The sequence below is a fragment of the Pelobates fuscus genome, chromosome 1 (assembly GCF_036172605.1).
Source record: "Pelobates fuscus isolate aPelFus1 chromosome 1, aPelFus1.pri, whole genome shotgun sequence".
NCBI classification, from domain to species: Eukaryota; Metazoa; Chordata; class Amphibia; order Anura; family Pelobatidae; genus Pelobates; species Pelobates fuscus.
In genome coordinates, this window is record NC_086317.1 from 131,651,672 (window position 1) to 131,723,760 (window position 72,089).

Sequence of the window (72,089 nt, forward strand, 5' to 3'; positions counted from 1 at the left end):
GAGTGCGGACCATTTATTGAATTCTCTGGATATCTGTGACCAAGATCCAGCACCCAGCATGTCAGCTATACATACACCTTTGAAGCATGTAGTGCAAAATATATATAATTTTGGCATTTTAATACAGGGTGTGTTTGTATGTAATGTTTGTGTGACACATACACTTCCACATACATACTTACACAGATATACATACACATTTAGAGACATATACACGCACACATTCAGATACACGCTTACACACACACACAGACATACATACACACACTGAAACAAACACACAAACACATTGACACATACACACACCCTGGCACACAGATGCACACACTGATACATACACACACCTTTGCACACAGCTACACACACTGATACATACAAACAAGCTGAAATACACACACTCACACACACATAATTAATTTTAGCCACCATGCTGTTAAATACCTTTTATGTCCTGGAGGGTGGCTGCTGCTGCCTGAGTCTGATGGGATTGTGGGCATGGATGAAGGTCTCCTTCAGTGGTGCCTCCTCCTGCTCCTCCTGTCTTCTCTCTTTCCTGCGTGGCTGTTCTTGTAGCAGTTTGAGGAAGTGAGCTGAATTAGTTTCCTTCCAGCCTGCCATTGTGAGGGGCCTAGTGGCGCTCTTAAAGGGCAGCGCCACTCAACTGGGTACCTTTTCAGCAATACTCATCAGGTGGCCCTAAGTGCATGGGCCCCCTCAGTTTGCGGGCTACGTTACAGTAGTTTGGTCACTGGTGTCTATATACATTAATGCGCTGGATGTTGCCTATTTAACCGGCGATGACTAAAGGCCCACACCAATGCAGTGGGCCAACTCATCAGATAGCTGCTTTTTTTTCGCTGATGATGCTGCCCTTGTTTCCCACACAGTGACAGTCCTGTAGCGAATGATTTGCAGAGATCTTTGGATTAGAAGTCAGCCTGAAGAAGACAGAAGTCCTCTACCAGCCTACACCTCATGAAGTTTACCATCATCCATGCATCCCCATTGGCGAACCAGTGCTGAAGACAGTCCATCAGTTCAGCTACATTGGGTGCATCATCTCTTCAATCTGCCAAGATCAACTAAGAAATAGATAGCAGACTGGCAAAGTCAAACAGAGTGTTCAGCAGACTGTGTAAGTGACTCTGGAACGACCAACACGTAAACAGAGGCACAAAAATCAGTGTGTACAGAGCAGTCGTATTGACCCCTCTCCAATATGGCTTTGAGTCGTCGGTTACCTATTGCCATCACCTGTGACTCCTTGAATGCTTTCACCAACACTGCCTCCGTGCAATCCTTAACATCCATTGGAATTATTTTATCACCAATATCAAAGTTCTTGCACAGGCAGAGACCATCAGCATTGAAGCAATGCTTTTTAAATCGACCATCATCACTGGTCTTTTCAAATTTACGATTGCAAGACTTGGAGACACACTATTCATCAAGATGTCTCCTCATTCAAGAATACATACAGGACAGATATTGAGAATAAAAAAAACAGAAAAAGGACTGTGACATTGTGGCATTAAATTCAGACCAGATTTTCCCTTGCAACTCTTGCAGCCGAATCTGTCGGTCCCACCCTGGCCTCATCAATCACCAGCGTGTCTGCTGCAGACATGGATAACCTGCTTCCTAAATCTTTGTTTACAAAGTCAAACCAACAACAATAGTCACCAAAACAACTTTAGCTTAATGAAGCAGTTTTTATGTCTAGTTAATGCCTCTGAAATTTCACTGCTTAATTCTCCACCATTTAGGAGTGAAAAGGGCTGTGGTACTGTGAATACTGCTTGATGTTTGTGAGCCTGGTTCCATTAACAAAAAATCGTCCAGGTAGTGGATAACGGACGGAAACCTGACTATGTTTAGGAGCAGCCTGCAGAGGGTCTCTGCGAAAATGTCAAAGAGCTTGGGGCTGCTCCTAGACCCGAAAGTGAGCCGGGTAGAGAAAAAATACTTGTCCCTCCATTTAACACCGTGCAAGTGCCATAGTGAGGGGTGAATGGGTAGCAGTATAAAGGCTTTGGTAATATTGGTCATGCCTTACTGCCTGCTGTGATAATAGCTTGCATGGTGTCGGCGATTTTGGCGTACTGCAGTGAAAACTCCTCAACAAGTATGAGAGAGTTGATGCTGGGAATGGAGGAAGAATGAGGTGCAGAGAGGTCAATGGTCAAAGTTTTTTATTATAGTATTTGTGACTGGCTACCATGATGGGGTTGGTGCGCCATGATGAAAATGGTGAAGACATGAAAGGGCCGATCATGAAACCAGCCTTGATTTCAGTGGACCGAAGGTGGTCAACCATGAGCGGGTCATTGGATGCTGATAAAAGGTTAGGGCATTCGAGTGTACCTATGAGGATGGCAATGAGGCCCGTGTGAAACCCCTGTGAGAAACCCGTCACCAGATATTCTACCAGATGCCTAGCTGGGTGTGAACGTAGATAATAAGCCAGGATGTCAAAGTTAACCTCGGTGAGTAATTTCTTGGGTGACAGTCGGGCCGGCCACATAGTCTTGGTGTGAGCTCTGAAGCAGATGGAGCAGATGTGCAACAACCTGCATGCGCTGAAACTGCATGCCCCGGCATTAAAGTTATTGCACACCTGCCCCTTGCCCAGGAATAAAATAGGTCTGCCTAACTTGTCTCTCTGCCCACCTTCTTGTCTTGTGTGTGGGGTGGAGTGGTGAGAAATGGAAGTGGAAGTGGAAGGGTCTGCCTCACAAGGGCACAAGTCGGTGGAGTGAGAAGTGAAACTACAGGAGGCACAGGACGGGGGCCTCAAACCGGCAAAGTAATGGCAAAAAAGTTCTGTGTCCATCTGGCACCAGTCAATTCTTATGTTGAACTGTGCCAGATGAGTAGCTGCTTTGGCCAATACTGACTTATGATAGTCATAGAATGAGGACCCTCCATACTTGATGCCTAAGTCGACTACCTTGTGCATATATAAGTCAAGCTCTTCCCTCCTATGTGGGTACACTGTGCAGATAACGTCACGATAAATGCCAAAAGTGATAAACTGGGGGATGGAGAGTTTTTGTTAAGTCGTGGATCTCTGGCTTTTAAGACCACTGAAATGTCCCCATAATTATAAGCTCTATTCTATAGGATGTCTTGAGAGGCTATGAGTAATGACACTAGATTTCCACCCTTTCCATCAAGAATTTCCTTTTTTATGGAAGCTGGAACAGAGTGATCCGGTGAGACATATAGGGTAGTGATAGTGGCTGGTCAGGGAGGGGGAGAGGGAATGAGGGGTATGCCAGCCTGAACAGCTGAGACAACCAGGGGGGGAACCTGAGGGGCCTGGCAAGTTACCTGAGGTGGCTATGGCCAATTCCACTTTCAGCAGCCTGTTGTTCATGGTTTAGATGTTGGCCAAAATAGCATTCAGGGTCTTTTGAGTGGAATCTGAGGTGTTCGTAGACGGCCCTTGCGAACTAGTACCGGACCTGGGGTCATTGGCCTGTGCCGTTAGGAGCCTGTATAGTTCTGCCTTTCTAGCGGTGGCTGGAAAGCTGATACCCCTGAGTCTGAGCTCTGCTGATATTTTTGGAATAGTCCAATATCTCAGGGATCTGGGGTTAGAAGGGGTGAGGGATTCCTCTGGAGACCCAGGCCTGACTGGCATGCTGGGTATTTCGTTCAACAGCAGATCGATGATGGGGATGGATTCTTGTGACATTCTGAAAAAGGAATAATGATTTGAATAAGTAGGATGTAATGAAACGGGGGGGGAATGAGACCTTCGGAGAACTGGCCGGCTAACTCGTGCCGAGGTGAAGAATTTAACTAGAACCAAGTGATAGCTGAGTCCCTGCTAGTGCCAAGTGGCGGTGAGAGGCTCTACCTATGATTTTGGCCAAGGGAATTCATGGCCACTTGCGCGTGGTGGCGGGATGTTGGCCTCTCGGTGACCGTAAGAGATTCAAAACATGTGGCCGTGACTTGGGGAACCCTAGCTGAGCCCTAAAGAAGGGTGAGCGAGATGGCCATGATTTTGGCCGTGGGGCTGAACCTCCGTGTTGAGGTGGGGAGTAGACCTTGCGGGACTGGTGTATTTACTTAGGGTTTCTAAGGCCAGCACCTAACCCTGAATGCCAGTTCTCTACACTGATGGGGCTTGTCTCTTTGAATGATGTACTTGAACATATGTAGATACTAACCTTTAGTATTAGTTTTATCGCTTTGGACGAGGCACAGGAAGACTTCGATATATACTTGCTTCTGAAGGGGATGGGTCCGGCCACGGTATCCTAGAGGTAAGATAGATGCTAGTGGGCCTGAGGCGTGCCACTGGTATGCTTGGTGTTAAAAATTTTGAATGTATGGATAGGTGTGTATCAATGATACTGTAACGTAAGAACCTGTGTAACATGAGGGACCTGAACGTTGGTCTGTAATTAGAGATAAGCCCCAGGTTCCCACAATTGAGAATTTAAATGGTAAAAAAGTGGAGTGAGATCTTACAAGAAACTTAATCATAGTGAGTAAGATTAACAATACCTGGTACAGAAATATGGGATACCAGGTAGGCTGTAGATGGTTGATGGCATAGACTGCGGTATTGATGCAGGTCTAAGTAATGAAATGTAGAAACAAAAGACAAGCAATGTATTGTAAAAAAAAATTGTAGCAGCAAAGAGGTGTTGGTTTAGGGGGTGCTTGTTGTTGAAATCGTAGTAAAGGGTCTTTGTCGTGGCCCATGTAGATGTTTAGAACCCACCTAGGAGAGGGGGTCGGGGGGAGGAATGGAGGCTGAATGAGGCCATGGAGGTTGATTGAGGCCTCAGGGGAAGACAAATACAACTGGTAAACCTTTCTTACCTGAAACTGTAATACTGGGATAACACTTCCTGGAGACTGCTTGAAGGAAATGTAGTGGAGCCTAAAATCATACGCATGCTAAGTATATGAAACCAGTATAAGGTTTAGGAAAACAGTGATTTAGCAATCGTGCTTATGGCATGTATTGAGCCTGGTGAAAAAGGAACCGTGAGAGCTTAACCTTATGGCATACTAAAACAAAGATAAATACGTAGTTGTTTTCAGAGCGAACTTAGTTACTCAGAAAGACCAGGCTTGTGATTAGGGAAAGGAAATAAAATATTATGTGAAACTAAGTTACAGCGGGAGTAAATAATGGTGCTGAGTGGTGTTTTTAGTATGAATTTACCTATGAAGTGATTTTCCTGTCTGTGCCTTTAAGAAGATTTCCCCAGTGTGTAAAAATGAAGTGTCCCATAAAATTAAATGAACATAACTGAGGCATCATGATAGAACAGATTTTATATTCTTACCAGTAATAAAACTAACAAGCCATAACTGAACACATAATTGAAATTGAGGAGGCTGGAAAAGTGAAAGGTAGAGAGTTCTTTCGTTTGAACGAATCTTATAACAATTTCTCTAGCCTACTGTGTTCGGCTAGAAACGAACGAACGGACAGGACTGATTGAAAGAAATACCTGCAGTCGGTTAGTGGACAGCATGAAAGAACAAACAAAAGCCATGTACGTTGCGGTCGGCTGTTTTACATTGTACGGAATTATAGACGAACGTGTGTATGTTGTGCGTTCGGCAGTTTTTAACCATACAAAAGAACAAACGAAGGTGAGTGTACTCTGCAGTCGGCTCGTGCGGCTAAATAGCCGCACGAGCCGCAGAAGTACACGAACGGATGAATATGCATGAGCAGGTAAGTATTATGAATTTCACAACTCAAAACTTTCCAAAGCTTATTTATTGAAGTAAGCAAATAAATAGACAAATATTTGTTAACATACATGTAAAAATGCTTTGGTAAAATTAGACTTAAAAGTTTACATGTTATTTATTTTATTAAGAAAAATAGATAAATATATAAGAGAAACGTTTAAAGTAAAAAAAAAAAAAATGTATACAGATTCATTTCAGAGTCCTGGTTTTGAGGTCAGATTTCATGGCTTTTTTAGGCATTCTGCCACATCCTCGATTCTTAGACATATGGTTAAGAAAGATAACTGCATCTTTATAGCCACGGCAGTAATATTCATTCAGCACCTGTCGGATAAAAAGACTTGATAATGGGGGATATTTATCAAAGTGTTTTGAAAAGTAATTGTTAAACTCCACCATTGTGGGGTTAAGGATTTTTTTCCTAGTTTATTGAAAAATTGAAAGCACTTCAGATTGGATCTTTGCCTTCCTTTGGATCAACAGTAAAAACCAGATGTGAGAAAGGCTGTTCTTGGAGGCACCTGTAAAGTGCTCTAAGATTGACCTAAAAAGGGACAGTTCTTTTTGTAATATTACCTTTAGTTCACCTTTATACACCAATATTTTGTTACATGGAGTTGAACTATTTGTTTCTCTGTATCTTTTTACATGTTTACATGCTGCCTCTGTATAGGTATTAAGGGGTAAATGTGTTCCTTATTTATACCTCTGCACTTGATGTTATTTGGTGGGGTTTATCACCTAAACACGAAATATGACATCTGTATTTCTGATTTTATTGTGTGATCCCAAGGAGTATCCACAGAGTGTTTTAAGCTGCTGTCAATATACAAGATTTATAAATTCACATTAAGTGGAAATTATCACATCTGTTTGTAATTTCTTTTTTTTTGAATTTCAAAGTTTTTATTTTTGTTACATAAATCAACAATAAACAATTGTTACATTTGTTGACAACAGTGACTAGTTTAGGGGTAGAGTAATGGTACATAGAGGTAAAGTACAAGTTATCCATATCAGTATTTAACATTGAGTCGGTTAGATTGTGGTACTGGGATAATGGATAATTGGTCATGTATGTACATTGAGCATTGTTCTTGACAAAGAGTGATACGGTGTGTTGTAAACTGCTCGTTAAGAGTAGAGGTAGGGGCATTAACGGAAACTAGTTGTGGATGAGCATTATTATCGGTTTGTAATTTTATATTTAAATAAATCAATTGTGATGAAAATTAAAAGTAAAAATGTCAGCGATTCTTTGATCAATCTACCCCAGTGGTCTTAACATTCATAATTATTATCACATTGAAAAGTTTTATTCCACTGTAGAATCCTTTGATACAAGTGTCTATATACACTAACTAATCTGTGCTTATTCCAACAAACAAATAGGAAAAATGATTTGCAACATCTTCCGTGATTCATTCAGAAATCCAATTTTACCTCTTTCGGGTAAAAAAAATAAACAAAAAACAAAAAAAACAACCACATCTAAAAATGAGTCCACCCGTATTCTGAAGAAATGAAATATTCCCATCAGTAACTCATCACAGTGGAATATTTCCTTAGAAGTTTGATGGTAGGCAGGGGCATAACTAGAAGTCACAGGGCCCCGGTAAAGGTATCATCAAAGGGCCCCCTTTAAGGTCTTACTGATACACACACACACACATGCACTGTCAGACACACAGTCATTGGCACACAAACTTTTTCAGTGACAAAAAAACAACAACACACAAACACACTCACTGACAGACCCACACTCTCACTGATTTGACATATACTGACAGACACACACACACACACTGACAGAAACACTCATTAATAATGTGACACCCATTGACATACACTCACTGAGAAGCACTCAGTCTCACTGATTTGACACACGCTCACTAACAGACACACTCATTGATTTAACACACACTGACATACACACACACACACAATGACCCACACACTGACACATTACCTGACAGACATACTGACACACACTGACATATACTCACTGACAAACACACACTCACTGATTTGACATTTGACACACACTGAAAGACACACATGCATACTAACAGACACACACTGATTAGACACAAACAATCACTCATTGACAAACACATACACATTTTCTCACACAGACACTCGAAAAGTTATTTTTTGTTTAAAACCACCCAGAATCAAATACCTAGTGATCTTTCCCATTATGTACATTAGTGGTAGTACATGGTATATTGGTTTAACAATAAAACACATGAGTATTCTGACCTGCAGTTTCCAGCTGGGATAGTGCTCTTATTAGGATCATTCAGCAGCCACTTTCCACCAATCACTGCCTGCCATACCACGTGGCCCTCAGGTACCGCGAGGACAGGGGGTGGAAATAGAACACAACTATACACAGGACAGTAGCCTGGATAGAACGAAGTTGGCAGGTAAATGGGGGGGGGGGGGGGGAGGAGATTATGAGGGGGGATGGAAATTGCAAGATACTAATGAGTGGTGGGGGCAGAACACAATAATCTACAACAACAACAAAAAAAAAAAAAGAAACTCACAAAGAGGCATGGCCACTCGTTCAGCAGGCATTCCGCACACATTGGGGAAATATATGAAGAAGGCATGGTTAGTTGCCAAGGTGACAGCAGGTGGTGAGTGCAGCTAGTCAGAACATGCAGGGGTCGACAAGGCAGCTGGGCCCCCTCGAGTGACAGGCCCAGGCGCAGCTGCGACCCCTGCGACCTTGGTAGTTCCGCCACTGATGGTAGGTAGATTCAACTAGCCCACCAGATGAACCTGTTCCTTAAAGGGAAGAGCGGAGCTGCACTTAATCCCTTGACAAAGACCTCTTAACAGGTCGAAACGTTGCTGCTCTTTCACTTTTTTGAACCAATAAATCTGCCTGGACATCTTATTATTTGTTATTTGATCCATACTGAGCAGCAGGCACATTTCTAATTTCAGAAACATCTGGGGCTTAAATCCAAATTAAAATTTAATGACCCTATGCCAACATAGAGGTGGGGATAAGTCATAAGATATCTCAACCTATTTATGTTATGTTCTACCCACGAAGAGCATTCTGCTGCAGATCTTTAGGATTTCAATGAAGGCATAGCCAGGTATTCAAATGATCCAACCACACTGCCTATCTAGGGCTACGCAAACTAATAGAGGAGTATATAGCAATGTTCAGTTCCCCAGCACCTTCTCCCTGTACCCACATGGGCGTAGGGGGAGGAGTGAGGGAGGGCAGCACCACCTCCATCCCCTCAAGTGTAGATCTATTTTATTTTTTTTAATAGGCAGCTGCTTTGAGAAACAGCTGCCTGATGTAAAATAAAAAAAAACTGATATCTTCTGTCCCCCTTTATTAACTGTAGAGAACTGGAGCCAAAGAACTCCACACCTGGGGTTTCAGCCCTGAAATCCCCTAGCATTGTCTCTGCTAAACAGCAGTCAAAAGCCAACGTGATTAGCATGGAAGTTGTTTGCACACATATGGTTTAGTTTGTACTTTGCTTTCCTGCACCAGGATAACTTGTATCGGCTTATCCTGGTGATGTAATAAACTTCACTGACTGTCCGTTTTGAAGGTATTTTTAGAATGTCATTGATCATAAGAAAGAAGAAAAGCAGACCTTGCTGTTTCTTACCATGGTCCGGGGTGGAAATAGTGCATAGATCACTCTACGGAGATTCTCTATTGACAGCTGGAAACTGGCATTCAAAACAAAAACGCAAAAAGACACAGGACAGTCCCTAGGACAAATGTCAATCTCTCCTGAGAATGGAGACACTGTAAGGATGGAGTTTAGGTTGACAAAAGGATGGAAATTGGTACAACCACCATCGAAATATCTCTGTAAAAAAACAAGAGAGAAATGACATGGAAAAGCAACCATTCTATCTTTTATACATGTCCATAGGAAAAAAAGGAAGAAAAAAAAAAAACTATGGAAGCAAGGTTTTATTTTTGATTGTTCTTAACACTACAATTTAAATTTAACATCAGACAGTGCTCTTAATAAAAACATTATAAAAAAAAAAAAAAAAAAAAAACTACATATCTATTGAAGCATATCTTTGCAACTGTAGAAATTGCTGCCCACTACTGGTGAAAGTACTTGAGTGTTAAAAATAAAGAAATGTCTGGCCAAATTAGAAGTAGAATTTTTTTTTTTTTTTTTTTTAATTAACCACATGCAGCAATTCTTCAAACATTTAGTTTTTTTTTTTTTTTTTTTATTCTTTATTTTATACTCAATAAAACATAGCAAGTGTACATTCACTTTGGGCGTGCCCAAAAGTCAACATGAATACAATTCTCGAAAACATAATGCAGGTCAACAAATACAATACATGCCCATTTATTAAAAAACCTTTGATACTTGCCGTCTATTGAGGGTTTTTATAATCAAGGACAGGCATTTAGGCGATACATTTAAAAACTAAATGTTCTACTGGTGTTATCCTAAAGTGGGATTAATTACAATCCATTCAATTAATTCTATTATAAAAACTTGTTGAATACCATGAGACTGAATATGGGTATACAAATAAAGAAAAACGCTTTATGACAGCATCAGTCTGCATATTTTGATTGTCAGGTCCTTGCGCAGAGATTGTTCTGTGGTCCTAATTACATTCTTACCAACATTTCGGTCTTGGGGGGCATATATTAAAAAAGCTGCACAACTATGCACAACTATGCTGATGCAGATTAAGTTATTACATTGTAATAGCACAGTATATATTACTATTGTATCCCCACTCCGGCAGTCTGTGTTAACACAAGAGCAGGAAAGAGATTTTAAGGGACACTATAGTTACCAGAACAACTACAGCTTATTGAATTTGTTCTGATGAGTCGAATCATTACCTTCAGGCTTTTTGCTGTAAACACTGTCTTTTCAGAGAAAATGCAGTGTTTATATTACAGCCTAGTGATAACTTCACTGGTCACTCCTCAGATGGCTGTTAGAGATCCTTCCTGGGTCATGGCTGCCTAAAATGCATCCACACATTCAGTGTCTCCTCCCTCTGCATGCAGACACTGAACTTTCCTCATAGAGATTCATTGATTCAATGCAGGGCTGTGTTTGAATCATGCTGGCTCTGCCCCGGATATGCCTCCTTGTCAGTCTCAGCCAATCCTATGGGGAAGCATTGTGATTGGATCAGGCCACCACTCCTGATGATGTCAGCAGACTTCTTGTTTTTTTTTAGGCAAACAGCATGCAGAGTTACAGCTTCAGGCTTGAATACAGTAAGATTTTGCTATATTTATGGAGGCATGAGGGGCCCAGGGGGGCTAGATGGTGGTTTTAACACTATAGGGTCAGGAATAGGGTCAGGAATACATGTTTTCCTATAGTGATGTTTTAAGCTACCCAGACTTTCTTATTCCACTGCTAGAACATTAGGAGAATAGAGTATCATTGAAGGTCCAGCTGTTTTTGGTCATTTGGGAGTAGACTTCCACTTCTACCTGCATCCCATGATCTTTATAATGTGCCAGTCATAATCTTTTAATTGATGTTACTGTATTCCTGCCTATTCCAACAGGAAGTTATTTTATGTAATTATGTAACTACTATAATTTATGTAATAGAATGAATTAATAGGACAAGAGTCAAGACACTTATTTTACAACACCGTTAGTTTACTGCTCTAGATACAAACATGGCTTGATTCAACTGTTGCAATAGTGCGCAAAAAGGAATTCTTAGAATATAGGTCATGCTGGATTCGTATTGGATTTAATTGTAGTTTCAGTTCCGTGTGCCGGTCTGTGACATATCTTGCATACGTTGCAGTGACAAGTAATGAGCTCATTCCCTTTTTTTCTTATTTCAATCTGTCATTGTTAAGATGTATAGAGAAGCTAAATTTATGTAAATAATATTAAATGGAAGGCATATAATGGAAGGCTGTAAGGCAAGGTGACCAATGCCTTAAAGGTGATATGCCAACTTTAAGAACTACATTTACTATTAAATTTTTATATTTATCAATGAGAAAAATAAACTTTATTAATCAATTGGTTTGTATGTTTTCATATGTTTAGGAGTTAGTCCTGGTTGGAGGTATGCAAGCATGTAACATGTCAGAGGATGTGAATGTTATAACTTATTTGCATGAATACAGAGGAAGTAGCCAGTTCTTCACCCACCATGTTATTTACACAGACTTTCCATTTATATCAGAATGTAAGCTATTATAATTGCAGTGTGTGGGGTCTGGATTTGGTCCCTACAAAAATTTGTAAAACTTTTGAAAAATAGTAAATGGTATTTAAAAGAGTACTAGTGGGAAACACTTGTATCTGTACTACATGTTAAAGCTATGTTACCCAACAGTTAGCACCACCTAAATAGTAAATGCTTTATCATAAAATGTATTTTAAAACGATTTTTACTTTCCTTTATTCAAAATGGAAAAACAAGCCCAAAATAGAAGGAAAAGATCTAGCAAATTTATTAGTGTAAGCAAAGGTACTGGAGCTGTTATACAAAATAAGGAGATCTAATTTTGGTTGTCACACTTAATCTAATTTTTTTTTTAAATGAACCATTACTTACCACTCCCCGAAATGAAGGAGGAACAATCCCACAGTAAAAAGGAACAAAACAACTGCATATTAGAACCTGGATAAGTGGAGAAAGTAGAACATGTCAGCAATACAGTTGAACATTTACTAGGTCCATTGTGGTCATTTAGTCTAGCTTAACCCCTTAAGGACAAATGACATGATTCCCTTTTATTCCAGAAGTTTGGTCCTTAAGGGGTTAAAGGGACACTATAGTCACCGAAACAACCTTAGCTTAATGAAGCAGTTTTTGTGTATAGATTATGCCCCAGCAGTCTCGCTGCTCAGTTCTCTACCATTTAGGAGTTAAATCACTTTTGTTTCTGTTTTCGCAGCCCTAGCCACACCTCCCCTGGCTGTGACTGACACAGCCTGCATGAAAACAAAATGGTTTCATTTTCAATCATCTTACTTTAAAAATGTTTATCTCCTGCTCTGTAAATTAAACTTTAATTACATGGGAAGGCCACTGCATGGTCTAACAAGCTATTTACAGAGCAGGGGATAAGAAATACTAAGTTAAACAGAATTTGCAATAAAGGAAGTATAAACATTAGATGAATCTTTACAGGAAGTGTTTAGGATGGCTGTGTAAGTCACATGCGGGGAGGTGTGACTAAGAGTGCATAAACAAAGTGATTTAACGCCTAAATGGCAGAGAATCGAGCAGTGAGACTGCAGGGGCCTGATCTATACACCCAAACTGCTTCATTAAGTTAAAGTTGTGTTGGTGACTATAGTGCCTCATTCATATCTCCACCTTCCGCTGTTGTTTTTCCTTACTTTTTTTTTTTTTTTTTTTAATCTCACCTCTTCTAGACTGTGAGCTCATTTCAGCATGAGTGTTAACATGTGTAATAGCTTGATCTTTTTTGCTTAAGAATATATTGACAAAATACAAATGAGAAAAAGCACTACAGAACCCTCCTGTAGTTCCGGTCATATTCCTCTAGTCTTGCACTTGTTTAGAGAATACAGTGACAAGGTGACAAATGAAGCTAGAGTTATGGATGATTACTACTCTGCTTGGGGGTGAGGGGGAGGGAGGAGGGAGGGAGCAATCCCAAGCTCAGTCAATCACACCAACATGGGAGTAGGGGTGAATGTTACACTAATGTATCAGAATCTGACCTCTTATCGTGGAAGCACTGGCACACTGGAGAGAAGGAGAGTACTAACAGAGTAGATCATTAGACATCGAAAAATATAAGTTGTGATAGGGGCATAAAAAGCCAAAGCAAGAGTGTAAGGAGAGTAAGAAGGTGTAGCAAGGTGTAAGAAGAGGAAAAGTCGGTTTAGGTGTGCCGGAACCAACGTAGCAGTAGGCCTGTAAATAAAGAGGGCCCTACCAGTAAGGAGTAAAGAAAAGAAAAAAAAAAAGAGAGGATGGGTCAAGCAAAGGTAAGAAATGAACGGAACAGGTGGAGGTGAGTAGTGGGCTTAAATAGGGGACCATACCCCTTTCACAACTGCAGGCCAAGCCTTCGCATTTGTGATAGGGGCATAAAAAGCCGAAGCAAGAGTGTAAGGAGAGTAGGAAGGTGTAGCAAGGTGTAAGAAGAGGAAAAGTCAGTTGAGGTGTGCCGGAACCGTAGCAGTAGGCCTGTAAATAAAGAGGGCAAAAATAGATACAGACTAAAATTTATTACAATCAACAAAAAAAGAAGAGCATGAATTACATAGACATATTATAAAAGGCTTGTCTGAGTTCTTGTACTGGTTGTGGGATGTACAGAGAGTATGCGGAGGACTTCCAGCAACCTAGTGTTTTGATTCTGAAAGCGTGGCCAGAATAGTCAGAAGGGTTGACACCTAGCCTCGTGATCAATGATCTGACATAAAATCATAAATTTAGTTGTGGTAAGGACTGACCCATGCAAAGTTAACAGTGGTTGGAAAGCTTGGATATTATGAGTCAGTAGAAAGGAATCTAGGATCTTAATTGGGCACCATTTGTTATGTGTCGGGTAATAGGGTATGTTAATGTCTTGTCATCCTGTGTAGTTTTAGTGTGTGGAAGTGTAAGTACATAATAGTCTCCCAATTTAGCTAGGTGAGACCTCCTGAGTCAATATTGTAGGTTGGTCGTGGTAGTTGTGGTAAATTCATGGGGTCTAAGAAAACCGTAGAAAGCCCGGTAAATTGCAGTTTTAATTACGTGGTCGGTGCAAGGATCAAATGGACCGGCATCTAAAAGGTCCGAAAGAGAGTGTAATAATTAGATGTCAAAGGGTAGCGTCCTATGTGTTGGGGCGTGACCGGTTTTCTGAATGCCTTTAAGTATGGATTTGATCTGGTATGAAAGAATGAAGCTGTGTTTGTTGGGAAATAAAAGCAACATGTGGTGTTGTATACCAGATAGGTACAATTTGATGGTACTATGTAATAGTGCGAGTTTAAGGTGGCAAAAGGAAGCAAAACCTACCACAGTCGACATAGCAAAAGAATCAGTCATACCATACTCCGATAAAAACCTCTTAAACAATGAGAAGGCCCTGTCATAAGCCCTACTTGTGTTAATGGAAAGAGGCAGTCGGGCAAGATGACGGCCGTGGGACAACAAGGCGGTCAGTCCATGATCAGCTCTTGAAACGGAGGGACTGCAGTGGCAGTGGGGGAGGCAGAAGGCAGAGCTGCGTGGAAGGCCTGAAATCGAAACCGAGACAGCCTGTCAGCAGCAATATTCCTGACACCTGGCACATGAATACAGGTCAGAAAGAAATGATAACTAGCCGCCAGCCACTCAATTTCCTGAGGAACCTCATAATAACAAGAGAGGAAGATTAATGATGTGGCACATGGCCTGGTTGTCCGAGAAACAGCGAACCGGACAACCCGACCACGCCCGACCCCAAACCACAGCGGCCGCTACAATATGGTAAATTTCAAAAAGAGTGGCGGTAGTGGAAAAACCCTCAATGCCCAGGACCTCCGCTGGCCAAGCACCCCAGAGCCACTAAGAACCGTGAATGGCAGAGAAGCCGTTAGTGGCAGCTGCATCTGTCCATATCATGGGTGATGCCTCCAAAATTTCGGGTAGGAACATACTCTTCCCATTCCAGGAGAGCAAGAATCTCCCCCACATGAGCAGATCCGCTGTGGCATGGACATCGAGTGTGATCCGGCTATCATCGTGAGGGAGAGTGGAAAACAGGGAAAGCAGCCGAGATATAAATGCCCGACCCTGTGGGATAATCCTCATAGCAAAATGACCGTAGCAAAAAGATGTACCGCCGTACTTGTGGCCCAAGTCTACCAGCTTATGCATGTAAAGGTCCAACTACTGCCTCCTAGCAGGGTAGACCGAGCACAAGACTTCCCTGAATAGCCCAAACACCAGGACAAACTCTGGGACAGAGAGCTTCCTGTTAAGCCTGGGGTCCCGGGCCTTGATCACAACTGACACATCCCCATAGGCATAAGTCTTGTTCTCAACGATATATTGAGAGGCAATGAGGAGCAAAACCAGGTTCACGTCCTTGCCGTCCAAGATATCCTTCAGAATATTGGCCGAGACAATGTGAGCAGGGTCGACATCCAGAGGGTGTCTACACGACAAATTACCCTGGCCAGCTGAGGGAGGGTCAGCCGAAACTGGAGCGGGAAAGCTGGCCGGCCCGAGAGGCAGTCTTCAGCCTGTCCAACCTCTGGTTGATTTGCCCCATGGATGCCATGAGAGAAGACAACATGGAGTGCACATCAGAGGGGTCAGCACCACTAGGGCCTTTCCAGGGTTCGCGTGGGCAGAGGAGGAATGCAGCACCTGGAACAGTTCGGCTTCCTAGCTGATGCAGGGAACGGGATCTGACGTCTCCGAAGTTCCACCACTAGGTGAGGAGGCAGGCGTAGCTGAATATCCCCTGCAAGAAGGAGTACCAGACCTAACTGGAGTGCTGGGCAGGAACAATTCTTTGCCACCTTCTGGAACTTGATCCAAGCTAAAAAGAAAGAAGCGATAAATTAGAGCAAGAAAAAGGACCAGCATAAATGTAGGACCAGTGTGAGCTGGCTAACTAGCTAGAGCCGCAAGGTGGCGAAACAATTAAACTAGGTTGGTGACAGGTGAGGCCCTGCTAGATGAAAAGCAGCTTGAGAAGCTCTATGCGTTGGCATGAGGGGATTTCGTGGCCACCGAACGTTGTGGCAGGGTGTCAGCCTCTCGGTGACCAGTAAAGCATGAGATAGAATGACAGGTGAGGCCACGTGCAAGGCGACTAACTATGATTTGGCCTGAGGGGCGTAGTACTTCCGAGTATGAGGATGGGTGTTGGCCTCATGGGACCACTAACCTAAGGCGAAGAAAGCCAGGGGGGGATTACCACTATTAGATGCCTAGGACCCTGACAGCCAGCCATGTCTAGACTGGGTGGGATAGCGAAGTGCGAGACAGGACATACCTGGGAAAACATGTAACAACAACTTGGGGAGATGCGAGGCAGTAAGTTAAGTCAGACTGTATCTGGAGTGCGGAGTAAGCATGTCAGAGACCAGGTAGTCAGGCCGTACAGAGGGTGCCGGGAAATAGGTAATAGATGTTGTGACGGTTACCCCTATAGAGTGAGGGTATCTACCATCTTGACATCCTTCTTCCCATAGCTGGAGAGCGCTGCAGAATTCCAACCTGATATCCTGAGGAGCTGGTATAGCTGTATAGCTGAAGGGAGAGCTCTTACAAGAGCTAGCAGTAATATAGCAGGCATAGCTGTTCCCTAAAACACGAGACGAGGCTGCAAGTTAAGGGTAAGAAGGTCTGGTTTAATGAGCACAAAGGCATTTATTTTACACACATTTTCAGGCCAGAGGCACACCCCCTGGATCTGATGGTAAACTGGGACAAAAGGGACACAAACCAATAGGAACAATAATTAGTACAGTAAAACTCCCACATACAGTCAGCAATCCCTCCCCTCTGCTTGTGATATAATTAAGCTAGCTGATGCAATAACCTAATTATCCACAGGCAGAAAATATCGATTTTTACCCAAAGACCAGAAACACCCCAAAACACAAACATATCCCCATAAATTATACATCACTGGATAGCTCTGATCTGGGCAAACAACATATCCAAAAATCACCCAGATCAGAGCAGGGGTTCAAAGGTTTTGTGGAAGTCATATTTGACTGACCACAATCACGCACGTTTTCATGCACATTTTCGGCCAGTTTATTTCCAATAGTTCAAATACTAAGTTCCTTTCGAATGCACGAATGGGGGCTGTTCGTGTAAATACTCAAAAGTTAAAGTGGCGTTCGAATTGTCGAACGCACTCTGATTTCCGAAGTGTTGAAGTCTGGAGAAGGTAAAGTTCAGCGGTGTTCATGCCGTCGTGTATCCGATTTGAGTTCCATGAACTCAACGACCAAACACTGCTGAACGCGTTCGACTGGATTAAAATGGCCGCTGCCACGTGTTCGTATGTTGAATGATGGCCACTTCGACTACTTCGGCTGTATCCGAAGTGCCACTTCGACTGTATCCGAAGTGCCACTTCGACTGTATCCGAAGTGCCACTTCGACTGTATCCGAAGTGCCACTTCGACTGTATCCGAAGTGCCACTTCGACTGTATCCGAAGTGCCACTTCGACTGTATCCGAAGTGCCACTTCGACTGTATCCGAAGTGCCACTTCGAAAGTGCAAATCCTTTCCAATAGTTTTTAAAGGGGCAGAAAAAGTACTTTAGAATCCAATATGTATAAGTGGAGTTTTTAAAAGGCAATACACCCCAGGGGCCATAGTCACAGGAATGTGTACTTTGAGGAAATAAACATTAGGAAGAAGACACACACCATAATCACAGTAGGAAGGAACAAAACCAACATAACTACTGCAAATCAAAGAGGGGTTTTTCAGATGTGTATTGGTGTATAATAAAAACAGATAGAAATAAGAGCTGCGCCTGTTGAAAATAAAAAGTCCAAATAATAAAATAGAATAGAAAGTCTTATCTAGATGTATCTGGTGCAGTCGTCTAATACGGCAATATTCGGTCTGGAACACTTTTCCTTGTTTAGTTCTTCCTTATGAGTCCACTCATATGTAAGAGACAAAAGGAAGCCAGATAGTGCAGTAGGTTTTTAAAATTAGAGGAAGTAAAAAATATATAAAACTCTTGAATGCAAACTCACATTTGAAAGAGCAAGAACTTGCTCTGGTGTGGAGGGCGTGCAGCGGTTTGATCCCCGCTTATGGGATATACAGTGGATGTCCTTCGTCTTTGGTGTGTTTCCTCCGTCATTTATACGACAAACACTCGGGTAGAGAGAGACAACCAATAGTGTACACTGGATATAAAACTTTAGAATAAAATAAAGAAATAAAATGGATACTCACAAGAGGGGAGCAGATCAACTGCTCCCTTAAAGTAGCGCTGGTGGTATTATCCCCACCTAGGATTGCTTGGAGTCCGGAGTAATGATAAAAATGCCAGGTAAAAAGTGGATAAATGTGTATAAAAAGATACAATATTAAAAAGTAGCAAAATATACTTTAATAATAAAAATACACAATATTATAACCATTCCTTTATATATACATATATATATATATATTATTTGTTTTGGATTTCAGCCAGCATACCTTACAGTGGTTTTCTGATTTCCGAAATTGGGGTATATATATATATATATATATATTTGTGCTCGGAATTTAAATACGTAATGGATAGTAACTGTGAGCAAAGTTGGTTGTGGTGTGCCGAAACCAACGTACGAGTGGGCCTGTAAATAAAAGAGGGCCCACCAAGGAGAATGTAATTATAACAGGGTGTAGGTGGGTGGGAACAATCAGCTGAACGGCAGAGGTGAGTAGGGGCTGGGAGTTTAAGTAGGGGACTTACTCCTCCCACAAATTCAGGCCTCCACAAGTTCAGGCCTTTTAACTTGTGCTCGGAATTTAAATACGTAATGGATAGTAACTGTGAGCAAAGTTGGTTGTGGTGTGCCGAAACCAACGTACGAGTGGGCCTGTAAATAAAAGAGGGCAAAAAGATAAATTCGAGAAATACACACTTTATTGCATTTTTTACAAAACCAAGTTGCTGAAAGCTTGGCGAAGCTCTTTCTCCGGCTGTGGAATATATGCAGTATATATGGAGGATTTCCACCGCCCCAGTCTCTTGATGATATGGACCGGTGTGTTAGTGCTAGAGGCTGCAGAGGCGGCTCCTATACGGAAGGAGTGCCCAGAGAATGCAGTCGGGTTGTGTCCGAGCTCAGATAACAGAATTCTGATATGAACCATCAATTTTGCTGTGGTTAACGGGTGCCCTTGTAGTGTTAAGAGCGGAGAGTCCGGTAGGTGACCGTGCAGAGTTGACCGTAGGTGGTCTAGTACTTTTACCGGACACCAGGCATTATCAGTAGGGAAGAGAGGAATTATAGTAGGGTGTAGTGACCGGTTGGTTTTAGTTGTAGGGATCGAAAGTTGGTAGTGATCCTCTATTTTAGTGAGGTGTGATATTTTAAGTCTTAGCTTCGTATCTCCTTGACAAATTACGGTGAACTCTCTAGGTCTGAGAAAACCGTAGAAAGCGAGATATAAAGCAGATTTGATCACCGTATTTGTGCCGATGTCGAATGGGTCTGTGTCAAGGAGATTGCCAAGTGACCTGAAGATAGGCCCATCTATAGGTAATCTAATGGTAGAGAGTGGAGGTGAAACCTTTGATATTCCTTTCAAAACCTTTTTGACGGGGTATGAAGACAGGAAAGGCGTGTTGTTAGGGAAAAAGGTGAGGCTGTGGTGCTGGACCCCGTGAGATATAGTTTAATGGTGTTGTGAGATAGTTTAAGGTGTAGGTGGCAAAAAGAGGCAAAAGCCACCATGGTTTGAATAGAGAAGTCACCTTGTAAACCTAACTCTGCAGTGAATTTATTAAATATATTAAGAGCCCTATTGTAAGTGATAGCTGTGTTTGGTGATAATGCTTGGTGAGTGCTCTAGCGTGGTTCAAGAGTGTGCTTAATCCAGGATTAGATTGTGGAACCGTGGTGTCCTGGATGGTTGTAGTTGAGCCGTTGGGAGTGCCTGAGAAAATGCCTGAAATTGAGAACGAGAAAGAGCGTCAGTGGCCGTGTTGTGAATACCCGGGATGTGAAAACAAACTAAGTGAAAGTGGCCGGATGCTGCCAACCAGGTCAGCTTGCGAATCAGCCGCATGATGGTCAGGGAAGATGATCGCCCTTTGTTCACGATTTCGCAAGCTGCCGAGTTATCAGAGTAGCATTTGACTGCCTTGCCAGACCAGAGATGACCCCAGGTGTGTGCGGCCGCCACAATGGGATAAATTTCAAATAGTGCTGAGGTCTCTCCGAATCCTGGCAAGGCATCCGTATCAGTGGGCCAATGGCCCCTGAACCAGTGGTTCCCGAAAATGGCTGCAAAACCGGTATTGCCTGCTGCGTCTGTGTGGATGATGGGTGAAGAGGTGGAGAGAGGGGGAATAAACATGGAGATTCCATTCCAGTCCTTCAAAAACTTCCCCCACATAGCTAAGTCAGACTTGGCGTGGGGGTCCAAAGAAACTGTGCCAGAGTCCGGAACTCCATGCAGCAGGCAAAGGAGTCTGGATATGAAAGACCTTCCCTGCGGAATGATGCGCATCACAAAGTTCAGGGATCCGAGAAGGGACTGAAGTTCTTTTCTAGTGCAAACATCATTCCGCAGGAACAAGTCATCTCCCCTCTCAAACGTGACAGTTTGTTGTGGGGGAGGCTAGCTCTGAGGTTAACCGAGTCCAGTTCTATCCCCAGAAAGGTCAATTTAGTTGTGGGGCCTATAGTTTTGGCTGGGGACAAAGGGACTCCAAGTGTGGAAAATAGTGCAGTAGTGCTTCTGATTGCTGTGGGTGAAGGTGACCCTGGCTCTATTAGTAAAAAGTCGTTGAGGTAGTGGATAACGGAGTGACACCTGGTGACGTTCAGAAGCAGCCAGCATAGTGACTCTGCGAAAATGTCGAACAGTTTGGGGCTGCTTCGAGAACCGAAAGTGAGTCGAGTAGAGAAGTAATATTTCCCTCGCCATTTAACACCGTGTAAGTGCCAGAGTGAGGGGTGCATGGGTAGTAATTTAAACGCGTTTGTGATGTCCGTTTTGCTAAGCCAGGGTCGATTACCAGATGATATGATGGACTGTATGGCGTCGTCGATGGTTACGTACTGAAGTGAGAATTCTTCTGCTGGAATGAGTGCGTTTATGCTTGGAAAAAGAGGAGTGCGGTGCCGATAAATCAATAATTAGACGTTTTTTATTAGAATATTTGTGAATAGCAATACCAATAGGGTTAGTGCGCCAGGAGGAAAATGGTGAAGAGGTGAAGGGGCCGATCATGAAACCGTTGGTGATTTCAGAGGCAATGAGAGTGTCTATGGAGACTGGGTCTAAACGTGCTGACTGGAGATTAGGGCATTCTAGTGTACCTGGGGGAATGGCTACAATACCCGTGAGAAACCCTTTAGTGAACCCTGTGGTGAGATAATCCACCAGATGATTAAGCCTGGGATCCCTTGTCTTGAGCACCACAGAGATATCACTGTAATTGAATGCCTTGTTCTCAAGTACATCCTGTGAGGCTATGAGCAAGGACACCAGACACACATCCTTCCCGTCTAGGATATCTTTCCTGATAGAGTCAGGGACGGAGTGTGCTGGTGACTCAAATGGTGTAATGGCTGTGCCCGGTGCTGGAGGGGGGAGTATAGGAGGGCATGTTGGTATAGTAGGTACAGCCGTGAAAGCGACTGGGACTACCGTGGTAGTACCTGGGGAGGAGATGGCGCTTTCCACCTTAGATAGCCTGCTATTGAGGGTCTGTAGATTGGCCAAGATCTCTGCCAGGGTATCCTGGGTGGCCGTGCTGTTGCTTGGTGGTTGTCCTTGAGAGCTAGTCCCTGGCCTGGGCTTGGTGAGTAAGTAGCCTATAAAGTTCAGCCTTCCTAGCTGTGGCCGGAAAGGGCACACCCCTGAGCCTAAGCTCGGCCGTAATTTTGGGAATAGTCCATGCTCTCAAGGACGTGGGGGTTGAAAGAGTGAGTGATTCGCCTGGAGACCCGGGTCTGGTAGGCGTGAATGGAGTTTCTTCTGTCAATTCTTTGTTTGGAATAGGTTATTGGGACATTCTAAAAGGAATGATTATGTGAAAGATATATTAGAAGGGGCGTAAGGTAAGTAGGCGGGGTATGTGGGGTGGTGTATATGGAAGAACTGGACTGTAATGCTAGATGCCAAAGCGAAAAACTTAACTGTTGAATGTTTGGATAGGTGAGGCCCTGCTAATGCCAAGTGGCGGTGAGAGGCTCTACCTATGATTTGGCTTATGACGTAGTTGCCACAGACGTGGTGGCGGGATGTTGGCCTCTCGGTGACAGTAGAGAGAAATCAAAACGTGTGGCCGTGACAGGTGAGGCCCTGACTAGCGCCCTGTAGTAGGGCATGCGAGGCTTGTAACTATGATTTGGGCGTGGGGCCGTACCTCCGTGTTGAGGTGGGGGGGGATGGAAGGCCTCGCTGGGACGGGTTTTCTGATAGGGTGCGCTAAGGCATTAGCCTAGACCCTGTAGCCAGTTCGATTGTATATTTAAGGAGAAGGTGAGAGGACTGGAATGTTGTGTAGATACTAACCTTGACTTCTTGCGAATGGTATCTGGAACCTTCTGGTGGTAATAAGTGTGGTAAGCCTCGTCTTATGCAGTCCTTGAGTAAGAGTCCTGAGGCTTTAAGACAGATGTTGACGTATTTATGCGTATCGTGGTGGCGTATGATTTGAATTGGGAGTAGGTTGTTTGTTAGGGGCGCAACGTGAGATCCTGCATTGAGGGATCTGGAAGGTTTAAGTGTGTGACTGGGCTGAAATAGATATTTGTGAGAAGGCTGGATGAGGCCTTGGGGTGACGATTGGACGTATTTGGGTATAGACGTAAGTACCTGAAGGTATGGCTGAGTACCGGGTCAGGTTTTGGTGTTTTCTGGAGCCTGATGGCTGTATGACCGTAAGTCTGAGTAGAAATAATAGTAAAGAATTAACGTACCGTGGGTGTAAGCCTGTGGAAAAGTAGTAATGAACTTGAGACCGTGATAGGTTTCATATGAGGTGTAGTAACAAACAAGTTGTGAACTATACCTTGGTTTGACGTAAAGAAATTACGTTATGCGAAACGGTTTAACTGTGTAGAACCGGGGGAAGCCTAGAATAATACTGGAGCTAAGTGTTAACCTTAGAAAAATTCCATAGTTAACGACAGGTGTGAAGGTAAGTAATAAAACCCAATCTGTAAACATTTAAGGCCTATGGCTTTATAATGCAAAGTGATAAAATACAATACCTGTTCCTGTAATAAAAGACCTTGAAATAAACAACTTTAGTGCAGAAAAAGTGAGAAACCGATGCAGTCTGTAAAGCCAAAAATATGTGACAGCGTGATTATATGGAAAATGAATAGTACAGATGTTTATGTGCCGGATATTGTGTTTGTAAACAGTATTTATTAGTATATGTGACAAAATGAAGTGTTTAATAGGTAAATATGTGTTGTGGCAAGGTCAGAGAGGCTTTCTATGTTAGTAATAGATTGGAGTGCTCTCTATTCCCAGCATGATGGGGTTAATTGGTGGGAGTCACCCCTTGAATGTTATATACCAGGTGAATGTAATTAACCAGCACAAGGGTTTTAAAAGGTTAGCCTCTGAAGACATCAGAGAGTCTAACAGCTGGGAGAGAGGAGGCAGTTAAGCCTGAGACAAAGGTACTGTGTGAAACCTGCTTAAAGTGCTGTATTTCATTTTGTTTAAAACTGGGAACCAGATTAGCTGGCCAGTTGGATAGTTAGTAACACTGTTGTTTAGTAAGTCTCCAAGTTGGAGCAGGATTTATTTTCTTTTGTTTTATTTTGTGGGAGAGCACAACCTTGTATATATTGTGGAAAGTGACAATAAACTGCAGTACTATTTTATCCTGACTGTTGCATTTGAAGTTTATTGTGACAAGCCTGGCCATCCTGCCACAGTGTATAGAAACCGTACGTTTATGATAGACGTGGATATTTTAAAAAGTAGTAAAACAAATTAACTGGTTAACATAGAAAGAAAATCACAAGGCAGATTTTTAAACAAGCTAATTATATCCCCAAACTGACAAAAAAGGTATCAGTAGAAATATGACCGAACAGGGAATATACGTAAAGAAAAGTAGAATTCGTGAAATAGAACTTAGTGCATACTGTAGCCTATTTGAATAAGAACTAGCCGAATATGGATTTAGAGCAAGGTGTTTGCGTTTTAATCGTACGAAATAGATTGGTCCTGGGTGACCAAACGGAAATAAGAGAATGCCCGTAATAATATTACTGTGAATATAAATAATAGATTCGGTAGTTTCTGTACGAATATGTAAAATCAGTGATAAAGTGCCGAGCGTTTGTCTGTTTTGGCGTGAACACTGAAATCGGTTAAAAAAGCGTGTATTTGTACGAATATGATAGAGGGAGCCTACCCCTACGTTTTTAGGCCCGAACGGCAGGAAATAGCGGGGCGCTATTTCCTACGCCTAACTTACGTGAACGTGCCGGTCTCGTGACCGGAAACCGGGTACCTTGACCGGGAACCGAGTGGAAGGCCTCAAACGGACGGAGGACTGGTCAGGACGTCTGACTGCTGGAAACAGGAAAAAATTCTGGAGGGAAGCTGGACAGGAAGTGCTGGTTGCCATGGGGACAAAACAATCAGCTGAACGGCAGAGGTGAGTAGGGGCTGGGAGTTTAAGTAGGGGACTTACTCCTCCCACAAATTCAGGCCTCCACAAGTTCAGGCCTTTTAAACACACACATATATATATATATATATATATATATATATATGTAGAAAGGCCATTAGGCCTGAATTTGTGGGAGGAGTAAGTCCCCTACTTAAACACCCAGCCCCTACTCACCTCTGACGTTTGAGTTCAAGTGTTCCTTGTTCTACTTCCGGTTCGCGTGTGTCTGCAGGTTCGCGTCACTTCCGGTTCGGGCGTCAGATGTATTGGCTGCACGGTGGAAATCCTCCGTTTTTCGGCGGTCCGGTCTTGGCTTTACAGCTAATCGTGAGTTACTGCGTTACATTCCGGTCCCCACCACACTGCACGGTGGTCTCATCAAGGGACCGGAACGCACACTTCGGCATTTACGCGGCTCTTTCGTGCCTGTCATCGCCACCTAGTGGTTACTTTAAAGCTAACATATTGTCTACAAACTTTCATTCATACTGGTGTATTAAAATCACAAACCCAGTTTGGCCTGTCATCGCCACCTAGTGGTTCTTATGAAATTTCATGTCTTATTCAGTATAAATGTATTTCCCCTGCACCAAACTATAGCAGCAGCTACTAGCATACTTATTTGGAGCTTTACCACGTAATAACTATTCACACAATACTATACTATGCCGTTACGTTAAGCTCAGCCCTGTTAAAAAAAATTCTTTGATCTCCACAGATCGTACTTTGTAATACGACTAAAACATTTTGCAAAAATAGGGGTTCTTCTCCTCAAAAAATCCAGGTTCTCTTTCTACAATAGCACCAACCGGTTTGCTCATTCTATATGGCAAACCCTGATTCTTGTTCTTAATCCAGGTATAGTATGTATTATTCCACTTTTCTTCACACACTACGCTCATACGTCACGCTCACTCAGATTTACATCTGTCTTAAAACCCTAAGGTTTCTTCTATCATAAACATCAAACAAGCTTTGCTTCTCCTAAAAAAATTAAAAAAAAAAATTAAAAAAAAATAATCGCTAGACCCTGGTTCTCGTCCCTTATATCCAGGTATAGTATTTTTTCTTTAACACTTCAGTATTTATTTACTTCAGTTTCTATTTTAAGGCCACAGTCAGCCTTCATTTTCATTTGCCACTCTCTTGTATCACTCATTTATGCCCCCCAGTAATTCATGAGACGCTCATATGCCACGCTCACAGATCTACATCTGTCTCAAACCCCTTAGGCTTCTTCGGCGATATCAACAACCGCTGGGCCTGTCTTCCATATATACTCAAAGATTAAATCCCCGGGTATAATCACTATCAAGGTTAGTATCCTACCATCACACAAATTCGCCAATTTATCTCAGATGGTACGTGAACTGGCTCACAGGGTCTGTGCGTCAGACCTAGCTCACCGAGGCATGTACAAACCATCTCCCACCTCAACACGGAGGTACAGCCCAACGCCCAAATCATAGTTAAACACCTCATTCGCTCTTCTATAGGGCCATATTCAGGGCCTCACTTTCCACGGCCATACGTTTTGAACCTTTTAACTGTCATCGAGAGGCCAACATCCCGCCACCACATCTGTGGCAACGTAGTTCACCTCGCCCAAATCATAGATAGAGCCTCTCATCGCCACTTGGCATTAGCAGGGTCTCATCCGTCACTAGTCTAAGTTAAGTTTTTCGCTTCGGCAGTAACCTTACAGTCCAGTTCACAGGAGCAATTCCCCCCCCCCCCCCGCCCCACCCCTTGAAATAATTTTTCTCAGACGCCCCTACTATATCCAACTCATTTAATTCATTTCTAGAATGTCGCAAGATACATCTCCCATGAATGAGGTGCCTGATGAGGATATAATATCCACTCCTATCAGACCAGAGTCCCCAGGAGTATCTCGCCCCTTCTACCCCTATGTCTTTGAGAGCATGGACTATACCTAAAATCACGACCGAACTTAGGCTTAGGGGCATCCCCTTTCCTGCTACGGCCCGAAAGGCGGAATTATACAGACTGTTAACCAACCAAGCCCCTGAGCCTAGGCCAGGCACAAGCTCTCAAAGTCAACCTTCTGGCGCTGGCATTGCCACCCAGGACACCCTTGCAGCAATCCTGGCCAACCTACAGACCTTAAACAGCAGGTTAAGCAAGGTGGAAAGTGCCATAGCCTTCCCAGGTAACCTTCCTGATCCTCCAGCCCCTATCCCGGCGGTACCTATGGCACCAACACCCGTCCCTACACTTCCCCCTCCAGCTCCTGCTCCAATCACTTCGGCTTTCGTGTCACCAGCTCACTCCATCCCAGACTCCATTAGGAAAGAAATCCTAGATGGGAAGGACGTGTGTCTGGTGTCATTACTTATTGCCTCCCAAGACGTACTGGAGAACAGGGCTTATAATGTTGGCGATATCTCGGTGGTTCTTAAAACCAGAGACCCAAGGCTCAACAAAAAATTGTCGATTCCCAATTTCGTGTTGGCCTTCGGGATATACCGTGATGTCATCTGCTCGGTATATCCCCACAGGAGAGAGGAACTGGACCTCTATCTCCATAAAGTGGTGGATTTGGGCGTTAAGTACGGGGGCTCATCTTTTTATGATTATCATAAATCGATATCAGCGAAAGCGGCGACACATCTGAAACAGTTTAATGTAAGAATTAACTGGTGTCAAATGGATACAGAACTATTCTGTCGCCACTTCGCTGGTCTGAGGCCCCCGTCCTGCGCCATATGCAATTCCTCAACCCACTTGGCCGATCTTGTCTCTTGACTATCTGGACTATTCCTGCGTGTTGGGGTATATTACCGTGACAGAATCACAATCATGGGGAAGACTACAGACCTGACAGTTGTGCAGAAAAACCACAACTGACACGGTCCATAAAGATGGAAAGCCTCAAAAAGGTAATTGCGAAGGAAGTTGGATGTTCCCAAAGTGCTGTATCAAAGCACATTAATAGAAAGTTATGTGGAAGGGAAAAGTGTGGAAGAAAAAGGTGCACCAGCAGCAGGAATGACCGCAGCCTGGAGAGGATTGTCAGGAAAAGGCCATTCAAATATGTTGGGGACTTTTACAAGGAGTGGACTGAGGCTGGAGTCAGTGCATCAAGAGCCACCACACACAGATGGATCCTGGACATGGGCTTCAGATGTCGTATTCCTCTTGTCAAGCTGCTCTTGAACAACAAACAACGTCAGAAGCGTTTTACCTGGGCTAAATAAAAACAGACCTGGTCTGCTGCTCAGTGGTCCAAAGTCCTCTTTTTTGATGAGAGCAACTTTTGCATCTCATTTGGAAATCAAGGGCCCAGAGTCTGGAGGAAGAATGCAGAGGCGCACACTGCAACATGCTTGAAGTCCAGTGTGAAGTTTCCACAGTGTGTTAATTTCGGGAGCCATGTCATCTGCTGGTGTTGGTCCACTGTGCTTCATTAAGTCCAGGGTCAACACAGCCATCTACCAGGAGATTTTGGAGCACTTCATGCTTCCTTCCGTAGACGAGCTTTATGGGGATGCTGACTTCATTTTCCAGCAGGAATTGGCCTCCACACTGCCAAAAGCACCAAAGCCTGGTTCAATGACCATGGGATTACTGTGCTTGATTGGCCAGCAAACGTGCCTGACCTGAACCCCATAGAGAATCTATGGGGCATTGCCAAGAGAAAGATGAGATGACAGGAAAAACAATACATACCCAACCACGAGGAGAGGAGACAGCACGAAAGCATTCGAACAAAGAAAAAAAATGAAAGCACAGCAAAAGAAAAATAGAGAGGCGTTAGCGGGAAAAGGAGCGACAGCCAAACAGGCACGAAAACACACAGCAAGGGAAGGTAAGTTGAAACATGTGAAACTCCCGAACAGCGAGACCCGTTCGGGAGAAAAACCACACGAAACATAGGAGAACCCATGAAGAAACTAAAAACAGTGCAGGGGATGGACCCACACAGCGAGGACGCCGATGGAGTGCAACGGCAGGGTAAGTAACTTACAGCACCGGAGAGCCGAGAAGACGTGCGGCTGTGGCTTGGGTGTAATGGTCACTTATTGACAATATGGATCACAACTGTAGATAACTGAAATTGTTTATTAAATTGTTATAATTGAAATAAAGTAAAATTCAAGTTGAGCTGTCTCTTTAATTCCTTGTCAGAAAATTAAGCAGCAGCAGGATTTGCAGAGAAGATTAGGTTGAGGCAATTATTAGTCTGAACAGAGATGAGATTCCAATGTAGAATTGTTAAATGGCAGCAGAACAATTAGTTAGGTTGAAGCAAAAGAAGGTAAGCAGAGATGCAGGATAACAATACTCCTGTTTAGGCAGATGAGTTCTACTTAGCTTTGTAGGGGTGGTAATCCGGTTTGATGAGAGATGTTTCTCAGAGAGGATTAAAGTTGCTGCAGACAAAAGAGTATCCAATGGCAAGTCCGTGGTCGAGGAGAGGAGAAGGCAGGAAAACGATAAACAGTCCGGGTCCGATACACAGTAGAGGTAAACACAGATACACTTAGCTTTGAAGTTTTCGCGGGAGGCTTTCAAATTGATCCAGCACTGATGTGTTGCCGCGGTCTCCCTTTGTATCCTGGGAGTGACCGCGTCAGAGGAGGGGGAGTGGCCGCGCTCCGTCTACCCGGAAGTCCCCGGAGTACGGATGCCGGAAGGTCTGACAGAACCCCCCCCATAAGAAGCAGCCACCGGATGCTGTCAACGAGGTCTGGAAGGGTAGCGAGCATGGAACGCGTTGATGAGTCGACGAGCATGCACCGCGGAGGACGACACCCAGGAATCCTCGTCAACTCCGTAGCCTTTCCACCGGATAAGATACTGTAAGGAACCACGATGGATTCGCGAATCCAGGATCCTCTGGACCTCGTACTCTTCCTCACCTTGTACAAGAAGGGGATCAGGAGTGGTAAGAGCATCCCTTAGAAAAGGGTCGGAGCGGTGTGGTTTAAGCAGAGACACATGGAAGACAGGATGAAGTTTCATGGTAGGTGGAAGTTTCAATCTGACCACGTTTTCGTTGATAAGAGACAATATACGAAAAGGGCCAAGGAAGAGAGAACTCAGTTTCTTTGAGGGACGGTTTGTGACAATGTTCTTTGAAGAGAGCCATACGAGATCACCAACGTTGTAAGCAGGGGAAGGTCGTCTGCCAGTATCGAAAAACTTTTTCTGAGCAGATGATGCATTTTTGAGGTTATCACGCAACTTGAGGAAGAGGGCAGACATGAAAGCGTTGTGGTTGGAGACGTATGGATTAGAAGAAGGGAGTCCCTGATCAGGAATCGAAGAGGGATGGAATCCGTAATTTGAAAAGAATGGAGTCATTTTACTGCTAGCGTGTACAGAGTTGTTATATGAGAATTCTGCCATTGGTAACCATGTGATCCAATCGTCTTGTAAGTGAGAGCAATAACACCTCAAGTACTGTTCAACACACTGGTTAACTCTCTCTGTTTGTCCGTTGGTTTGGGGATGATAGGCTGAAGACAATTTACGTTGAATACTGAGAGAGGAACACATCTCATTCCAGAACTTGGAGGTGAACTGTGTTCCCCTGTCTGAAATGATTTCCTCAGGAAGTCCATGGAGTTTCACTATGTTGTCGATGAATATTTTTGCAAGCTCAGATGAAGAGGGTAATTTCCTTAAAGGAATAAAATGAGACATTTTGGTGAAACGGTCTACCACTACTAGAATGGTGTTATGATGTTGCGAAGGAGGGAGTTCCACCAAGAAATCCATTGAAATGGACTGCCAAGGTCTTTCTGGGATCGGTAGGCTTAATAGTTGACCGAATGGTGGATGATGGTCAGATTTTGATCTCAGACAGGTTGGACAGGTTTTGACATAAGATTCTATGGTTCTGTCCTGGCGAGGCCACCAGTAATATCTTTTAGACAGCTCCAGTGTTTTCCTTGTACCAGGATGACCAGCCAGATGGGAATCATGTATTAAGGTGAGAATTTTATTCCTAAACAAGGGAGGAATGTATAACCTGTTTTTGAAGTAGTAGAGACCGTCCTTTTTTGATAGTTTCTTTTGTTTGGGAAGCTCAAGATCTTCTTCTTTAAGATGTTTAATATCATCTATTAATGACGAAATGATACCTATGATTTTAGGAGGGGGAGTTTCAATCACAGGAAGATCTTGTTGAATCCTGGACAGAGCATCTGCTTTTTTGTTTCTGGATCCAGGTCTGTAAATAATTTGAAAATTGAATCGGGCAAAGAAAAGATTCCATCTTACTTGTCTGGCAGAGAGAGTTTTGTTCGAATGAAGATATTCAAGGTTCCTGTGGTCAGTGTAAACAATTACAGGAGTGCGTGAGTCTTCAAGTATGTGTCGCCAGTTTTCGAATGCTGCTTTAATACTTAACAATTCTTTTTCTCCTATAGGATAATTTCGTTCAGCAGGAGACATAGATCGTGAGAAAAAAGCCACTGGATGGAGAGGATCTTGAGGCGATCGTTGCTGAGAAAGGACAGCCCCGATAGCTGCGTCAGAAGCATCTGTTTCCATGACGTAGAGAAAATCAGGATTAGGGAGTTGGAGAATGGGAGCACTTGTAAATCTCCGTTTTAATTCATCAAAGGCTGCTTGAGCCTCTTAGTTCCAAGCAAAGGAACGTTTACTGCTATTGAGCAGGTTAAGCGGATGAGCTACATTGGAGTAATTTTTAATGAACTTCCTGTAGAAGTTGGCAAATCCCAAAAAACGTTGTAAGTCCTTAATATTAGCAGGAGTAGACCAATTGACAATACAATCTATTTTTGAGGTATCCATACTTATGGAATGAGGGGAGATAACGTATCCCAAAAAAGTGATTTCATTGACTTCAAAAATACATTTTTCTGGTTTTGCATATAATTTGTGTGTTCTTAATCTGGATAATACCCATCTCACATGTTTTCTGTGTTCCTCAAGGTTGTTGGAGTAGATGAGAATATCATCTAAGTAGATGATGACACAAACATCTAGGAGATCTCTGAAGATATCGTTTATGAAATGCTGAAAGGTTGCAGGGGCGTTACAGAGTCCGAAGGGCATGACAAGATATTCGTAAAGGCCATATCGGGTCCTGAACGCCGTTTTCCATTCATCATTGGCCTTGATTCTAACAAGGTTATATGCCCCACGAAGGTCGAGTTTAGTGTAGATGGTAGCTGTTCTTAATCTTTCGATCAACTCATTGATCAGGGGAAGAGGGTAACGATTCTTGATAGTTATTTTATTTAATGACCTGTAGTCGATGATTGGGCGTATAGTCTGATCCTTGTTCCTTACGAAAAACATGCTGAAAGCGGCTGGTGAACAGGAAGGTCTAATGAACCCTTTACGGAGGTTCTCATCCAGGTATTCTTTGAGGGTTTTTAACTCTGATTCAGAGAGAGGGTAAATGTGTCCAAAAGGGATAGGAGCACCAGGAACAAGGTCAATCGGACAATCATAAGGTCGATGAGGAGGAAGTGTCTCCGCTTCCTTTTTACTGAATACATCGGCGAACTCAGAATAGATGGAAGGTATGGGGGTTTCTTTAGTAGCTTGTAGAATGGGGATGTGTTGTAGACATGTTCCCTTACAATATGCAGAGTTAAAGGTGAGAGAGAAAGGAGCCCATGTAATATATGGGTTGTGAGTCCGCAACCAGTCGATTCCTAATATAATTGGATAAAGAGGAGAATTTATAACATCAAAAACAAGAAATTCAGAATGGATATGATTGGTAGTAGTTCTTAAAGGGATAGTTTCAGAACGAATGGGCCCCGAGGATATTAAGGAGCCATCAATAACTCTGACAGAGACGGAATTACGTTTTTGAACACAAGGAATTTTATTTTTTGTAACAAAGGATGAGTCCAGGAAAACCCCATTAGCACCGGAATCGATAATGGCATCAGTGGTAATCCTTTCTTTGTCCCACTGTAATATGAGAGAAACAGAGGAGAGATGAGAGGTAGTTTTAGGAGGAAGTACACTCATTACATTCGTAGTAGAACCATGCTTACCGCCTCTAGGACGTTTCAATAGGGGACATTCTGGGACCACATGTTCTTGTGAAGCACAGTACATGCAGAGGTTCATTTGTCTTCTTCTGGTTCTCTCTTCTGGAGTAAGAGGACTTCTCAAAACCCCTATTTCCATAGGTTCTGTGGGAATTACAGGTTTCTCTGGTGCTCGTGAAGAAGTGAAGGGTTTTTTCCATAGGGAGCTAGTGAGTGACTTCTCAGCTTTTCTTTCCCTAAGTCGTCTGTCAATGCTGATTGACAATTGGATAAGAGTATTCAGTGTAGTAGGTAGTTCTGTCCTGGAGAGCTCATCCTTGACAGCTTCAGATAACCCAATACGGAACTGGTTACGTAGAGTTATGTCATTCCACTGAGTTTCTGGTGCCCATCGTTTGAATTCAGCAATATAGTCTTCGACAGGCCTGTTTCTTTGCTGCAGTGTTCTAATGGTTAAGTCTGCAGTTGCTTGTTTATTAGGGTCCTCGTAAAGGAGAGACATGGCTTCGAAGAATTCATCCAGGGAATCCAATATGGGGTCATCATTCTCCAGGAAGGAATGAGCCCAGGCCATGGGTTCGCCTCTTAAAAATGAAATAACAGAACAAACCTTAGATCTTTCGGTGGGATATGATCTAGGTTTCAAGGCAATCAACAATTTGCAAGAATTGATAAATTCTCGGTATTGGGACCTGTCTCCAGAAAACTTTTCGGGGTTGGAAACAGCAGGATCACTAGCCGAGTGTGTAACGGTATGAGGAGTGTGTGTTTGTAAGTCCCTTACATAAGTAAGGATTCGTTCATTGGTGACCTGTAGATCTTGCATGCCTTGAGTAAGCGTATCCACTCTTTGGTTCAATCTTGTGATTTCAGAAGTGAGATCTACTGGATCCATTAAGAGGGCTGGATCAATCTGTAATGGTCACTTATTGACAATATGGATCACAACTGTAGATAACTGAAATTGTTTATTAAATTGTTATAATTGAAATAAAGTAAAATTCAAGTTGAGCTGTCTCTTTAATTCCTTGTCAGAAAATTAAGCAGCAGCAGGATTTGCAGAGAAGATTAGGTTGAGGCAATTATTAGTCTGAACAGAGATGAGATTCCAATGTAGAATTGTTAAATGGCAGCAGAACAATTAGTTAGGTTGAAGCAAAAGAAGGTAAGCAGAGATGCAGGATAACAATACTCCTGTTTAGGCAGATGAGTTCTACTTAGCTTTGTAGGGGTGGTAATCCGGTTTGATGAGAGATGTTTCTCAGAGAGGATTAAAGTTGCTGCAGACAAAAGAGTATCCAATGGCAAGTCCGTGGTCGAGGAGAGGAGAAGGCAGGAAAACGATAAACAGTCCGGGTCCGATACACAGTAGAGGTAAACACAGATACACTTAGCTTTGAAGTTTTCGCGGGAGGCTTTCAAATTGATCCAGCACTGATGTGTTGCCGCGGTCTCCCTTTGTATCCTGGGAGTGACCGCGTCAGAGGAGGGGGAGTGGCCGCGCTCCGTCTACCCGGAAGTCCCCGGAGTACGGATGCCGGAAGGTCTGACATTGGGGCAACAGGAGAGACAGAGAGATGGAGCTGGACCGAGACACAGCAGCAACACAGCGGAGGACGGCTGGAACGAGAGCCACGATGAGCAGGAAAAGGAGTGAAGAGGAAAGGCGACCGGAAACAGCGTCAAGCAACGCTAAGGACGAACGGGACAGGTAGAAGTGAGTAGTGGGCTTGAATAGGGGACCATGCCCCCTTCCACAACTGCAGACCAAGCCTTTGGAATATGCCTGGTTATCTGTTAAGATGAGCATGTCATGACAGATTTATTTTAAGCCAGCTCAAGCACACTCCATTGTAAACTCATTAGAATAATTATAAAATCAGTTATGGACAAATCTGACAGCAGTAATGAATCCCAGTATGGAATAAATGGTCTAATGCAGGCTTTGCTCAGCCCCCTTAAGTTTTTCAATCAGACAACAGATTGTGTTACTTCTTGGTTCGGTTAGCTTAGTTGCACTGAACCAAAAAGGGAACAGAGAGATCTACAGATTTTGCAAGCTGTTTTTAGATATACCGGTAACTCCAATGAACAAACTGCATAATTAAAAGCATGGATGCACAAGCAACTTGCACCCTAAATGGTAGAGAATTAGGGATAACACATGAGAATGATTTTGGAAACTAGGCAGCAAAGTGCAATTTCAATAAGCAATGGCTAAGGCCAGTAAGGTATTGTCTTGCATAAATAGGAGTATTAATTCTCACCTGTTCTAAAGAAGGATATCATGGTACTAGAAAAAGTGCAGGCTACAATATTAATAAAAGGAATGGAACATTTTACCTACAAAGAAACGTAAACAACTGTAAACCTTGTTATTTTAGAAAAACAGCGCATCACAGGGGATATGATAACATTATACAAATATATCAAGGGCTTATACAAACCATTGTATGGAAATCTATTCACAAACCCCCTGAAGAGCCGCATGACTGGCGAAACGTACGTCGAGGCTCTATCTTACACCCAGCCTTGACTGCAGACTACTATTTGATATACCTGCCGTGACAAGTACATTGAATGTAAACTGATGTTCATAGATCGATAATTACAATATCGATCAGTAGCGGCCAGACCTGGGTGTTTAGACACTTTGGCATTCTACTTTATTCTGACTCCTGTTTCACTTCTTGATTGCTTAATATCATAGGCCAATATGGGGAGTTTTTTTTAACCCAATGTGCGAGAGTACAGCAGTGTCTTGGGCTCCTGGCGCTGAAATGCTAGGAGTTGAAGAGGACCCGCCAGAAGAAGAACTCAACTACCCTGCCCCGTTCCCGGCCACCTGGACTTTGCAAATACTCCAGACAGTGACAGTGCCATTTTAAAATGTTGTCACAAGGACACACATTAACTTTTTGTACAGGAAAGCTATAGATTGTGTGTTCAAGAAAATCATATCAATAAACAATATCAAAATTGTTACCTGGACAACCTCCTCTTTTGATTTGTAGTCTGAAACCATTATATCTTTCAAGTCTGACAGTCTCGTGAGAGCCACAAAGAGCCGTCCTGTAGCCATTTGATGTGCATTGTCAGGCAGCAAATGAAGTAAAGATTTGTGTAGATTTTTTATTAAATTAAATCGTGGGCAAAGTGGCCAAAGTGTAGTTTTTCTGGCTTCTGTTGCAGCATTTAATAAAATGTTCAGAATGTCATCTGAAATTACATCATAAAAAAGGACAGGTAAATGGCAAACAACTAGCAGATTTTTAAAAATATTTTAATTTGCATTTAAAAACAGCAATATTTTAGGATGCAACACCATAAAATGAAAGTTTTCATTCCAAAACCATACGGTTTCATTAATTTAAACAGAACTCTGTTCATGCAACATTCTCATACAGAATTTAAAACACATTTAAAGGGACACTACATTTACATTATGTAAGTGATCGTCTGGGGTTGCTGTATGTCTCGTGCAGAGGGAACTTGCTGGCATTTCGGATCTGAACTGCCGGTATGGGTGGGACCAGTCTTATGATCATTTTTTATTATTATATTATTTATATAGCGCCAGCAAATTCCGTTGTGCTGTACAATGGGTAGAATAAACGACACGTAATTGTAACCAGACAAACGGATGCGCAGAGGGATTGAGGGCCCTGCTCAATGAGCTTACATGCTAGAGGGAGTGGGGTATAGTGACACAAAGTGAATAAGTAGGGGTAATGAAATCGGTTGCTAGAAAAAGTAATCACTGAGAGTTATTTTTGACAGTTGCAGTAGACGAGTTATGGGGGGGGGGGGGATGAGGATGAAAACCTGCTAACAGTTTAGATGATATGCTTTCTGAAGAAATGTGTTTTCAAAACATTTTTGAAGGAGTGGAGACAGGGTGAAAGTCTAACAGAGAAGGGAAGGTAGTTTCACAGAAAAGGTGCAGCCCAGGAGAAGTCTTGGATGAAAGCATCAGATATATTTGTGTATTAAGGAAGATAGGTAGGTTGGAGCAGCATTATGTAGGGACTTGTAAGCAAGCAGCATAATCTTAAATTGAGCCCTATATCTAACTGGAAGCCAAAACAGGGACCTTGCAGAGGGAGGAGGTGCGGGTGGACAGGAAAATGAGCCTCGCCACTGCATTCATTATAGACTGCAGTGGTGCAATCTGGGAACACGTAAGACCACTTAGAAGGGAATTGCAGTAGTCAAGGCTAGAAAAAACAACGGCGTGGCCTAGCACCTTGGCTGCGTCTGGTGTTAAATAAGGGCAGATGCGAGCTATGTTTTTGAGATGGAAGTGGCAGGATTTGGCGATTGATTGGACATGAGGGGTGAAGGTGAGGTCGGAGTCAAAGAGAACACCGAGGCAGCGAGCCTGTCAGGTAGAGGTGATGGTGGCGCCATTGACTTGGAGGGAGACAGACACGGGACTAACAACACCTGAGGGAAGAAAGACCAGAAGTTCTGTTTTGGACAGGTTGACTTTAAGGAAGTGAGCAGCCATTTAATTGGAAATCGCGGAGAGGCAGTCAGAGACACGAGTCAAGATGGGCGGAGAGAGATCAGGAGAGGACAGGTAGATTTGTGTGTCATCTGCATATAAATGATAATGGAAGCCAAAGGAGCTGATGAGTTTACCAAGGGAGGCAGTATAGCTAGAGAACAGTAGGGGACCAAGGACAGAATCCTGGGGAACGCCAACAGAGAGGGGTTGGGGAGAAGAGGCAGAGAAAGAAACACTGCAAAAGCACTGGGAGAGGTAGGAGGAGCACCAGGAGAGAGCAGTATCCTGTAAACCGAGCTTACAGAGAATGAGAATAAGCTGTTGATGATCAACAGTGTCAGAGGCATCAGAAAGCTCAAGGAGAATTAGGATAGAGAAATGGCCGCGAGATTTAGCAGCGATTAAATCGTTGGATACTTTGGGGACAGCTGTTTCAACAGAGTGATGAGCACAGAATCCAGACTGAAGCGAGTCAAGCAGAGAGTTGGATTTGAGGAAGTCTGTCAACTCTCTCAAGGATCTTGGAGGCAAATGGCAGTAGCAATATAGGGTGGTAGTTGTATGGGGAGTTGGGGTCAAGGTTGGACTTTTTCAGAATCGGCGTTATGGATGCATGCTTGAAGGATGAAGGAAATGTGTCAGAGGAAAGGAAGAGCAAGAGAGGGAGACAGAGTGCGAATGAGATCTGTAATGGCACAAGTTAACAAAAAATATTTTGAGACCTGAGCGGGGATTTACCGAAGGGCAAGCTATTGAGTCTCTCACTAAGCTTTTGTCCGTTCTCATTCTAAACAGGAGACTGTAGTGGTTATGGTGCTTAAGGTGTTATTTTAATATAGTGGCATGGCAAAACACCATTGCTTTTTGTGGAGGGAAACAAGAGTTTTTACTGTTGTTCTATGCTAAAGGAAAACATGTTAAGCACTCTACTAGTAGGAAAGAAAAGAGACTCTTTCTGGATTTTTAAAGGAACACTATAGTCACCTATATTACTTAAGCTAAATAAAGCAGTTTTAGTGTATAGATAATTCCCCTGCAATTTCACTGCTCAATTCACTGTCATTTAGGAGTTAAATCACTTTGTTTCTGTAGCCCTAGCCACACCTCCCCTGGCTATGACTGACAGAGCCTGCATGAAAAAAAAAAAAACTGGTTTCACTTTCAAACAGATGTAATTTACCTTAAATAATTGTATCTCAATCTCTAAATTGAACTTTAATCACATACAGGAGGCTCTTGCAGGGTTTAGCAAGCTATTAACATAGCAGGGGATAAGAAAATCTTAATTAAACAGAACTTGCAATAAAGAAAGTCTAAATAGGGCTCTCTTTACAGGAAGTGTTTATGGAAGGCTGTGCAAGTCACATGCAGGGAGGTGTGACTAGGGTTAATAAACAAAGAGATTTAACTCCTAAATTGAGCAGTGAGGCTGCAGGGGCATGTTCTATACACCAAAACTGCTTCATTAAGCTAAAGTTGTTCAGGTGACTATAGTGTCCCTTTAACTACAATGTGTTTTTTTTATATTCTCCTATACTTTTGATTAGAAGTAAAATAAATAAATAAATAAATAAATAAAAAGTGCTGGAAAACAGAATGGGTTGAGCATCCCCAGAATATAATAAAGGAATTTATTTAAGCAGTAATATTTTTAGCTCTCATGGCTCGCTGTTTGCTATGATTTGTTAGTACATAATGTGGAGTGTTCATTGCTACTGATAGAGAAGCAGTGGATTCAATGATTCTCGATCAGAAGAAACTGTTTGACAAACCAAATTAACAGGCAGATAGTGGCTAAAGTTACCCAGACAACTTCATCTGAAGTGTTCTAGGTGCAGTGATCCTGTCAATCTAACCCTGCAATGTAAAACAATGTAGTTTTTTTAGAAAATTCTTAGAGATGCATTGAATTAAAGGAGATTACTGGTGATGTCAGTTTGGATGTTGACATCAACGGTGGAGGAGTATGGACGCTGGACACCAAGTGAGAAATAATTACTTAAAAATAATTCTTTAATATCAAAGGGGATGAACAAAAGGGGGTCTATATCACCAAAACGTCATTGTTAGTTTCAGGACTGTAGCTTGCCTTTAAATCTGAGCATTCAGTTGTGTATTTCCACAATTTAGGTTTATATTTCAGCCATTCTGTTGCATCTGAAAAGGCTTACTTACAACTGAACAACATTCCAAGTAATTTGGAGCTTGTGCTACAAAATCCTGAGGTTGATAAATCTTGTGAACAAAGTTGCAGTCTGAATATGCCAGAAGGTTGCCAATTAGTTTCATAGAGACCAGGGGCATTCAGATTTTAGTGAATAATTCTACACTTATTCTGTTGGATGTTTATGAATTCTGTATTCTAACTGACAGGGCCTTGAAATGCCTTCTGGAAGGGAGGATGCGTATGCTCCCAGTGTAAAAACAGTAAACCAGTTCTAGAATCTTAAAAGGAACTGCTAAGTAATTTATAGATTTCACACAGAGCACATTAATTTCACATTTACCTGGGTGTCCCTTTCAAACATCTTTCAGTAACCTGACTTTATTATTTTATTTGTTTGAATATCTATGGGGATCCTAGGATAAATGGTCTTTATAAAGATCCATACAGACAAGGTCTCAAATGTAAAAGGTGTCTGGAACCCAAGGCTGTCCACATGGACCATTTGTCCCCTATATGAGTGAGGAAAGCACTTGGTAGTGGGACCCTTGAAAGCCCATGAGGCTGATGACACACACAACGCTGATTCAATAGGGAAATTGGGCAAGGGAAACTAGGGAGACTAGGGCAGGGTTAGGCAATGTTTTAGTAGTACAAGAAAAAAAAAAAACAAGATCTTGAAATCCCTTGATGTGCTGGTGCTTTTCACGTTGAGGGCCCATGCCAGAATTTTTGGCTACAGAGGCGAAAATGCATTTTTCTGCCCTCGTCCCCCAAGAAATGCTACTTCACCTGTATGTTTCTTAGTCCCCTCTCTCGAATTTCTTACCCCTTTTGTGTTTCTTATCCTCCCCTTTTTGGCTTACACTCAACCTTTAATATATCTTATCCTTACCTTTGTGTCGCTTACACAAATCCCTTTGTGTGTTGCTTTTTCCCCCCTCTAGCCCCTTTGTGTGTCTCTTTCTTCCTCCAGTCCCTTTGTGTGTCTCTTTCTCCCCTTTCCAACCCATTTGTGTGTCTCTTTCTGCTGTATGGCGCTTGTGTTATTGATTGGGGGTTGCAATTGCTTTGTAGCATTGCATTTGTATGTATATTGCATATGTTCATGAATAGTTTGTGGTATTGTGTATGGTGGCAGCTTGAGGAATGGTTTGTCTTGATGATATGTCACATTGTGTGTTTGGTGGTGTGTGGGGCTTCTTTTAGTATTGCATGTGAGAGCCTGCTTTTGAGATTGTCAGTGGTGTTGTGTTTGTGGGGACTGTGTGTGTGTGTGTGTGTTTGTGTGGGGACTGTTTGTATTATTTGTATTATTTGTATAAGGGGTAGGCTTCTTCTGCATCGTATTTTCCTATGGTAAAGCATTGGATCATCACAGTCATAGAGGGGGTTAAGGGTAGAGCCAGTGTGGGCGGACCCAAGAAGGACTATGTCCTTAAAATAGTGTTTTTAATACTATTTGCATTCCTGACATTATAGTGTTCCCCTAAGGAATTTTAGCACTGGGTTTGCTAGAGCTTCAGTATTTCCCTAGAGTCTAGACACATACTGCTTATTCATTCGTCCAGTGTTATAGGAAAAGTGTTCCCTTGTAACGGGCTGCAAGGTGGAATTAATCAAGGCAGATGCTCTGAGATGCAGTCTTGATTAACTACCTCCTGCTGCATATACATTTACATAGTAGTAGGTTATCAGTATTTTAGTACTCCCCAACACCATGATTAAGTAATGTGTGTCCACACACAATGTTCCAATAAAAAAAGGGAATAAAAAAAATAAAAAAAATAAAAAGTTGCAGACATCCCTATAGTGCTAATATTTTAAAATGGCACTGTCACCATCTGGGGACTTTGCATAATTTCCCAGATGGTGACATCGCCGCTGGTGGTCCAGTGGCAAAGGCAGGAAAAGATGAGATTTGCTTACCTGAACTTGTCGCTTAGCGGGCGCACCAGGAGACGATGTTAATGCTTAACTCTTGCGCATGCGCGTGAATACAGCATTGAAGTCTATGGAGGATTCCACGGGATGTTCCATAAATACAGTCACTGGCGATGGCTGGGAGATGGCTGGGAGATTGACAATTTTAGACTAGCTCAGCCCAATGTCTAGAAATTTCAGAAATAGGAAAACTACAAAGACAAAGTAGTCCCTACTTTGTCACAGTATATCTCTTAACTTTGTAGGAATTTCAGTTATTCCACCTTTACAAAATATTAATTTTTCGTGGGGTTGACAGTGCCGCTTTAAGTCATCCAAAAAAGAAAAAAAAATGTCATAATGTGACAATAAAATTATCCGTACATAGCTCTCTTTATACGTTTATATCTATTCTAAAATCTCAGTAAATGGATAAAGTACAGGAGTACAAGACTAGATACTTCAAAACATAGTAGCTGCATCCATGGACTATAATGGCTACTCTAAAGTTCACTGCAAACTCCCAGCACCCTGCCAGTATTTTCCTTACCTAGATTAACCTTGAACACCACAGCTGCGGCCACCAGAGATCCGGCCGAGGCTCCATAAACCTTTGGTGCTAACGTAAGGATTTCTGGCGCCTGTTCCAACAGGGCTTTCACTGCTCCAATCTGATACAGGGAAAGAAACCCGCTGCCTGAAAAGGATAATGATAGAGGGCTATTTGTGGATACCAGCTCCCGCTGTGCCACTGCATCGGCGGCTTTGGGGTCTGACTCTGATTTCGTCCAAAAAAATGAAAACAATTTCTTCCAAAACTGGAACATTTTAAAAATGTAGATATTTAAAAAAAATAAGCTTTTCATCACAAATCGTTAATAGTTGAAGGGGGGACATTAGAATCGGCGATCCTGAACGTTCCTTTAAATGTTTTGCTCGTTTTCCGCCGTCCTGACTGACACAGTGTTTCAGATTCACATTCCAGATTAGCAGTGTAACTGTTTCATTGCCAGGCACCACAGGCAGGTTACACAACACACACACACACACACACACACACCTTCAAGTGCAGGCTGGTTGGAAAGTATTTAGATAAATAATTAGTAACAACTGTCACTTTTCTTAACTATTTGACTCACCAGTCGTTTGCCCTCATTCACTGCCATGTTTTAAATAATAGCATGTATCCACAGAATGCAAAGTTAGTACACACATGAAAAATAAAACGACAGTTGTGAATACAGATTGATACCTGAAAATAAATGTTGGAGTTTTGATTTTATAATTTTTTTTTCATTAATTCTGTACAGAAATATTGCCAGGGGTTTATAAACTGATATGGTATAACATTCTAGAAAATATATATTTATCACAAACAATAAGTGTGACAAACCTGTTTAAATGCATTTGTATTATGAATATTTGCAAGAGATGTAAAGTTATATCTGGGAATGCAGCTTTCCATAATTCCAGTCAGGATTATTCACTAAGTAAATCCCTTCGATTTGACCCCAGCTGGGGAACATCCAGAACAAACAGCCTCAAATCATCATCAGCCTGAGATGAAGTGCTTATTATTACTATTATTATTTTATTATTTATATAGCGCCAGCAAATTCCATAGCGCTGTACAATGGGAAACATATGATCGCTAAACACATTAGACTAGGGGATAGGCACAGACACCCTACTAGGGTGTCATTTGGCTATGAATAAATAGAGGTGCATATGTATTCTTTTTCTATCAGGATTTGATTCTATAATTTCTTGGTTTCTATTTGCTAGAATTTGTAGTTTACTGAATGACCTCTAGAATGTTGATATCATTTCTACATAAATAACTACAGTAGTTAAAGTTACACCAAGGATCTGTACCATGCAGGGAGGATATTACAGGGTGCTAGTCCTCCTTTCTGCCTGCCCTAAAAAAATAAAAAATTAAACAATAGAGAAAAAAACTCACATAAACCTTGTATTTATTGAAATTTCTGGAAATGAGCAACTGAATTAATTTTGGCATTTTTGCAATGCACATTGTTCCTCTGTAAATGAAAGCATTCTTGTTCAATTTTACCATATGTGTTATATAAGGGACACATGGGGCTTCTTTTTCCTACTAGATATAATAGAGGTGCCAAAAAGGTATACCCCATTCTAAAGGCTAGCAAAGTATGACAAGCATTGTAGTTCTAGAGGATCTACTTTTCCTGTTGGTGTATTAGTTATTCTCGAGGGAACAGGTTCCTATATGTGTTTCTGTTGGGGAGTTCCTTTTTTTTGGTCTGCCTACACATGGGCTTCAATTATATACTTCTCTCTCTTCTTTTTCGATGACGTTCAGTTTGGCGAATTTCACAAGTGTTATTTTGACTTGGTGTCATTTCATTGGTGGAAACAACACCATTTATCAATTCATACATTTGTGGCTTTTTTAGTGGAGCTTGGCAAATTCTGCAGAGCATCTTAAGAATGGGTAATAGTTTATTTTCTGTATAAATGTATCTATTTATTTTTTATATATACCCTAATCCTGATGAAAGTCCCGGCACGGGACTGAAACATTGATCCCTTGACCCTCAATAAAGAAGTTTATATTATTCAGCAAGACCGTGAGTGCAGCCCTTTCTACTATCTGAACTGTATATACAGTTTTATTTCTCTGTTGCCAATTTATTCTATATTCACTGTGAGCACTTCTTTCTAGCTGCACAGTATCTTCATATTCTCCCCAGAACGAAAGCGATGTAGGTCATAATCTAGAGGCACAAGGTATGTCATAACTCTGCCATTCTTTTTTTTTTTTTAATTCTTTATTTTCAGTTTGACATTTGCAACAGCGTAGCAATTTACATTTGCATGTATGTTGGTCAAGTTGTGGCGTGAATATATCATGCACATTTCATATATAAACAGACTTGTTGTTTACAATTGTTCATTTGTCTAGCCGAGCAATGTCAATTTTCTCACATATCATAACATCATAAAATCATAAACGCAACATTAACGCAAGATTAACATGGCTACTAATGCCTAGGTTAATATCCCTTTATCTGTTGGTGCGTATGGGTTGGGCAACTATGTGGTTATAGCCTGCCTCGACAGGGTGACTTTGCATAGGAGTGTTCATGTGATGTATACACTTCAGCATCCTATCAGTGTTGTGTGTCTGTAGCTGATTGGCTTGGGTACTACCTCCTTTGCGGTGGCAGGGTGTGTTTTATCCCTGTTATCGAGGGAGGGGTCGTATTCTGCGCAGCAGTGCGCCTGGACATGGTTGCCTTGCTTACCTTCATGTTGGTTTTGGTGGGGGCGGAGTGGGGTGGCAGGAGGAGAGAGCAGATTAATCCGCTGGGATGGGGGAAGGAGGAGGGGGCGCGCTGCGGGATCAGTCCCTGTCAGTTCTTCTGGTCTCATCCTTGAGTGTTTGTGCAGGTCTCAGTCATTCATGTAGTCTTCACAGGGTTGCCAGATTTTTTGAAATGATTTTTCAGTGTTCCTGATTTGGGCTGTGAGTTATCCATTAAATAGTTATCTTTAATCTTTATTATAATGTCATTGTCAGTGGGGACTGTAGGTGCCAGCCACACCTGGGCTAGCGCCCTTCTGGTGTCCAGTGTGAGTTTGTTGAGGAGTTGTTGGTTTTTTCTTGGGAGACCGTCTATGGGTCTCGACAACAGGACGGACCACGGGTCCATGTCTATGTGTCTCCCCAAGACGTTTGTCAGTAAGGTCTGTACTTGTTTCCAGTACCCTGCTACAACCGGGCAGTCCCACCACAAGTGTACGAATGTCCCCTTGGCTCCACAACCCTTCCAGCACGTGTCTGTCGTAGTTTTTCCCATCCTGTGCAGTTGGACTGGTGTGGTGTACCACTATAACTCTGCCATTCTTATATGCCTGGTTAATTAATTGAAAAGAGTGCACCTATGACTGGCATATTTAAGTTCCCTCAAGTCTCCAAGGAAATCTCCAGCTTTGCCTGAGGACAAAAGAACCTATACCTACCCACTGTGCAACATGTGATCATGTTGCAGTAGAAGAGAATAAACTATGTATTTCCTGTATCAAGTTAGTTGCCGGTCCTCCTGTGGCTCAATCTGAAGGCTCCAATCCAGAGCTGGTGCAAGACTATTTTGCAACACCAGCTACTTGCAGCCTCCCACTCAAAATAAAACTTTTTAAAATTTGTGTCTTTCTTCTCCCAGTCCCTTTGTGTATCTTTCTCCCCCAACTCTTCTGTGTATCTTTCTCCCCCAACTCCTCTTTCTCCCCCAATGAAGGGCTCTCTGTGTATCTTTGCCCCCCCCCCCCTTCCCCTGCCGAGCCCATCTCTGTGTCTCTTTTTCCCCCTAGCACCACTGTGTGTTTCTTTTTCCCGAGCCCCTTTGTGTGTCATTCTCCCCCCCCTCCATGTATCTCCTTAACTCCACAGCCTCTCCATGTGTCTCATAAACCACAACTAGCCACTCCATGTGTCTCTTAACCCTCAGCCCCTCTATTTATTTTCTTTACCCCCCAGCCCCTCTATTTATTTTCTTGACCCCCCCAGCCCCTCTATGTGTCTCCCTTACCCTCCAGCCACTCCATGAGTCTGCCTTAACCCCCAGTCCCTCCATGTGTCTCATTAACTCCCCAGCTTCTCCTTCACCCCCCAGCCCCATCATATGTCCCCTTAATCACCCAGCCCCTCCGTGTGTCTCATTATCTGCCCAATGCTTCATTAACCCCCAGCCCTTCCATGTGTCTCCTTAACCTCTCCAGCCCCTCTATGTGACCCATGTCTAACCCAACCATACCACAGTTGTCTCAAGAGCCCTTAAGCAATGGGCTGAGGATCTGGAAACAGATAGCAAAGATGGAGTGAGCAGATTCCAGCTCCTTAGATCAGTGGATAATATAATCTTAGCAGCGAAATTCTGCTTGGATGCTTTGTTGAATCTGGTTAGTTTAATATCCAGATCCTTGGTTCTCAATGTGGCAGGCACAGAGCCTTGTGGCTTTAGGCCTGGGATGCAGACATGGCCTCCAAGACTAATCTCTGCTCTTACCCTTTTAATGGTACATGCTGCCTGGTCGTTAGTTGGACAAATGTATTAAGAAAGCACTGAAAGGCAGTGATAGGAGGAATAAATGCTCCTCTAACACAGATAAGCACTCCATCAGAGATGTGAGACATTATTTTACTCCTTTCTGAATCAGGCATGGAAGGGTTCTCAATTTTCTTGCAGAGCAGACCACAGGAGAGGTTCATCTTCAAGACAAAACAAAATATTCTGACGATCTACCGACTTAGGTTCCTGAAGTGGGTGTCAGGTTGCTTCGCTTTAAATGAGCCTTGACCCATTAACTCAGCAATTTGTGGGTAAGGAACATGGTCAGGGCCAGTGCAAGGATTTTTGCCACCCTTGGCAAAAGAAAAATTTGCCGCCCCCCCCCCATGTGACATAACAATGCCCCACCCATATGATCTGCCATATGAACTAACGCCAGTGCTGCACACTGTGTTTACATTAAAAAGCCTGCAGGGACAGGCTATAGACACTGGCACCACTTCATTAAGCGTCAGTGGTTCTGGGGACTATAGTGTCCCTTTAATGTGAGGTTAATTAGAGATTAGTGCCACTAATAATATACTAGATTGCCTACTTACAACCAGATGAAGATGGTGATTGGCTCTAGCTGCAGTCTGGCTCCACTGGTCTGGTGTAGAACCGGATCTCTGGAGGTTGTTTGTAACTGCGGTCACAAAATTCAATGTTCTGGGAGAACAGGAAGCAGCTCCATTTTTTTGAGGCCCCTTACACAGCTCAAGGTCTGGGCCCCAGGGCCTGACGGTGAGGATGCCCATAAGGCCCACCCATAAGTCCACCTATATGTTCCACCCATTAAATCCGCTCACAGGGAGTGTAGTGTGTAGGGCATGTGTTATGTGTTATTGTAGAGGATCTAATGTGTGTGCTTATGGAATGTAGTGTATAGGCATACCAGTTTGTGTAGGTGATGCAGTGTGTTTGTGTGTAGTGGAAGCAGTGTGTGTTTGTGGTTGTCTGTAAGGGATCCATTGTTTGAATCTGTGTTTGTATGCATAAGGGATGCAAGGTGTGTGTCTGTAAGTGTGTGCATTGAGTGTGTGTAAGAAATGCATTGTTTCTGTGTGTATGTAAGAGAAGCAGTGTGTGTGTGTGTGTGTGTTTGCATGTGTGTGTAAGGGATGCATTGTGTGTTTCTGTGTATGTATAGGGATGCATTGTGTGTGTGCGTGTAGTGTGAAAGAGCTCTCCCTTCTGTCCCTTAGAGCTCTCCCCTGCCCCTTAGTGGTCTCTCCTCTCCCCCCACCCTCCCCTGGGGGTCTCTTCTCACACCCACCCACCCTCCCTGTGTGTTCCTCACCTCCCCTTCTCCTCATCTCCACTTCTCCTCACCCCCTCTCCTGTGTACTCCCCCTCCCTGTGTTCTTCTCACCTCCCCCTCCCCTCAGCCCCCTCTGTGTTCTTCTCACTCCCCCTTCCTGTGTTCTTCTCACCTCCCACTCTCCTCACCCCCCGTGTTCTTCTTACTCCCCCCTCCCCTCTTCTTCTTACTCCCCCCTCCCCTCTTCTTCTTACTCCCCCCTCCACTTGTCTTCTTCTTACTCCCCCTCCCCTCTTTCTTCTTACTCCCCCACTCCCCTCTTTCTTCTTACTCCCCCCTCCCCTCTTTCTTCTTACTCCCCCACCTATTCTTCTTATTCCCCCCTCCTCTTACTCCCCCTTGCTTCTTACTCCCCCCCTTTCTTCTTACTCCCCCCTTTCTTCTTACCTCCCCCACCCCTCTTCTTACCTCCCCCACCCCCTCTTCTTCTTACTCCCCCCTATTTTTCTTACTCCCCCCCACTTTCTTCTTACTCCCCCCTCCACTTTTCTTCTTATTCCCCCTCCACTTTTCTTCTTACTCCCCCCTCCCCCTTTCTTCTTACTCCCCCCTCCACTTTTCTTCTTATTCCCCCCTCCACTTTTCTTCTTATTCCCCCCTCCACTTTTCTTCTTACTCCCCCTCCCCCTTTCTTCTTACTCCCCCCTCCCCTCTTCTTCTTACTCCCCTCCACCCCTCTTCTTACTCCCCCCTCCCCTCTTCTTCTTACTCCCCCCACCCCTCTTCTTCTTACTCCCCCCACCCCTCTTTTTTCTTACTCCCCCCTCCACTTGTCTTCTTCTTACTCCCCCTCCCCCTTTCTTCTTACTCCCCCCACCCCTCTTCTTACTCCCCCTCCCTCTTCTTCTTACCCCCCCTCCCCTCACCTCCCCCAGTTCTCCTTACCCCCATCCCCCAGTTCTCCTTACCCTCCCCCTCCCCAGTTCTCCTCCTAACCTCACCTCCCCTGTAGCGTGGCCGAGCTCCTCTCCGGTCCGCGGTACAGGAGCTTGTGTTTCCTGTACCCGGCCGGACTGACAGGAAGTGCACACTTAGTGTGCACTTCCTGTCAGTCCGGCCGGGTCGCGGACCGGAGAGGAGCTCGGCCACGCTACAGGGGAGGTGAGGTGAGGCAGTGCGGCAGTCGCCTGAGCGCGCCCTATAGAGCGCTCTGGCGGCTGCAACATTTAAAGGGCCGGCGATGGGGGTGCAGGGCGCCCCCTCCTATATGGCGCCCTAGGCGGCTGCCTAGTTCGCCTTATAGGAAGCGCCGGCCCTGAACATGGTTACCCAAGGCTATTTCTTGGAGTTCATCTTGGGTTAATGTCTTATATATTCATTTTTCAATTCTCAAGATTTAATTATGTTTGAGCAGTTTATCTTTACACATAAATGCAGCTGTATATTTGTATGCCTTTCTCTGCTGTTTTTTATTAGTTTATTGACTCCCCCTATTTTCTTGTTCAGTCTATTTTCAACCAATCTGCACCTTCACGCTCAGACACATCTTCTACTGTTTATGACACCTAATACCTCTCACCAACTCCCCAGTTGTTTTAAGTGTTATAGTCTATTTTACTGATGAGTATTGCTTCAGACCTGAGAAAGAGAAGAAAACTCTTGAAAAAACTTGTCTTTTAAGTATTATGTTAGTCCAATAGACAAGGTAACATTGCAAATGCAAACTGCAATACTCTGGTATTTTGGCTATATATATATATATATATATATAACCAGGGGGCTGGCTGCACTCATCTGAACATGCATAAATAGGGTGCTGCTGGGGCCAATTCATACAATAAACAAGACCCAGAGCACTCACTTAGTATAACAGTTAAGTATATGATCATACATTGCATAAGCCTGCCACAATGTCAATGTACCCCATCTTTGACTGGTTTCCATTGTGACTGTTAAACTTTTAGTATTTACAGAACACTACATCTTTGTATACACAACCGCGAATGTTTCTGTTTTTTTTTCGCTTCATTGTAAAATTTGTCCTGGCTTTGTAACATCTGCAATGGATTACAATTTCATTACTCTCATGAAAAAAAGATTAACACAAATGTTTGGGTGATTTTCAATGTTTTATTCAATGGTGTAAATATATGTTGGCACTTATTAACATGGGGTACGTTGACGTTGTGGCGGGCTTATGCAATGTATGGTCAAATACTGTAATTAAACCTGCATTATTTTTGCCTAGAATAGGTGTTTAAAAATAAAAAAAACTAATAAAATCTGTAAGCTTTAAAGTTGCTGTTTAGTGGATAAGTGCGCCGGATCTTGTGCATTAAATCCTCCTTCATCTAATAAACTAGATCTATAGCAACTGGGAGCTGTCGAAGTCAGCCATTAGCTGTTCGCACGTATCCATGGATACCGAAACATGTCCATGGGCTGATTGTCAGTGAAACTCCCCCCGGTGCTGAAAACATGATCAAGATTGTGAGCGTTCGGTTACTATGGCAACATGCCTGTGATACAATCAATTACTGTGCAACAATTCAACCATGTTATATAAAGTAACTATGAGTGTGCACAAAAGTGAGTGCTGTGAAATACTAAATAGTGATCTCAATTTGTCACAAATAAGTGCCTTTTTCTACTATAAAAATCCAGGCATAACTAATCAATCACTTATGTAAGGATTATGATGGTGGTCATGAGAAACATATCAAACTACTTGTGCAAAAAAAGACAAAGTGCTTAAGGTGCATAAAAATCCTGACTGAAAATGATAAAACACATAATATACAGTATTGAAAAACATATATGCAAAAGATATATAATAAAGTTTATAGAAAATAGCCACATTATTTCACGTTTCGCTATAGCAGAAGAATTCCCACTTTGTCTCAAACTCAAATGTATTGGCTATAAAAATATATATACACATACAATTTAATAATAAATACACCCCACATAAGAAATAAAAAAAGGGTAGGGGGCGGGGCCGAACTGCCATGCTGAACAGTCGCACACCAGAGCAGCTCCTGCAGCATTTACTAAATTTAGCCTAAAAACACCAAAAACCAACACTAATTTGCCGACTGACAGCTGTGACCCAGTGCAAGAAGACACCCTGGTCTAGAGGAGAGGCTTGCTGCACAGTTTTAGTCCCTTGGAGGGGTGCTCGCCGTCACCTAAAATGGAGAGCGCTTGGGCGCCGAGTTGGACAGACGGCCGCTGCCCTGCTATCCTGTCTACCAGTGGTCTACCAGAAGCACAAAGTTAGGTGGCTGTGGCCCCATTCCCTTCGCTCTGGACCGGCGGGGGTGATCCTGGTCCCCACCCTGTGACCCCCTGTGAGTGCGAGAACACCAGCATTTCACGCCGCGGCAGTGTCAAACTAGAGCATGGAGGCCACATACAAGATGGCGGAGACCGCGTGCGGAGCCACATTTGTTAGAGGGAAGCTACCCCCTCACTTGACTCAGCATCAGCAGACTGCCGGAGCGAATTAAACCCGGAATCTGTGATTACCTGCTACGACCACACTAAGAGCCCGAGATCCGGTCCTGGGATTAGCCAAATACCACACCAACACAAGAACAGAGGTCGGCAATTGCAAATCATTGCCCAAGCACGCTCCAACCTACAACCCTCAGCCAGAGACATTGACCCACCATTCTTGCCTCACCTACCGTACCTCCCAAACCAACGCGTAATTGGAGAAAAACCTGGGCTGACTGCCTGCAGCTGCGGAGTTAAAACTGGGGAGTAGCACGTCTACTACGATCCGTACTCTGCACGGGACGGCCAACTTGAGGAGAAGCAAGTTAATCATCTGGGGACTACCACACTGACACTCACCTGGCATAAAATCACCACGGAGACTATCAGGCTGTCATCCCTCCTTGATTCCTCATGGAGATGGGCTTCACAACACGCGGACACTGACTGTCATCTTGTTAACACAGGGGGGCGGGGGGTAGAAAAGCTTCAGAATAAGCTCACTTATCAGATGTTCTCACATAATATTGTTATCGAGCTACCTAGTAACTAAGCTAAGTGTCATGTTTACTTAGGAATAAGCATTTAATCACTCACTACACGTCTGCTACACTGTTATACCACATTACCAGTAGTGATGTCACGAACATAAAATTTTCGGTTCGCGAACGGCGAACGCGAACTTCCGCAAATGTTCGCGAACCGGGCGAACCGCCATAGACTTCAATGGGCAGGCCAATTTTAAAACCCACAGGGACTCTTTCTGGCCACAATAGTGATGGAAAAGTTGTTTCAAGGGGACTAACACCTGGACTGTGTCATGCCGGAGGGGGATCCATGGCAAAACTCCCATGGAAAATTACACAGTTGATGCAGAGTCTGGTTTTAATCCATAAAGGGCATAAATCACCTAACATTCCTAAATCACAATGGATATGGATTGACACCTGACATATGACATATTGACACCTTGACATATGGATTGACACCTGTCCTCAGAGACCCTGATACAAACTGACACAGAGCAGAATAGGGACTGTTCCCCCTACATAGGGTCACTTGGCAGATATGGATTGACACCTGTCCTCAGGGACCCTGATACACACTGACACAGAGCAGAATAAGGACTGTTCCCCCTACATAGGGTCACTTGGCAGATATGGATTGACACCTGTCCTCAGGGACCCTGATACACACTGACACAGAGCAGAATAGGGACTGTTCCTCCTACATAGGGTCACTTGGCAGATATGGATTGACACCTGTCCTCAGGGACCCTGATACACACTGACACAGAGCAGAATAGGGACTGTACCCCCTACATAGGGTTACTTGGCAGATATGGATTGACACCTGTACTCAGGGACCCTGATACACACTGACACAGAGCAGAATAGGGACTGTTCCCCCTACATAGGGTCACTTGGCAGATATGGATTGACACCTGTCCTCAGGGACCCTGATACACACTGACACAGAGCAGAATAGGGACTGTTCCTTCTACATAGGGTCACTTGGCAGATATGGATTAACACCTGTCCTCAGGGACCTTGATACACACTGACACAGAGCAGAATAGGGACTGTTCCTCCTACATAGGGCCACTTGGCATATATGGATTGACACCTGTCCTCAGGGACCCTGATACACACTGACACAGAGCAGAATAGGGACTGTTCCCCCTACATATGGTCACTTGGCAGATATGGATTGACACCTGTCCTCAGGGACCCTGATACACACTGACACAGAGCAGAATAGGGACTGTTCCTCCTACATAGGGTCACTTGGCAGATATGGATTGACACCTGTCCTCAGGGACCCTGATACACACTGACAGAGAGCAGAATAGGGACTGTTCCCCCTACATAGGGTCACTTGGCAGATATGGATTGACACCTGTCCTCAGGGACCCTGATACACACTGACACAGAGCAGAATAGGGACTGTTCCCCCTACATAGGGTCACTTGGCAGATATGGATTGACACCTGTCCTCAGGGACCCTGATACACACTGACACAGAGCAGAATAGGGACTGTTCCTTCTACATAGGGTCACTTGACAGATATGGATTGACACCTGTCCTCAGGGACCCTGATACACACTGACACAGAGCAGAATAGGGACTGTTCCTCCTACATATGGTCACTTGGCAGATATGGATTGACACCTTTCCTCAGGGACCCTGATACACACTGACACAGAGCAGAATAGGGACTGTTCCTCCTACATAGGGTCACTTGGCAGATATGGATTGACACCTGTCCTCAGGGACCCTGATACACACTGACACAGAGCAGAATAGGGACTGTTCCTCCTACATAGGGTCACTTGGCAGATATGGATTGACACCTGTCCTCAGAGACCCCAATATACACTGACACAGAGCAGACTAGGGAATATTCACTAAATGCCAAACATTGTTATACAGGGGAATATTCAGTAAATAAGGATAAGGGGGGGGACCTACTGTCCTCCCCCCCGGCCCCCACCCCTGCGCGGTGGGTGAGGGCCATAAATCACAATGGGGGGGACCTACTGTCCTCCCGCCCCCACCCGTGAGCGGTGGGTGGGGGCCATAAAAATAATGAGGGGGGGACCTACTGTATGATGTTGTATCGATCAGGTAGTGTAAGGGTTACGCCCGCTTCACAGTGACAGACCAAACTCCCCGTTTAACGCACCACAAACAACCACAAACAGTTCATTTGCACAACCGCAAACTCCCCATTTGCTCAAGGTTGGATACCAAGCTAGCCATGTCCCGTTCCTTGTCCTCACTGATGTCATTGAAGGTCTCTTCCTCCACCCAGCCACGTACAACACCAAGGGTCCCCGAAAGGTGACAACAAGCCCCCTGGGACACCTGCTGTGTTTGGTCTTCCACCTCCTCATCTGACTCCTCTTCTTCAGACTCCTCTCTCTGCGTTGCCTCTCTCTGCGTTATTATAAGGTGTGTTAAGTAGTACTATTCTTATCAGTTTAATCCCTGTTACGAGTAGAGGACTATTTCCTTGTTTCGCCAAACCCCTTAAAAGATGGAAAAAGTGGTATGAGTGGAAGAAACAAGGAAATGTGGTCAGGTGGTGGTGCCAGCCCCACCGAGGGCTAGTACCCAGGTATGCTAATAAACTGAAAAAAGAAAAAATCTCCCAAGAAGTAGATCTAAAACTGGCATAGGAAAAGGTTAGACAACCATAATAATGTGATACCTACAAATCCTAGTGAGCATAGGTGTATAATAGAGGGAGAAAGGGAAAGCAGAGTAACGCTTCCTAATACCGTGGTTAGTACCCTTTGTTAAAGTAAATTGAGTAATGGACAAAAGTCTTTATTGTATCATTTATAAATAACAAAAGGATACTATACTCATTCCCCTATAGTGGCTAATTGTGTAATAATGGTAATACTAATACCTATTATATAATATTGCCAGGGGCAAGGAAATTCCCTCTAAATAGATGGGTATAGGCAGAGAGTATGGAGACCGGAGTGATGCTGTCATAAAAAGTGTCAATAAGGTGATATAAAGTTAAATGTATCACAGACACACAGATACCCTTTCTCTTAGCTAGTTTCCAGAAATGCTGGATAGGTAGAAGGGCTATAAAGACTCAGAGAGGTCTAAGAAGAATCCTCTAAACTAGCCCTAATCTCCTTAAACACCTTCAAGGGTGTTCTAAGCTAAAGCTCAATCTAAACGTTTAGATGACTGCCTGATTTCCCATCACAGATGCTGGCTAGGAATAACACTGTGCAAGACAAAAAGCTCCGCATGTCCTCCATCAACAACACGTCTGTAAAGCGTCCTGTCCTTGCCGGCATGGTCGTGGGAGGAGGATTACTTTCACCTCTTCCCCTGTTAGATTCCCGTTGTGCTGTGACATCACCCTTATACGCTGTGTAAAGCATACCTTTTAATTTATTTTGCAAATGCTACATCCTTTCCGACTTGTTGTAATTTGGTAACATTTCAGCCACTTTCTGCTTATACCAGGGATCTAGTAGCGTGGACACCCAGTACAGGTCATTCTCCTTCACCCAGTACAGGTCGTTCTCCTTCAAACATGTCCTTGACAGACACCTGACTGTGGGCAGATGAGCGGGAACTGCTCAAGGCGAGAGACGGAGTGGCGGATGGTTGAGAGGGGGCAAGGAGGACAACAGTGGTTGACGTGGCTGAAGATGCTGGACCAAGAGGAGGATGGCGGCTTTGAGTTTGTGTGCTGCTTGTACTCATGTGTTGATCCCATAGGCGTTTGTGATGTGCGATCATGTGCCTACGCAAAGCAGTTGTACCTAGGTGGGTGTTGGACTTCCCACGACTCAGTTTCTTTTGGCACAGGTTGCAAATGGCATCGCTGTTGTCAGAGGCAGACACACAAAAAAAATTCTACACTGCTGAGCTCTGCAATGACGGCATTCTGGTGGTGGACACAGCATGCGTTGATTGGTGTGCTGTCGGGCTGACCCCGGGTGCCGATGCATGCTGTCTGACTGTGCCACTAGCTCCTTGCGAAGACCTCCCCCATGCTTCTAACTCGTCTCCTCCCCCTCTCTGTCTCCCCATCTGAACATTCCCCCTGTTCTTCTTCTCTTCTAGCGGGCACCCACGTGACATCCACGGATGCATCGTCCTCATCAACCGCTTCACTTGTATCTGACATCTCGGCAAAGAAAGCAGCAGTGGGTACAACATCATCATCATCATACCGTACATCCATGTGTGTAATGCTGCCTGACTGAGACATATCCCTGTTATCTACATCCTCTGGCAATAATGGTTGCGCATCACTCATTTCTTCAAACGGATGTGTAAATAACTCCTCTGACAGATAAAGTGAAGCAGCTGTGGTGCTAGTGTTGGTGGTGGCAGCAGGCGGGTGAGTGGTATCTTGAGAGGTGCCCGAAGCTAAGCTGGAGGAGGATGGTGCGTCAAGGTTCCGAGCGGAAGCTGTAGAAGATTGGGTGTCCTGTGTTAGCCAGTCAACTATGTCCTCAGAACTTTTCAAGTTCAGGCTACGTGGCCTCTGAAAACTGGGCATTATTCTAGGGCAAAAGGGAATCACAGCACCACGACCACGACGGCCCCTGCGGGGTGGCCTGCCTCTGCCTGTCATTTTTTTTTGATGAGTGGTACTATGCGTGCAAGCTACTGTGAGACCAGACCAGATATGAGTGGCACTGTGCAGTGGCAGAGGTTGGCAAAGTACACGCTGTAGGCCTGACACACCCGCTTGAAGACAACTAACTGCTATTCAATCTATAACAGTGAAAAAGTTTTTTGTTTTTTAAATGCAATCTATTGCGACACTAGATATGAGTGGCACTGTGCACTGGCAGAGGTTGGCAGAGTACACGCTGTAGGCCTGACACACCCGCTTGAAGACAACTAACTGCTATTCAATCTATAACAGTAAAAAGATTTTGGGTTTTTAAATGCACGCTATTGTGACACCAGATATGAGTGGCACTGTACACTGGCAGAGGTTGGCAGAGTACACGCTGTAGGCCTGACACCCGCTTGCAGACAACTAACTGCTATTCAATCTATAACAGTGAAAAAAGTTTTTGGGGTTTTAAATGCAATCTATTGCGACACCAGATAAGAGTGGCACTGTGCACTGGCAGAGGTTGGCATAGTACACGCTGTAGGCCTGACACCCGCTTGAAGGACACTGACTGCTATTAGATTAAAGTGAAAAACTTTTTTTGACACACCTGGGATTTCCGGACGAGTTCCTGCAAGTCACGAGGCCAATGTACCATAATATAAGGGCTCAGATACAGATTTCGGGGGCCCCGCTTACTCCATTTCGCCTACACAACGGAACCAGGCAGGGGTGTCCTCTCTCTCCCCTCCTCTTTGTGCTGGCCCTAGAGCCTCTTCTACAGGCGATCCGCAGGCATCCGAACATTCATGGAGTAGAAGTCGGGGGGGAAGAATTCACCGTATCTGCATACGCAGATGATGTTCTCCTCACTGTTACAAACCCGCTCGAGTCGATGACAGCATTACAGAGAGTTATCGGAGAATACGGGGACCTATCCGGATACAAAGCAAACATTCCGAAATGCAGCGCGATGCCGATCGGCATGGCGGCTGAAGATGTGGCTCAGATACAGAACACTCACCACCTACGAATGGAACCGCACTCCCTCAAATACCTGGGAGTTCACTTGACGGCAGACCCGAACCGACTGTACTCTAGCAATTACGAACCCATGTTACGGACTTTGATGAATGACATGGACAAATGGACCGATAAATCTATCTCTTGGCTGGGTTGTATTCACTCCGCCAAGATGAACATCCTCCCGCGTATTCTTTTCCTGTTTCAAGCCCTCCCCATCCGCATCACGAAATCTCAATTACAGCCGCTACAAAGGGCGATCTGTAACTTTGTGTGGCGTAATAAGCGGCATAGAATAGCCAGACAAGTCTTGTATAGGCGCAAAGATAGAGGAGGATTGGGGCTTCCAAATTTGTATTATTACTATTTGGCGGCCCAGTTGTCCCAGGTGATTATGTGGCATTCCCCTGTGGGAGAAAGGAGATGGGTGGAAATAGAATCTTTGATGGTCGGTCTTGATGTTCCCCAATTCACTATGTGGGTCCCGAGAGAACATAGGCCCATGATCAGAGCAACCTGCCCGGCCATCCTTAATTCTCTACGATTATGGGATGTGAACTGCATCAAGTTCAGACTCACCTCATCTCCCTCCCCTATGACTCCGATACTTAGGAAGGTAGATACTTTCTACCTGGCATGGCCCCGAGGAATTTTCGCAATATAGAAAAAACCGGGGTACAACGGTATTACCAACTCTATCGAGAGGGGACTGTGATCCTTTTTCAAGACCTCCAACAAAACGCCCACCTGACTCCAGCAGATTATTTTCGATACCTCCAGGTAAGGGACTTTGCTAGGCGACCAGATATTATAGCGGCGGCCAAGGGACAGTTTACCTTCTACGAGAGACTTTGTAGAGATGCGTCTGCCCCCAAGGGGATGATCACCCTCATATACGCTCACCTTAGTACAGAAACTAAAGAATGGGGTAGACTGGCGTACATTGACAGATGGGAACAGGACTTAGGGGAAGAACTTGAAGGTATCGAATGGCAGGAAATCTGGGAAGCCACCAAGAGCGCCTCTATATGCGTCACACAACAAGAACAGGCATGGAAAACCATGCTCAGATGGTATACTACCCCGGCCATTTTGCACAAAATGCACAAACTAGATTCCGACGATTGTTGGAGGAGCTGCGGTTTCCGGGGTACGTATCTTCATATGTGGTGGGAATGCCCGACGCTCCAAGGTTTCTGGAAGGCTGTTGAAAATCTACTGAGACAGACATTTGGCAGACCCCTCCACCTAGACCCATGGATCTATCTTTTAAATAGAACTATAGAGGGATGGTCGAGGAGAGAACAGAAATTAGTGCGGACAATCACCTTGAGTGCGCGCAGAACTATAGCAGCGGCATGGTTAACACCTGGAGGACCGGAGTTCGGGGGGGTGATCTCTAGAATAAGGGAAAGCAGGATCATGGAGGATCTTACTGCCAGGATGAGAGGGACCGTAGCGGCCTTCCAAAAAGTTTGGGAACCATGGGACAATAGCGCCCCGGGCACTGGGGATACTTAATGGGATAGGATCACGATCACTGCTTGGGGGGTCCCTAGCTCTTTCGCCCTCCCTCCCCCCCCTCTTTATTCCTTAATCCTTGTTTCTATTCTCTCTTCTCTCTTCCTCTCTTCTTTTCATATTTATCCAAAACCCTTGATATATAAGGGTGTTCTTTTATATTCTGTCTTTCTTTTACTTGTATTGTCTCAGTTCACATGGATATGGTTCCTTCCTAGTACAGACATAGGTCCTGATGGAGAGACGGGGATCCCTAGGGCTCATCCTACTTTGGGTGGTCTCTGGGCTATTGCTCGGGGTACAGGACCTGTCTAGTAGTACAACATACTTGTAGAGAGGCGGGTAGCCTGGAATACCGGAGATGGATTATCTATAGGACTGGTATATGATAAGATTTGAGCTCTGGAAGGGGTTGTCCAACAATGTATACTATTGCACAAGCTTTACCTTAACGCTATTTCTCGCTGAGCCTCTCCTATATAACAGTAAGGAACTTAACTGAGGTTACTAAAAAACGGAAAACCCTCGATGGGGGGCAGGTGATACAGACTGCATACAGTGAATTGTTGTATGTGCTAAAGGTGATATATTTGTATTTAAATGTATATTCCTGTATATTTTGGCTTCTGCGCAAGCTTACAAGTCGTATTACTCTTGCCTTCCCTGTCGTGTGCAAAAATAAAGAATTAAAAAAAAAAAAAAAAAACTTTTTTGTTTTTAAATGCACGCTATTGTGACACCAGATATGAGTGGCAGTGTGCACTGGCAGAGGTTGGCAGAGTACACGCTGTAGGCCTGACACACACTTATGAAGGACACTGACTGCTATTATATTACAGTCAAAAACTTTATTTGTTTTTAAATGCACGCTATTGTGACACCAGATATGAGTGGCACTGTGCACTGGCAGAGGTTGGCAGAGTAGATGCTGTAGGCCTGACACACACGCTTGAAGACAACTAACTGCTATTCAATCTATAACAGTGAAAAACATTTTTGTTTTTAAATGCACGCTATTGTGACACAAGATATGAGTGGCACTGTGCACTGGCAGAGGTTGGCAGAGTAGACGCTGTAGGCCTGACACACACGCTTGAAGACAACTAACTGCTATTCAATCTATAACAGTGAAAACATTTTTTTTGTTTTTAAATGCACGCTATTGTGACCCCAGATATGAGTGGCACTGTGCACTGGCAGAGGTTGGCAGAGTACACGCTGTAGGCCTGACACACAGACGCTTGCAGACAACTAACTGCTATTCAATCTATTACAGTGAAAAAAATGTTTTTGTTTTTAAATGCAAGCTATTGTGACACCAGATATGAGTGGTGGCACTGGGCAAGTGGGCACAGTATCCACTGTGAGCCTGACACAGAAGCTGGCAGGCAGGCAACTGCAATTAGATTACACAGGGGGAAAAAAGCAGACTGATGTTCTAGCCCTAAAAAGGGCTTTTTGGGGTGCTGTCGTCCTTCAGGACTGTAGTGGATACTGAATACACTAGCCTAGCTATCCATTTCCCTATCAAATCAGCAGCAGCTACACTTTCCCTCCTCTCACTAAGAATGCAGCTTCAGAATGAATCTAAAATGGATGCTGTACAGGAGGTGGGAGGGTCTGGAAGGGAGGGTCTGCTGCTGATTGGCTGGAATATGTCTGCTGACTGTGAGGCACAGGGTCAAAGTTTACTCAATGATGACGAATAGTGGGCGGATCGAACCGCACATATGTTCGCCCGCCGTGGCGAACGCGAACACGCTATGCTCACCAGGAACTATTCGCCAGCGAACCATTCGGTACATCACTAATTACCAGCGGATAAGCCTGATTAACCTCTTACATGCACGCTAAGATTTGCACCACACTACTGTCTACTCTCATATAATGTAAAAAATGTGCATAGTCTATCCATGCCATAGGATTGTATATCCATGCTTTGAAAATACTGGCATTTGCTGTTGTGGCATTGCTGGCATAAATGTATTTTGTTTAACCAATGCACGACAAAGTAAAGAATTATAAAAAAAAAAAAAAAAGGATAGCATCCTGGGGATAAGTGTATATATCAAAGCTAAATAAAGTGCGTAAAAAGTGCATAAATATTCAATAAGTTCCCCAACTGGCAATGTGTGAAATGTATACAAGCAATTGTTAGAATTGTATATAAAAAATGTGAGTATTCAAAGACTCTACAAAATCCTAAATGGGTGATGTGAAAAGTATCAAAAAAGACTAATAAACGGTATCCATGTCTTGAAATATTATATATAAAAATAATAGCCATCTATTTGAGTTGGATAATAAAAAGATGAAGATAATAGTAGACAATCATACATGACTATGCATTGATTATATGAAGATATAGCTATAAAAAATCATACCACAACCTATATTATCAAGAATCGCTGCTTATCACAATTATGGCTGCTATAAAAAGGAGTATATATCATTTTAGCATTTAGCCCATATGGGGACATGGTTTTTAACTCCTTGATCCATCTCTTTGTATAAGGAGTCTTTAACAATCCCCTCCCTCCTCTCCTAGGCATAGGTACATGATTGATGGCTATACATTTGAGGGTTGCCAAAGGATGTTGCTTCTCTAAGAAATGATGGGCTACTGGTTTATCGGACTTGCCACCGCAATATGCCAACTGAATACTGGGTTTAGCCCATCATTTTTTAGAGAAGCCACATCCTCAGTTGAAAATTACCTCTATTAATCCATTTGCAAAAAAGATGAAATATTTTAAACCCTAAATATTAATCAAACACTAATTTTAAACCTAACCCTAAAACTAAACTTACAATTCTAAGCCTACTCCAACCCTTTGAGGTAAGTTAAGGCTTGTGATGTGTAAATCTCAGTTGAAGTTACCACCCTAATATAGGTCTATTATTGGTTTACTGGACTGCCTTGTGATGGATCCAGTAATAATTTTGTGCATGCCGATTCTGTATGTAGCTCTTTCTGTATACGTATGGCAGCCTTCAATGGTGCATTATTAGACTGCTTTATCCTGAGATCAATGTGTACTAAGCTGTTTCATAGTACTGGCTATCCAAACCTGTGGCATGGTGCCACAGTGATCCAATGTCGCAATTACTTATTTATGACCTGTCGCTAGGGGAACTTTTAAATGGCCGACATTTTTAAAGCACAGTGGCAGCCTCTAAGGCACATTGATGTGGTGGCATACACTATAGTGTTAATAGGTAAACATGTGTCATAAACATCTTATAGTGTTAAAGGGACTCTCCAGGCAGCCGAATTTACTCACCTGGTTCCAGCGCCGGGAGCCACGTGAAGCCGTGCCCCCTTTTTCGTCAAAATGACGAAATAGGCGGGCGCGAGCAGGGAGCAATCAGACGCTTCCATTTAGAAGCGTCATTGCTCCCTTGTGCGCATGCGCGGCTTCGCCGCACATGCGCACATAATTCAGAGGGCGCCATTCATGCCGCCCTCTGAAGTCCTGAGCGCACTACCGCGCATGCCAGCTCAGCTTGCGGTCTTTGCCCGCCCCCCTCCTCTGCTGACAGGCTGGAGAGGGAAGGCGCGCACACAGTGCCTTCTCTCTCCTGCACACGTCAGACGTATTTTAATACGTCTGACGTGTACAGGGCCTTTTTAGGGCCCTGCATGATAGGAAGTCCCTCTGGTGGCCGTCTGAGTGACGGCCACTGGAGGTATTCCTATCAATCAATGTAAGCACTGTATTTTCTCTGAAAATACAGTGTTTACATTAGATTGCCTGCAGGGAGCTATAGATCATACCTGAACAACTACATTAAGCTGTAGTTGTTCAGGTGACTATAGTGTCCCTTTAAATAGACACCAGAAAGGCACATGTTAGGTGCAAATTAGAGGTTAAGTGATAGGCTAATAGTTACACAGACACTTTTTTTTTTTGCAGGTTTTTACTTTTTGTTCCAGTAATTTTAGAGGTATATAATATTCTCTTATAAAAGTATATCTATGCGGGAGAGTTCAGCAGGGGTACATTGAGTTTTAGCTCTATTTTAAAAATAAATTGGATTCATTCATAAAATCCATTCAATAAGCTACATAAATCCAGTTTCTTTTAGTGGTAAGCTTAGCTGACAGCTGTGCAGGAGTTAAAGAGTTACTCCAAACACTTTGACCACTTCAGTGATTTGAAGTAGTCCTGTTGGTAGGAATATTCATGTGCAGTGTTTTTGCTTGAAACAATGCACATACTGAGATATTTTTAATTGTGTGCTGGGGGCTAGTTGCACCCCCATGACATGTGACATTAGCAACCCAGAACTCTGTTCCAGGTTGCCTAATGTAAATTCTGTGCATAGTTTACATCTCTTGTCAGCACGCACAGCACGCTGGCAACAGAGATCAAACTTTTTTTCTAATTTTGAGGGGGAGACACCTAAAAGTAATACTATATAGTACATTTTACGTAAAAAAAAAGAGTTATGGGGCGGAGCTAGCAATAAACTTAAGCGGACACATGCAGAGTGTCCTCCGCTGATCAAACACAGAAAACTGTGATTTTCTGTTATTATTTCTTCCTGGACGGGGTGAGAACCTACTCCCAGACTGGCACTGTCATGGTCCACAAAACAAAAAAATCTAGGTCGGAGAAGGCACCCAAGAGCTGAGATATTGGCAACATCCTCTGGCGCACACAGCAGACCGCGTGGCCCAACATGGCGCCGCAAGTTGATGGATCCTCCTATTCCTCTAAAGACTTTACCGCGGACCTGGAGGAAGGTACATCTTTTAATAAAACATCTGGCTTTTGGTCTGTCCCGTATCAATAAATAACAACAAATTTCTCACCTCTCACAGCATATGAAAGAGATTCAAATGTGTATGTTATTTCTATTGTGTAATGCGTTTTGTTACACATGTTTCCACACTCACTAATGGAGTGAGCCAAAAAAAAAAAAGTGTATCAGTGCACCACTGCCAAGGGTGACAAACAGAAAAAAAGGAACAGTATAGCCATTAGCATGTTTAACTATGAATTCTGGGATAATTATGGAAATAATACTTTAGAATGTAATCTACTTAAAACTTTTAGTTGCCGCACTGTGGCTATATTGTAATGTCAATTTTTTACCATTTCTAAACCACAGCAATGTTGGATAGCCAAGAACTTGGCTCATTATGTTGAGTACAACTCAACTTGGATTTTTTATAAATTTACTATGGGTTGGAGTTAATCCTTTAAATATATATTCATTAGCACTCCCCTAGAAAGCTTACTAAGGAATAACTAAGGAGTGTTTGAGTGGGGTTACATAAAATACTGCACACAACATCTATTTTTTGTATTTTTTTACATCACATATTATGTACAAAATAAAATCATTCTCTGTGACAGCCTGACCTTTGTAACCTAGTAACATGTTTTTTAAGGTCCTAAACTAATGATTGTATGAGATTAAAGGGACACTATAGTCACCTGAACAACTTTAGCTTAATGAAGCAGTTTTGGTGTATAGAACATGCCCCTGCAGCCTCACTGCTCAATCCTCTGCCATTAAGGAGTTAAATCCCTTTGTTTATGAACCCTAGTCACACCTCCCTGCATGTGACTTGCACAGCCTTCCATAAACACTTCCTGTAAAGAGAGCCCTATTTAGGCTTTCTTTATTGCAAGTTCTGCTTAATTAAGATTTTCTTATCCCCTGCTATGTTAATAGCTTGCTAGACCCTGCAAGAGCCTCCTGTATGTGATTAAAGTTCAATTTAGAGATTGAGATACAATTATTTAGGGTAAATTACATCTGTTTGAAAGCGAAACCAGTTTTATTTTTTCATGCAGGCTCTGTCAATCATAGCCAAGGGAGGTGTGGCTAGGGCTGCATAAACAGAAACAAAGTGATTTAACTACTAAATGGCAGTGAATTGAGCAGTGAAATTGCAGGGGAATGATCTATACACTAAAACTGCTTTATTTAGCTAAAGTAATTTAGGTAACTATAGTGTTCCTTTAAGCCACTATATGGGAAATCCATCCTCAGGATACTTTGAAGAAATTACAGTCTTGCGCAACATATGATCATGTTTTGTAACCAAATCTCTTCATTTTACACAAAACATGTTATGCTAGAGCTTTAAAGTTAGTTTAGAATGGGTTATAATTTGTATATTGTGTTAGCTGGTCCCAGCAGCACTCTTACAGTATTCACTCAAGTGACCTCTAACCTTCTGAATCTAGTTGGACCAGAAAATAATCTCCTGCACAATGTGACCCTGCCATATTGCTAATTAAGCAGCTATGTTCTTGACACATGACACTTGCAGAGTCTGGCCTAAGCCTTCAGGCACCTCATGTTAAAAACTTGAATATAGCACCCTTTACACAACATAATAATAGTTAGCACATATACATACATGTCCTCACTGTATATATTTCTATGCTATAACAGGTTTAGTGAAAATCCCTAAGGGCTTTTTCAACAAACTGGTAAATACTTTGATTGCATGCTGAGCTAGTAAGGTCAGTGGCAACTCTAGACTTGGGTGAAACTCAAATAAAAGGCCCTTTCTAAAATCCATTGTGAGAAAGTAAATTGCATTGTGGGTGTATAAGAAGCTGTAGTTATACTGAAGAGCGGTATTCATCATTCAGAGGCTTGTTGTGTCGGGGCTCACTGTGCCCTGTGAGGGCTCTGACTATAGTTATGGCATAATTTGCAAACCTGATTAATTTGCAATAAATACATTTAATTTGCCATTATGCTAATAGTAGTTTGTGGGGTAGGATAGAGGCTGAGAGGGGAGCAGCTCTTTATTTTTATTATATTAATTTTGTTAATGTAATTTTTTTTGTATATTTTTTCTTGTACTGTTTTGTGTCTTACACCCCCCTTTAGTGTATCTCTTACAAGCCCCTTGTGTGTCTCCTATCCCCCACTTTGTATGTCTCCTACATCCTCCAAACCCTTTTGTGTGTCTTACTCCCCCAAACCCTTTTGTAACTCTTCCCAGCTCCTTGGTGTGTCTCTTTTCCCCCCAGGCCCCTCTGTGTGTCTCCCTCACAAGCAACTATGTGTGTCTCTCTTCTGAGCCTCTATGTGTGTCTCTGTCTAACCTACCAGCCCTTCTGTGCTTCTCTTTCAATCCTTCCACAGCCTCTCTGTGTGTCTTACACTCCCCCTGTCCCTTAATGATCTCTACCACATCTCCCTGTCCCTTAAAGTTCTCCCCTCCCCTCCTGTGCCTTAGTGATGTACCCTTCCCTCCGTGATGTACCCTTCCCTCCTGTCCCTTAGTGCTCTCCCTTACCCTCCTGCCCTTTAGTGCTCTCCCATCCCCTCCTGTCCCTTAGTGCTCTCCCATCCCTTAGTGATCTCCCTCCCCACCTTTCTCTTAGGGATCTCCCCTGTCCCTTAGTACTCTCCCCTCCCCTCCCCTCCTGCCCCTTAGTACTCTTACATCTCCTCCTGTCCCTTAGTGCTCTCCTATTCCTTAGTGCTCTGACTCTTAGTGCTCTTCCCTGCACCCTGCTTCCGTTCCCATAGTGCTCTCCCTCCCCCTGTCCTTAGAGTTGCCCCGCCCCATCATTCACTTATTGGTCACCCCCCTATCTTTCCCTTAGTGCTGTCTCCCCCCTCAGTGTCCCTTAGTGCTGTCCCCGCCCCAGTGTCCCTTAGTACTGTTACCCTCTGCCAGTGTCCCTTAGTGCTGTCTCCCCGAGTCCCCCCCCCAGTGTCCCTTAGTGCTGTATCCCTCCCGGCCATGCTACACTGAGTGACTGGTAGAAGGGAGTGATTTGCATTCCCCTCCTACCGGGTCACTCAAATCTGGCGCTCCCCAGGCCGGTGCGCCCTAGGAGGCTGCCTAAGTCGCCTATAGAATGTGCCGGTCCTGCTCATACGCAAACACACGGACACATATATACACACAGACTTGCATACATACAGACCCATAAACAATTGTATACACTCACACATATAAATACACACTCATTCATATAAACATACTCATCCACATAAACGCTTATTTAAAATATTTGTTTTTTAGCAATGGGGGTTAACAATGAGGTCCACCCAGCTTCATTTTTCTTAACTTACAAACTTGTTAAACTTTGATAAACTTTTACAATTATTTTATAATATGACAAATATTTTAATTTTGTAAAATTTTATATTTTGATATTTGTTAATATATTGTTTAATTTGCATGTATTTTTTATGTACGAGAAAAAGATGATACAGAAGACAGCATTTGTTAAAGGGACACTCCAGGCACCCAGGCCACTTCTGCTCATTGGAGTGGTCTGGGTGCCAACTCCCACTACTCTTAACTGTGCAACTGTAATTATTGCAGTTTTTTTTAAATAAACTACAATAATTAGATTGCAGGGTTAACTCCACCTCTAGTGGCTGTCTACTAGACAGCCACTAGAGGGCACTTCCGCGTTTATAGCAAAGGTTTGTGAGGACCTCCAGCGTCGCTCAATTCCTCATAGGAAAGCATTGAAAATCTTTTTCAATGCTTTCCTATGGGGAGACCTAATGCGCGTGTGCGACATTGCCGCGCATGCGCATTAGGTTTCCTCAGCCGGCGGGCGGGATCAGTCTCGCCCACCGGCTGACGTGAATCCTGGGAGGAGCGACCCCGACCTGAAACCACTGCCGAGGGACATCGTCGGGGTCTCAGGTAAGTGATCTGAAGGGGTTTTCACCCCTTCAGCTAACTGGGATGGGGGGTGGGAGGGAGAGGGGACCTGCAGTGCCAGGAAAACGGATTGTTTTCCTGGCACTGTTGTTTCCCTTTAATATCACATATTTTATACAATAAAATGCATTAAAAGGTTGTACAGTCATATTAGCAGCCAATAAACAAGTATCCATCGCCTGCCATTTTATAAAAAAAATAAAGATGAGATTCAAAGGTTGAAGGAAAAAAGGAAAGTGTATGGTTGGAGTGTAAGGAAGTCCCCATTGGCAGGTCCAGGGGAATTAGAGAAAGGCTGTAAGGAATCAGGAGCCATAGAGCAACACTTAAAGGACCACTCTAGGCACCCAGACCACTTCAGCTTAATGAAGTGGTCTGGGTGCCAGGTCCAGCTAGGGTTAAGCCATTTTTTTTTATAAACATAGCAGTTTCAGAGAAACTGCTATGTTTATAAATGGGTTAATCCAGCCCTCAAAGCCTCTAGTGGCTGTCTCATTGAAAATCACAGTGAGAGCACGCAAGCGTCCATAGGAAAGCATTGATAATGCTTTCCTATGAGACCGGCTGAATGCGCGCGCAGCTCTTGCCGCGAGTGCGCATTCAGCCGAATGGGAGGAGAGGAGGAGGATCGGAGAAGAGCTCCCCGCCCGGCGCTGGAGAAATGTAAGTTTAACCCCTTTCCTCTCCCCAGAGCCCGGCGGGAGGGGGTCCCTCCCAAGGCAAAATCTTTCAGTTGCAAACAACAAATTTAGTCTACACAGGGTCATGGAAATGACCTTTTGCAAATCTAAAACATTTATAAAAGTATTATGAGCTGTAGTGGGAATGTTATGGGGGCTGTGGTGGGGGTGTATGGGGCTGAGAAAGGGGGACAGAAGCTGAGAGGGGGGACAGGAGCTGAGAGAGAGGGAACAGAGGCTGAGAGGGGGGACAGGAGCTGAGGGGTGGGACAGGAGCTGAGGGGTGGGACAGGAGCTGAGGAGGGGGCAGGGGCTGAGGAAGGGGGACAGGGGCTGAGGAAGGGGACAGGGAAGGGGGACAGGAGCCAGGAGCAGGAGGCAAGAGGCAGGTTGCAGAAGCCAGCAGCCGGCAGGAGCAACCTGCAGTCAGTGGAGTAGGCCGGCCTCTCCTGATGATGACTTCCTCTGCTCTTCTCCCAGACTCCCCAGACGGTCCAGGGAGAAGAGCAGTGAAAGTCACGCCCCATCCTCCTGACATCAACAGGAGAGGCCGGCCTACTCCACTGGCTGCAGGCTGCAGGAAGAGAGGTAAGTTGAAAAATCCGTGTCATTCAGATTTTTTTCTTTTTTTGCTGGATGCGGACAGCCCTGGTGTTAAGGCGGCCTGGGGGGCAATTGCCTCCCAATTAGTCCCTGGCCTTATCTTAAGTCTAAATAGGCTTATGCCTATCCCACGCATGCTTAAACTCCCTTACTGTGTTAACCTCTTTTGAATTTGAAATTGATCAGGAATATTGAATGGTAATTGCTGGCCAGTGTATAATCTCAACGTGGTATAGGGGTCAGTACTACATTGGCTAATGACATGTCTGAATGAGGCACACCTTCTTTTATCATGTAGTTAAAGAGGATCTATTTTTTTCATATTGTAATATTTTGAAAAAATTAAAAACAAAATTCTAATACTAAGAGTTATATAAGCTTTAAAGCAGCACAGTCTCCTCAGGTTCTTTCATATACAGGGAGTGCAGAATTATTAGGCAAATGAGTATTTTGACCACATCATCCTCTTTATGCATGTTGTCTTACTCCAAGCTGTATAGGCTCGAAAGCCTACTACCAATTAAGCATATTAGGTGATGTGCATCTCTGTAATGAGAAGGGGTGTGGTCTAATGACATCAACACCCTATATCAGGTGTGCATAATTATTAGGCAACTTCCTTTCCTTTGGCAAAATGGGTCAAAAGAAGGACTTGACAGGCTCAGAAAAGTCAAAAATAGTGAGATATCTTGCAGAGGGATGCAGCACTCTTAAAATTGCAAAGCTTCTGAAGCGTGATCATCGAACAATCAAGCGTTTCATTCAAAATAGTCAACAGGGTCGCAAGAAGCGTGTGGAAAAACCAAGGCGCAAAATAACTGCCCATGAACTGAGAAAAGTCAAGCGTGCAGCTGCCAAGATGCCACTTGCCACCAGTTTGGCCATATTTCAGAGCTGCAACATCACTGGAGTGCCCAAAAGCACAAGGTGTGCAATACTCAGAGACATGGCCAAGGTAAGAAAGGCTGAAAGACGACCACCACTGAACAAGACACACAAGCTGAAACGTCAAGACTGGGCCAAGAAATATCTCAAGACTGATTTTTCTAAGGTTTTATGGACTGATGAAATGAGAGTGAGTCTTGATGGGCCAGATGGATGGGCCCGTGGCTGGATTGGTAAAGGGCAGAGAGCTCCAGTCCGACTCAGACGCCAGCAAGGTGGAGGTGGAGTACTGGTTTGGGCTGGTATCATCAAAGATGAGCTTGTGGGTCCTTTTCGGGTTGAGGATGGAGTCAAGCTCAACTCCCAGTCCTACTGCCAGTTTCTGGAAGACACCTTCTTCAAGCAGTGGTACAGGAAGAAGTCTGCATCCTTCAAGAAAAACATGATTTTCATGCAGGACAATGCTCCATCACACGCGTCCAAGTACTCCACAGCGTGGCTGGCAAGAAAGGGTATAAAAGAAGAAAATCTAATGACATGGCCTCCTTGTTCACCTGATCTGAACCCCATTGAGAACCTGTGGTCCATCATCAAATGTGAGATTTACAAGGAGGGAAAACAGTACACCTCTCTGAACAGTGTCTGGGAGGCTGTGGTTGCTGCTGCACGCAATGTTGATGGTGAACAGATCAAAACACTGACAGAATCCATGGATGGCAGGCTTTTGAGTGTCCTTGCAAAGAAAGATGGCTATATTGGTCACTGATTTGTTTGTGTTATGTTTTTGAATGTCAGAAATGTATATTTGTGAATGTTGAGATGTTATATTGGTTTCACCGGTAAAAATAAATAATTGAAATGGGTATATATTTGTTTTTTGTTAAGTTGCCTAATAATTATGCACAGTAATAGTCACCTGCACACACAGATATCCCCCTAAAATAGCTAAAACTAAAAACAAACTAAAAACTATTTCCAAAAATATTCAGCTTTGATATTAATGAGTTTTTTGGGTTCATTGAGAACATGGTTGTTGTTCAATAATAAAATTAATCCTCAAAAATACAACTTGCCTAATAATTCTGCACTCCCTGTAGATATAAAAAAAAAGAGATACGAGTGGCCTGGGGATTAGATGGAAAGATAGACACTAATTTCTATTTGTTTTGTAACTTACTATTTTTCAGACTCCAAAAAGCTAAAAAAAAAATGCACATAAAATTATAGGACCAAAAATACGTTTGTGTACCAGTGAGGACGCAAGAGGAAAGCTGGATAAAAATTACATATTTGTGATATGTTGTCAGTGGACATCAGGCCCGGACTGGCCATCGGGCACACCGGGCAAATGCCCGGTGGGCCGCGATGGCCGAGGCCGGCAGGGGAGATCACAGGATCTCCTCGGCCGGCCGCTGCAGGGCCAGCGCTAACCGAGCGACGGCCCCGCTGTGTGTCTCCATGGGCCGGTGGGGAGATCAAAGATCTCCCTCACCGGCCCAGAGACACTGTTAAAGGCGGCCGCCCGGGGCTGAGGAGTGAGGGAAGCAGGAGAGAGGACCGGCGGAGCTCTATCCAGCAGCTCCGCCGGGTCCTCTCGCGAGGTCTGAGCGTTGCCGCGGTAACCGCGGCAACGCTCAGATCTCGCGAGAGTGAACTCTAGCCTGCAGGTTAGAGTTCACTCTCACCACTGGACCACCAGGGAAGGAAGCTGCGGAAAGAATCCCCCCTCCCAGGCATAATGTAAGAAGGGAGGGGGGATATTAAGCAACTGCCCCACCTCCAGCATGGCTGCTTCAACAGCCCCCTCCCAGGCTAAAGGTAAGAAGGGGAGGGATATAATTTTTTTTTTTTTTTTTTATTATTAACAAAAAAATATTTAAATGTAAATAAAAAAAATCACACGAACAGCCCCCTCACACACACACACACACATCACCCCCAAACACACACACACACATCACCCCCAAACACACACACACACAGCACCCCCAGACACACACACACAGCACCCCCAGGCGCACACACACAGCACCCCCAGGCGCACACACACAGCACCCCCAGGCGCACA

General features: G+C 43.7%; 1 protein-coding gene across 1 annotated transcript; it reads right to left on the minus strand.

Moving 5' to 3' along the window:
- Nucleotides 1-5,922: 5,922 nt before the first annotated feature.
- On the minus strand, nt 5,923-42,683 carry LOC134600723 (omega-hydroxyceramide transacylase-like). The gene is made up of 5 exons (XM_063445109.1): nt 42,227-42,683; nt 36,066-36,298; nt 12,312-12,377; nt 9,384-9,590; nt 5,923-6,057 (listed from the first exon to the last, which is right to left on the minus strand). Exons 1-5 carry the CDS (start codon nt 42,540-42,542, stop codon nt 5,923-5,925), a joined length of 957 nt encoding a protein of 318 aa, XP_063301179.1. The 5' UTR covers nt 42,543-42,683.
- Nucleotides 42,684-72,089: the final 29,406 nt, after the last annotated feature.

Coding starts and splice junctions, on each gene's coding strand:
- LOC134600723 (XM_063445109.1), bottom strand. CDS start 42,542: ATGAAAAGCTTATTTTTTTTAAATATCTACATTTTTAAAATGTTCCAG. Junction 12,378..36,065: donor CAAAAGAGGAGGTTGTCCAG/GTAACAATTTTG, acceptor CCACTTATCCAG/GTTCTAATATGCAGTTGTTT. Junction 6,058..9,383: donor TATTTCCACCCCGGACCATG/GTAAGAAACAGC, acceptor TTTATCCGACAG/GTGCTGAATGAATATTACTG.